Source organism: Pelodiscus sinensis, chromosome 26 (genome assembly GCF_052426305.1).
Source record: "Pelodiscus sinensis isolate ZL-2025 chromosome 26, ASM5242630v1, whole genome shotgun sequence".
Lineage (NCBI taxonomy): Eukaryota > Metazoa > Chordata > Testudines > Trionychidae > Pelodiscus > Pelodiscus sinensis.
The window spans coordinates 22,316,619-22,386,993 of NC_143077.1; the positions used below are offsets into that span (position 1 = coordinate 22,316,619).

At 47.4% G+C, this 70,375-nt stretch overlaps 3 protein-coding genes and 2 long non-coding RNA genes across 6 annotated transcripts in view; 1 reads left to right on the forward strand and 4 right to left on the reverse strand.

The window, feature by feature from the left end:
- The first annotated feature begins 5,385 nt into the window (after positions 1-5,385).
- Positions 5,386-12,110, forward strand: LOC142827041 (macrophage metalloelastase-like). Its single transcript, XM_089773483.1, has 6 exons — positions 5,386-5,553; positions 7,124-7,345; positions 7,447-7,597; positions 9,575-9,700; positions 10,168-10,329; positions 11,822-12,110. Exons 1-6 carry the CDS (start codon positions 5,446-5,448, stop codon positions 11,842-11,844), a joined length of 792 nt encoding a protein of 263 aa, XP_089629609.1. The 5' UTR covers positions 5,386-5,445; the 3' UTR covers positions 11,845-12,110.
- Positions 12,111-33,767: 21,657 nt separating this feature from the next.
- LOC149521588 (uncharacterized protein F54H12.2-like) lies at positions 33,768-35,513 on the reverse strand. Its single transcript, XM_089773410.1, has 2 exons — positions 35,398-35,513; positions 33,768-34,716 (listed from the first exon to the last, which is right to left on the reverse strand). The coding sequence occupies exons 1-2, from the start codon at positions 35,511-35,513 to the stop codon at positions 33,768-33,770; spliced, it is 1,065 nt and encodes a 354-aa protein (XP_089629536.1).
- On the reverse strand, positions 35,219-45,317 carry LOC142824399 (maestro heat-like repeat-containing protein family member 1). 2 transcript variants are annotated; one of them, XM_089773478.1, is made up of 5 exons: positions 45,182-45,317; positions 42,881-42,983; positions 41,843-41,908; positions 38,274-39,748; positions 35,219-38,175 (listed from the first exon to the last, which is right to left on the reverse strand). In XM_089773478.1, the coding sequence occupies exon 5, from the start codon at positions 37,956-37,958 to the stop codon at positions 36,786-36,788; it is 1,173 nt and encodes a 390-aa protein (XP_089629604.1). In that variant the 5' UTR covers positions 37,959-38,175; positions 38,274-39,748; positions 41,843-41,908; positions 42,881-42,983; positions 45,182-45,317; the 3' UTR covers positions 35,219-36,785. The 2 variants fall into 2 exon arrangements, with proteins under 2 accessions (XP_089629604.1, XP_089629605.1); XM_089773479.1 differs by having other exon boundaries at positions 35,219-39,748; positions 45,182-45,311.
- A 14,564-nt stretch (positions 45,318-59,881) lies between these two features.
- On the reverse strand, positions 59,882-62,498 carry LOC149521589 (uncharacterized). Its single transcript, XR_016347874.1, has 3 exons — positions 62,222-62,498; positions 60,541-60,703; positions 59,882-60,097 (listed from the first exon to the last, which is right to left on the reverse strand). It is a non-coding gene; the product is annotated as an uncharacterized LOC149521589 (long non-coding RNA).
- A 5,170-nt stretch (positions 62,499-67,668) lies between these two features.
- The window catches only part of LOC149521590 (uncharacterized), a 3,234-nt gene continuing 527 nt past the window's right edge, over positions 67,669-70,375 (reverse strand). The window contains exons 2-3 of the long non-coding RNA XR_016347893.1: positions 70,224-70,346; positions 67,669-67,860 (exon numbers count right to left, since the gene is read on the reverse strand). This is a non-coding gene — a long non-coding RNA (uncharacterized LOC149521590). The remainder of the gene's footprint in view (positions 67,861-70,223; positions 70,347-70,375) is intronic.

Below are 70,375 nucleotides of genomic sequence, written 5' to 3' on the forward strand. Positions count from 1 at the left end.
TGGAGCAGTTAATTAAGTTTCCTGTGCATGTGCTTAGCTTTTCCTTCCCAGCTCCAATAAAGACAATGAGCTTCTGTGGGTGTAACTGAACATACATATTGAAAACAATGGTATTGAATAAGTGTAGCAGAGTTATCATCAGACCTGCAAAGTCTTTATTACTGGAGACAATGAGCAAACTAGAAAGAACATAACCTGAGTTCCTATTCCAGGATAGAATTTGTATGGATGGCAATTAGGAAATAATATATGCACTCATAATTGGCATAAAACCGACATGAAAAACTTTTATTATTAACAACAGCATCCCAGTAATGCCTAGAGACCCCAGATAAGATCAGAGACTCATTCAAATAGGAATTGTGCAAGTATGGAAACTACACCTCGCCTGAGGAACTTTCAATCTAAATAGATCAGCGGAAGTGAGGGAGAAAAGAAGCAATCTGATCCCTATTTTACAAATGAGGAACTGAGGCAGAGTCATTTAAGTAACTTAGTCTAGGTCACACAGGAACTTTGTAGCAAACCCAGGCATCAAACCCGGAAGGCCAGGACCAATGATTTAACCACATGCTCAGACTTCTTAGGTAGATTCACCATACTGAAAAAATTACCCCTCCCACGTCATTTATTTTAAACATAGATTTTGTTCAGTTCCATAAAATCTATGTGGGTTCTTGAAAGTCATGAGCTTCCAAAGGCTACTTCTACACTGTTCGTTTTTTGCAGAAAAGGAAATGCAAATGAAGTGCTCATTAGCAAATCTTGCACTCTCATTTGCACATTCTCTTCCGATCCTTTTTGTGGAAGAGGTTTTTTTGGGAAAAAAACCCCACAGTGAATAGGAATAAGGGTTCTTGCGCAAAAGGGTTTTTTTCCCAAAAAGTGGCCCCATATAATAGTGGAGATGTTTGCAACAAAGGGAGACAGTTTACATAGAAGCTGAAGTTAACCTATGGAATTCACTCTTGCAAGAAATAAGTCTGATCACAGACTTCTCCCCACTTGCAGCAAGAAATGCAAACTCATTTATTTGACTGAGCTGCTTGTGACAGATGCAATAATCACAAACAACAAAAAACCCATAAGCCAACTAACCTTTTTCTCCTAAAAAAAGAAAGAAACATTTTGCATACTGTGATAAGGATTAGAAAAACAAACAGAGTAATGAATAAGTGGCACCCAGAGTGAAGTTAATGCATGGGAAATCTTGTGGGGGTTGCCTCTGCTGAAATAAACTTGGTTAAGAATAGTTAGAGAGCACAAAAGCAAAAGTGAGTAAAAAAATTAACAGAATAAGTTCTTCATTTCAGCCTATGGAGGAAGTTCTGAAAATAAGTCACTTTAAACAGGACTCGTGAGTTAAACAGTACTTCAGCCTCTGTTTCAAATATTGCCAGCACCTGCCTTTAAATATGGGACATTTGAGCCTACCGTAGGTGTTAAAGTAAAGTTCCTGCACCAGGGTTTTTCTAACTAACCTGACAGGTGTAAAAGGTATGGTCAGGTAGAAAGTACTACCACTCCTTTCCTAAACTATCACTACACAAATCCCAACTGCAGGAATCAAATTTTTCCCCTTTAACATGGAAACTCAGGTCATTCAAGTAGCAGACTGGCAACCGTCCTCCACAGCACCTCAGAGCTATTCAGAGCACACAGGCAGGCGTAAGGGCAGGCAGCCCAGAATGAAGCACTAATAGAGCCAATAGCAGCCTCTGTCCTCATCAGGTCTGGGGTACAGGTTGGAGGAAGTGTCTTACAATCACCTGTATGTAACTGCCTCTCTGTCCATGCCTGCGTACTAACCAGACAAGTGGATCTCTCCTGGTGGTGCAGAGGTGAGCCCTTCCTCTTCAGTTTTCACAGCCAGAGAATGCACTCTCCTGGTCAACGAGAGGACCACATGTACTTTGCCCCGGGGGGCTGTGGAGCAAGTTCTTCAGCCGTCACCTAGGACTTTGTGTGGAAATGCTGGGGGAGAAGGGCCCACTAGCAGTCCTTCTGGGATTTGGCTTCACATTGTGCTTTTCACAAGGAACCCATTCTGGAAACCATTCAGCATCTAGTTTAAGGCTAGTTTTTGCCCTCCTCTTATGTGGCCGTGCAAGAGACAGTAAGACCCTGTCTACTCTCAAATGGCCATGGAAAGGGCCACACAGAATGGCAGCCTCTATGCTGAGGGAAGTGCAAGGGCTAATGCAAAGATGATTTCCCCACAAACCTCAGGGAAAAATTCAGCAGAGGTGGGATAGGGAGAAAGTGAACTCATGCTTCCCTCCTCCCTGCATGTACCAGCAAATAAAGCCTACAGTACAGGGCAAAGAGGCTGCACCCCTTAAAGGGGTACGGTGCATCAGTGCTGCGTCTGAAGTGGTGCAGCTTCATTTGGCACCTAGTGTGTATAAGACCTGCTCCAAAGCTTACTGAAGACAATGGAAGTTTTTCTGTTTACTTCAGTGAACTTTGGAGCAGGCCTATAAAATGGATGAGCCTCTTTTCAGGAAAGATCATAAGCATTCAATGAGTCTACTCTACCATTACTTAATTGTACGGGGTCCTAACTTACCACTTACCAGGCCCAAATATGGAATGAAGACCAAACTGAAGGACACACAAATATTATTCATGTAGAACACTTACAATGTTGTGAGATTACTGTAATCAGCTCTACATCTAATCTCCCTCTTATGACTCTGCATTTGTAATCTTCGTCATCTCCAGCAATAAAAGTGGAAGGACAGAAAATTTGCCATTTGATGGGTATAAAGGCGAGATTGGAAGGTGAATGACAATTTGGCTCCGTGTAAAACTTCTAGCAGGCTCAGAATGTAGGAGCAGACTCTGAATATAATCTTCATAAATGGTCAATTTTTCATAAATAAAAATGTGAACTGTAGCTTTTCCTGGTGAATTTAATAAATGCAGATATGAAAAATATATTTGTCAGACTGAATACTCAGACAGCATAGCAAAAAGGATTGAATGTCTTAGCTATCAAAAGTCTTGTAATAACAGATGTACAGTATAATAAAGTTCACAAGTGGGCTAACAGAAACGTTTCTCATGATTTCATGACTTTTTATGGTAATTCTTTCTTCTGAGCATCAGCCAATACACTTGAGTCACTCTTGAACTCTTCATTAAGGACAGGGTCAAGTGTTGCCTAAAATACATGTATTCAGAACTTGTCTCAGTTCTCTCATCCAACACAATGACCAGTGAATATTCAACAGTGAATCACTAGATTCTACTTCACTTTTTCACATAACTGAAGAAGATTAAAAACACTGAATGACAAAATATAGAATGTATTGTATCAGAAATTATACATACTTCCTAGTTCAATGGGAAAATGCTGATAGGCACTTTTGCCTACAGCACTAAAATTCCCTGCTCAGTCAGTGGGACTATTCAACAAGCATTGTTTCTCATAGAATGATTACTTACCAGCATAAAGATCCTAGGTATGAAGCTTTAGATGGCAAGGTCATGAGGTTTTTTTTATATAGTATTAAGATGCTTCATTGTGAGGAAAATAAATATTACAAAATAAATATCACAGAACAGCTTTTAGTCTAACATGCTATCGCTTTCAATAACTTTCATCTCCGAGGTTGAAATTTCCCAATTTGGGGCCAGACTTTCTACTGCCCTCAGTTTCCATTAAGTACAGCAGAGTGAGGGGTGCTAGTGAGCTGGTTGTGGCTCCCTGATTCTCTGGTTCAGCTTTGGCCCTTGCCCCTGTAAGAGAATCCTAGATGCTGCTCTAATTAGTGTGGGCTAGTCATGGGCTTCATTGACCTTGGAATTTTTCTGATTTGTATGAGGAACAAGATCATTTCCCTGAATGACATTTCCTCAGAATGACAGAGCACAACGTGGCTTACATCTGTCTTTTAAGTATCACCCATTTTCAGCTGTGCCAAAGCACAGCTCAGCCACAGGCATCTTTGTATTAGCTTCAGTCAGAATAAAATGGGGCCCTAGGGGCCCTCTTCTGCAGTTAAATACACGCTTAATTTTATGCATGTGAGTAGTTCCATGGTGAAATACAACAGATACCTCTTACGCGGTCACAGTGCCGGATACTGCTGGGAAGAGGGCTATTTCTCCTTGTGCTGCAGCTTAGCTCCATTGTCACTAAGCTGTGCACCCAAAATGCAACAGTACGCTGATATTCGGCTGAAGTACCCTATGAAATAAATTCATCCATTGCTTGCTGTAGCATTCCATGGAGCGCAAATGAGGCCTGCTGCTCACTGAAATCCACCATAACTGAGTACGGCTCCTTACTCTTCCGTAGAAGCATCTGGGATTTTTTTCCACATAGGATAATTCTAGCTCCTTTATTTTATACTAAATAATCCTTTTTAAAGACTGATTCATCAGAGCTCATCAGATTTGAGGTCAAAAAACTTTAAGGGACTCCATAATCTTTCCACATATAGAAGTGGCCAGATTCAGAGCTTAGTTAAACCTGGACAAACCTTACTAGCATCAGTAAATTTCCTCTGGATTTTCAGAATTTGTACTAGAATGCTTAAATAGAAACTTTCACACGGGCAGGTATTACAAAGCATGTAGTTTTAAGTGATTTCGCTCGCACGGCACTTACACTTATGTAGTCACGTCCTCTGCAGTCAATCAACACATGGGCTATGTCTAGACTGCAAGCCTCTTTCGAAAGAGCCTCTTTCGAAAGAGAGCGTCTAGACTGCACGTTGAACTTTCGAAAAAGCAGCTTGCTTTTTCGAAAGAAAGCATCCAGTGAGTCTGGATGCTCTCTTTCGAAGAAGCCCTATTTACATTGAAGAACGCCTTCTTTCGAAAGAGGAACTTTCGAAAGAAGGCGTTCTTCCTCGTGAAATGAGGTTTACCGCCATCGAAAGAAAAGCCGCGTTCTTTCGATTTAATTTCGAAAGAACGCGGCTTGAGTCTGGACGCAGGGGAAGCTTTTTCGGAAAAAGGCTACTTTTCCCGAAAAAACCCCTGAGTCTGGACACAGCCATGTAGACTAGATATCAAGCCAGAAGTGTGTTGCAATGTGCATTAATGGCACCAAGGTAATGTTGGAAAGCTGAGATTGGTCAGCAAGCAAATGTGTTGACTGAGGTTAAGAAAACTAACATCCCTCTGCCCCTGTGGTTTTTGCACCTGAATCATATGAAAGGGAGATAAAGAAAGTTGGCTGCCTGCTCTGTCAGTGTGACATCAGCTGTGCTGTCATCAAAAAGTTAATGTTTCTTCATTTACATTTTGGAATAAAGACACCTTAAAAGCATTACAGCAAATAACAAAACCACAGAGGAAGCCTAAAAATGACTCATGAAATCGGTTACCACACACACACCAGTCCAGGCCTATATAAGCTTTATAGCTGTGACCATCAGACACAGAAGACCTCAGATTTTCCTTTTTCAGCAGTGACCATCTGATAACACCATGAAATACATCCTTCTCTGCATTGCACCGTTCTTGCCTGGAATTCTTGGTCTTCCAGGTTCGCTTAAGCCAGAGCCATGGAGCTCCAACAACCAGAATTGTATAGAGGTATGTCATGAATGGGCTATCTGTCAGGCTGTTCACCTAACCCGCAAATATACTGCTTTTCCATTGTAAGTCTACATCTTAATTATTATATTTCTTTCCAGAGAGCAGGTGACATTGTATTTTATTTCAGTGGTATGTAGTTGTTACAAGTCAGTTGACAAAAAATAGAAGGTATAAAGTAAAATTTTGAAAGCCCCCTATGTGAAATTGCAAAAGTGAATTAGGACCAGGTATTAAAGATATAAAATTACCCAAAGATGAGAGAGAGAGAGAGAGAGAGCGAGAGAGAGAGAGATCATGGCTATTTTTAGTAAAAGTCAGGAAAAGCTTCCATCAATTTTTCTTTTTTGCCCATGTCCTCTCTGTGACTTTTACAAAAATGTCCATGACAAAATCTTATCCTTAATATTATTTATAAATGACAGGGTGGTATGATTCTCATGACCACTAAGGATCTTTTATAATACCAGATGGGTAATGTAAAGGGACATTACAATGAATGTAAATTTACACCCATTTTAAGATCCCTTTACACTACCAAAATGGTGTACAAAAGGCACTGGTGTAAATGAGAAGTAGGAGCCTAAGTTCTTAGGCCTGAAAAGGTCCAGGCATAAGCAATTACTCAAATCCAGAACTAACTAACCTTTGCACAATACTCTTTTGTGTATTTCATAAAAGACAGAATAGAGCACTGCAGCATTTTGATATGAAGTAAGATTAAGTACAGAGTTCTCAAAGGAGAAAGGTAGTGACAATTTTAACACAAATCCACATTGTTATTTTAGAATCATAGAACACTAGAACTGGAAGGGACCCCGAGAGGTCATTGAGTCCAGTCCCCTGCCCTCACGGCAGGGCCCAGTACCATCTAGACCATCCCTGAGAGATGTCTATCTAACCTGCTCTTAAATATCTCCAGAGATGGAGATTCCACAACCTCCCTAGGCAATTTATTCCAGTGTTTAACCACCCTGACAGTTAGGAAGTTTTCCTAATGTCTAACCTAAACTTTCCTTGCTGCAGTTTAAGCCCATTGTGTCTTCTCCTAGGCTACGTCTACACTGGCCCCTTTTCCGAAAGGGGCATGGTAATTTCATAGATCGTAATAGGGAAATCCGCGGGGGATTTAAATCTCCCCCGCGGCATTTAAATAAAAATGTCCGCCGCTTTTTTCCGGCTTTTAGAAAAGCCGGAAAAGAGCGTCTACACTGGCCCCGATCCTCCGGAAAAAGCGCCCTTTTCCAGAGGATCTTATTCCTACTTCGAAGTAGGAATATTTAAATCCCCCGCGGATTTCCCTATTACGATCTCAAAAATTACCATGCCCCTTCCGGAAAAGGGGCCAATGTAGACGAGCCCCTAGTGTTCATTTATATTGGAAAAGTGGTCTCATATCTGTCTGAACTGTTTCCCTTTTATGACAGAGTACTGTGATTTTCTAGGGATCTAGTAATTGAAGTATAGTCAAGGATCTGGATCTTATACTTGCCGACAAATTGATTCTTTAAGGTATAAGAGAACACAACTGGAGATGAACCCTGAATCTAAAGTTTCTTTTTATTTTCAGGATTATCTGCACAGGTTCTTTTCATCTATTAATAAAGTAGGTGGTTGGGACTTAGAAGAGAAAATTAAAGAGATGCAGAAATTTTTCCACCTGACTGTAACAGGAAAATTTAATTCACAAACAGAAGAAATGATGGCACGGCCAAGGTGTGGAGTCCCTGATGTATTAGATTACATCACATTTCCAGGAACTCCAAGATGGAGGAAGAATGTATTGACTTACAGCTTGGTTATATGCCACTTTTGTGCATTTTGTTTTGTTTTAATGCTGTCATATTATTCCATGCCTTAAATGACAATAATTTCTTTTCTTTTGCTGCTGAAAGGATTCTGAACTATACACCTGATCTGCCTCGTTCTATGGTGGTGAAAGCGATCAAAAAGGCATTTCAGGTGTGGAGTGATGTGACTCCACTGAGATTTCAAAACGTTGCCAGGGGAGAAGCGGATATCCTAATTCGTTTTGCACATGGTGGTGAGGCTACTGCTATGGTTTTAAGAATCCATGAATTACTTTTATTTAAAGTTGAAGCTATACTTTAAAAGCTTACATGTTTTCATACCCAAAGGCTGAAGAGAGAACAATTATTTTCATTCTGAGTTCATCCGATCTTTATCATGTCCTGCAGTTTTATATTTGTGTATCAGTTTAACTAATCAACCATCACAAAATCCCTTGGAAGTTCAAACTGTAAAATGAGGAAAATAGTGTCAACGTATATGTGATTGTAAAAGTACTCCTCTGCTAAGATCATTATTCCTATATATGAGCAAACAAGGAGTCTTCACACTTGTGAACGGTTTAAACACCTTGGTCATATGCCTCAAAAACATTTTTTTTGCCTCATTAGAGACAAACACAAATACAACAGAGCTTCTTTCCACTGTAGTCCAACGCAAGGGGGACTATTTTGGATTACAGTTTTATTTTAGGCTTCCAAGAAGTCTGAAAGGGGGAGAATGTGTGTGTATACGCACACATGCACATACTTTAGTTCCTCTCTCACTACAACTACAGGGCACCCCTCTTTCACAAAAGCCTATGCAACTGAAGCACCGATTAGCATATTGTCATGCTTCATTTGCATAATTCATTAGTGGCCATTTTTGCGCAAGAGTCTTTGTGCAAAAAAGAGCCATCTACACAGCTCCTTTTTGCACAAAAACACCCTCTTGCACAAGAGCTATTCTTTCTGAAAAAATTGAGAAGAATGGCTCTTGTGAAAGAGGGTTTTTTTGCCCAAAAAGGAGCTGTGTAGAGGGCTACTTTTTGTGCAAAAGCCTCTTGTGCAAAAATGTCCCCTGATTAATTATGCAAATGAAGCAGGGAAATATGCTAATCTGCACTTTGTTTGCATAGGCTTTTGTGCTAAAGAGATGCAGTGTAGACATACAAGTGTTAGTCCTCCTCTTAAGTGCTGTTTACACTAGATTTTAATTTTGATAAAGCTATGTCCCTCGGTCGGCCGTGTGAAAAATCCTGACCCTTGAGAGTCACCTATACTAGCCAGTGTAGACTAGTGCTAGGTCAAGAGGAGACTTCTCCCATTGACCTAGCTACCCCTTCTTGGGGAGGTGATGTACCTCCACCAAGGAGAGAACTCCTATTACTGTGGGCGCTACTTATGCTGAAGTGCTACAGTGGTGCAGCTGTAGCATTCTGAGTGTAGCCAAACCCTTAAAGATTCATCCCCAAACATCCAATAGTACAATAATGTTGTACTGTCTTCCTGGGTTATGAATTTTTGACAACTGTCCTGCAAATCCTTGAATTCCAGCAAGAAATTGTAGCCCTTCTTATAGGCAGAAGAGGAGAGTCAACCTTTTCCATCCAACCTCCACTCCAGCTGAAGATCCAGACACCTCAGCCACTCTTACGGGAGATTCTAACAGAAGACACATTAAATTAGTTTACCAAATGAGAGGCTCAGTTTTTCAAAGCAGTGGTTCCCTAAAATCATTCACTTGAAGTAGCACAGGTAGTGCAGGTAGCATAATCTATCCTTATTATTGCCCAATGCTGTCAATTCTAGGACCTTGCCTTCAGATGCTTATAACTTTGCAAAATTTAAGCCAGACATTTTCTCACTTGGTTTCAGCCTCAGGCTGAAATTTTGGAAAGTTTCAGAGAAGATGATTCAGCCATTACTGAGAAAATGCCCTCCATAAGACAGAAGTCCATGGGAAAAAATAGTTTGCAATCATGGAATTAAAAACCGGACCATAATGTGCACACACATGGGAGCTGAGTTCATTGAACAGGCAATCTTAAGTGTGACATTTCCTACCTTTTGAATGTTTGACTTTGCAACCTTAATATCATTTTAGTCTCATTTTAATATATTATTATCTACAATGAATAAAAGCAAATTCTAAACTTCAAGATATGTAACTGTGTTTAAAATGAATCATTGTGTTAATTGATGACATATTAATTTCCTTTCCTATGCAGCACACGGCGACCAATCTCCCTTTGATGGAAGGGGGGGAGTACTGGCTCATGCCTTTGCACCAAGCCCAGGGATAGGAGGAGATGCTCATTTTGATGAAGCTGAGAAGTGGTCACAAAATCATATAGGTAAAGTATTTCCTGTGCCCGTCGCAACAAATTCAGCTCCTTCTACACAAAGCCCTGGCATTTTCTTCCTATAACTGTTTGTCCCTCTCTCTTATATATAATGTAACATACTTACCTTTGCCTGCCAGAGCATATATATAAGGTCTGTATTCTGTGGAGCTCAAATCACTTTACAAAAGTGGGAGAGCAATATTATCCTGGTGTTTTTGTAAGTTAGACACAACTTTAAGTGATTGTCAAAAGGTGGGCCATTAACAAAAGGAGAGTCAGGAATAGATTGCAGGTTTCCTGACTTCCCATTCATGGCCTCTGAAAAATTCTTACTAAAACATGGGAGAGCAGATAAACTTAAATTAAACCTATAGGATTTCATCACAATGAAAAGATGTGAATTCTTCTGCTTGTGATTCTCTGTTCCATTGTATGTTAATAATTCTTTTCCTCTTTTTTATATATGAAAAATTTAGGAACAAATTTGTTCCTTGTTGCTGCTCATGAATTTGGCCATTCTTTGGGACTGGGTCATTCAAATGTCCAAGGTGCTCTGACGTACCCTATGTATCGCTACTGGGATCCAAACACCTTCGTCCTTCCAGATGACGACAGACAAGGAATTCAGCGATTATATGGTAATTTCAGTGTCAGATGTTAATTTTGATATAAAAAAATACCAAAAAGGGACAGATTTTGTCATACTTTAAGTACCTTACTCAGACAGCCAAACTGATTTGAATGGTCTACTCTCTGAGCAAGGTACTACTCAGTGAGAGTACCTAAATTTAGATCAAGCCAACATGATATACTTTATCCCTTCCGCCTATTCTTTCTGGAGTCTAAGAGCAAGCTGTCCATATCGCAAAACCACCTAATGGAGTTATAGACCGGGACTGACAAAGGGTCCCCTACACACCAGGGCTACGTCTACACTGGCCCCTTTTCCGGAAGGGGCATGTAAATTTCACTAGTCGTCGTAGGGAAATCCGCGGGGGATTTAAATATCCCCCGCGGCATTTAAATAAAAATGTCCGCCGCTTTTTTCCGGCTTTTAAAAAAGCCGGAAAAGAGCATCTAGACTGGCCCCGATCCTCCGGAAAAAGTGCCCTTTTCCGGAGGGTCTTATTCCTACTTCAAAGTAGGAATAAGAACCTCCGGAAAAGGGCACTTTTTCCGGAGGATCGGGGCCAGTGTAGACGCTCTTTTCCGGCTTTTTTAAAAGCCGGAAAAAAGCAGCGGACATTTTTATTTAAATGCCGCGGGGGATATTTAAATCCCCCGCGGATTTCCCTACGACGACTAGTGAAATTTACATGCCCCTTCCGGAAAAGGGGCCAGTGTAGACGTAGCCCAGTGCTTTGCAGAAATCAATGATGACATGCTGCTAACCTAACTGCCAGTGAGTAGTACCTTGCTCTACCAAAGAGGATATTGAAAGCAGTATGGCTGCTTGCTGAATGTGAGATTGTGCAATGTGGCTGTGTCTAGACTGGCCAGTTTTTCCGCAAAATCAGCTGCTTTTGCGGAGAAACTTGCTAGCTGTCTACACTGGCTGCTTGAATTTCTGCAAGAACACTGACGATCTCATGTAAGATTGTCATTGTTCTTGCGGAAATACTATGCTGCTCCAGTTTGGGCAAAAGCCCTCTTGCACAAATCATTTGCGCAAGAGGGCCAGTGTAGACAGCACAGTACTGTTTTGCGCAAAAAAGCCCTGATGGCTAAAATGGCGATCGGGGCTTTTTTGCGCAAAAGCGCGTCTAGATTGGCACAGATGCTTTTCCGCAAAAAGTGCTTTTGCGGAAAAGCGTCCATGCCAATCTAGATGCTCTTTTCTGAAAATGCTTTTAACAGAAAACTTTTCCATTAAAAGCATTTCCGGAAATCATGCCAGTCTAGACGTAGCCTGTAAGTATGGCAGAATCTGGCCCTCACATCACTGTTCTCGGAGTCAGGACCTACTCATTCTAAGTTACAGTGGCAAAACTGTGCTCTAAAACTATGGCACTTGTGTGTGAACATTTGCTTCCATCAGACACTTCACAAAGGGACAGCAATCATGGTACATATTTCTCTGCATTTTGTCTCAAACAAATACCTTATTGTTTCCGTATTTCTATTCCACAGGCAGAAAAAGAGAAAACTTCTAAAGAACCATGGTGTTTTTAAAGAGAATGAAGAAGTCAGCAAGTGTACTTTTCTTTCACACCAGAAATGTTTCATTTTATTTCTTTAAATGGCAAATGTTTGAAGATCAATTTCTGCTCCTATACATTTAGGCTACGTCTAGACAGCAGTGCTATTTTGGGATATCCAAAGTATCCACAAATAGCTATTTCGCATCTTTAAATGCACCCATTACTTCGAAATATATTCCGGTGTCCCTGTAGCCCTCGTTCCATGAAGGTTAAGGGACTTGCTGGAATAGCGCTTTTTTCTGAAATTTCAAAATAATCTATTTCAAAATTAGATTGAAATAAGATATGCAATTTGCGTAACTCAAATTGCGTAGCTTATTTTGACCTACGGGTGCAGTGGAGATGCACCTTTACTGAGATTTGAAAACCTCTTTAAATGTATTCAGTAGTTTCTATGAAAATAAAAATTCTCCCAGCACTATTCTGCCATCCTACATTCCTGTCTGTCAAACGCTGGTGGTTTGCATTTCACTGGGGGGCTCGGTGACTACTATATGGTCAATGCATGCAGGACAAAAATTGTCAGGTGGGTGCTTGAAGTGCATCTAACATCACGATTTAGGCTCTCTGTTCCCAGCCCATTCCCTTCTCCTCCTTACTGCATATACATACCCAGACTCTGAGTACCCTCCACAAGGCCCAGAGAAAGCATGTAAGGCAGTGAGTGGTTCACAAAGTGTGGTCTGCAACCATCTTGCAGGTAAGCTGCAGGCTCTGGGTTCACACACCCCTATACTGGGGAGCCTACACTGGTGCTCCAGCTCTGCAGCTCCCCTCTTGGGGGAGGATCCTCATGGGCCAGATCTAGCTCATGGGGACAGGAAGCAGCTCCATGCACTGCCACTCCTCCTCCTCTGAGCTGGGGGATTGGCAGTGCAAGAAACTGTTCACCTGAAAGCTTTCCCTGCTGCTTCCATTGGCCAGATTCATGGTGCCTGAGAGCAACAGGAGGTACAGAGCCAGGTAAGTGTCGTCCTCCCCGCCCCACCTTCATATCCAAACTTCACACTCCCATTCCCGTCAGGCACCATTACTTTTTACCCTGCAAGGTAAAGTAAGGGCTGGCAGAGCCTTGAGAAGATTGGATGGGTGGCTCACGGACTGGTGGTGTTATCGAGTTAACATCAAGTCAACTCAGGGATGGTCTAGACAGTATTTGGTCCTGCCATGAGGGCAGGGGACTGGACTCAATGACCTCTCAAGGTCCCTTCCAGTGCTAGTATTCTGTGATTCTATGATTCAAGCCTGAGAAATTCTTCCTCTTGCTGAAGGGGTAACAAGATGAGTCAGAGCCCTAGGCACTCCAAGAAAATGACATACATACCCCTGTAAGCTCCTTTTCCTCCTCCGTGTCTTGGCCAAACCCACATACGGCCAGACCTTCAAATATGTTCAAACCATGTTCATATATGTTATGGACTGTTATAAAGAGAATGTGATCAACTGTTTTCCATGTGGACTTAAAGTAGGAGAAGTAGCAATCAGCTTAATCTGCAGCAAGGGAGATTTAGGTTCAATATTAGGAGAAACTTTCTAAGTAACTATAAAAACAGTTAAGCTACGGAGTAGGCTTCAAAGGGAGGTTCTGGAATCTCCATCACTGGAGGTTTTTAAGAACCAGTTAGACAAAAGTGTGTAGGAATACTTGGTCCTGCCTCAGCACAGGGAGCTGGACTAGGGGGTCTTTCTAGGTCACTTCCACCCTGCTTTTCTATGATTCTCTGTAGAGCTTAACTGGTGATCATCACAGCGAAACTGACCCTCCAGCCTTCACCCAGCTCCCGTCCAACGTGAATTATTAACAAATGAGCTGGTCCCTGATATAGAGAAGTCATAAGACCAGTGAGCCTAGCAGCCCTGTCAGTGATATCTCAGGACAGCCATTCCCTCATAGAACAGTGGGGGAAGCTGGGGGATCCAATCGTTCCTCCCTGATAAAGGTCTGCAAAGCACAAACAGGGACTTAGCTTAAAAAAGCAGAGATGCCTTCCCTCAATCACTATTACAGGCACCTATCCTAAGTCTGTAAGTAAACACATGGGCTACGTCTACATTGGCCCCTTTTCCAGAAGGCGCATGTTAATTTCAGAGGTCGTAATAGGGAAATCCGCGGGGGATTCAAATATCCCCCGCGGCATTTAAATAAAAATGTCCGCCGCTTTTTTCCGGCTTTTAGAAAAGCCGGAAAAGAGCATCTACACTGGCCCCGATCCTCCGGAAAAAGCGCCCTTTTCCGGAGGATCTTATTCCTACTTACTCAAAGTAGCATCTACACAGCCAAACTGCTATTTCGAAATTAATTTGAAATAGCGGAGCACTTATTCCAAATTTGGTAAACCTCATTCCATGAGGAATAAAGCCAAATTCAAAATAGCTATTTCGAAATAAGTGCTGTGTAGACACATGGAAATAGGGGGCCTCCAGCCTTCCCAGGGTGCCCTGGTGGCCACTCCAGCCTCAACCAAGATCACTCCTCTCCTTCCTCCCTCCCCGGAGCCTTTAGGGGTTGACTCTGGCCACAGTGTCTGTGCCAGTTCCAAGCCTGCCAGGCCAGAGCCAGCAGTCACTACCCCTGACCCAATGGCCCCAAAACATGAGCCAGCAAAGACGGGCAGCCAGCCCTCCACCACTCGCCAGGAGCAGTCTGCCAGCTCCCAGGAGCCTGACAGGGGCTGGAGAAGGCGGGCGCCTTCCTGGTCCAGGGTGGAGATCATGGACCTTATTCAGGTTTGGGGGGATTGCCCCCAATGTCCATGATCTCTGCACTAGAGAGAGGAATGCGGCCATCAATGGCAGGATAGCTGCCAGCGTGGCACTAAAGGCCACATGTGAACCCAGGAGCAAGTTTGCATGAAAATCAAGTTGGTCTGGAGAGCCCCCCAACCCTGAGCCTTGACCTTCCCCTCCCCTTTCTTCCCCTTGCTTCCTCCCCCCAAGTTTTCCCCTCTCCTCTCCCCCCCTCTCTTCTCCTCTCTCCCGCCTCCTTTCCCCAGTCTCACCAGAGTTTCATTCTCCCCCCTCTCCTCCGGGGTTTTGTTAAATAAAGATAGTTTGTGTTCATGAAAATACGTGTATTTTATTTGACATCAGGAAGGGGGGTTAGGGAGAGGTAAGTGGAAGGACGTGAGGGAGGAATGAGGCACAAGCCCCCAGTGGGGCAGACCAGAGAGGCTCTGAGGGCTCCTCAGGATGGAAGCTCTCCCGCAGGGCCTCCTGGATACTGACAGCCCCCTGATGGACCTCTCAGATGGCAGCCTGCAGAAGGTTCAGACAGGTCCGCAGCAACGCGTCCACGAAAAGCACCAGAGTGCCCAGGGGCAGCTCTGGCTTCACGTTGCAGAGTGCTGTGATGTCCCGAGTGAAGGCAACCAGAGCACACAGAGACAAAATGGTTTCCTGTCCCTCATGGAGGTAGGCAAGCTGTGACGGCACGTTGGGGGTTCCCCGTCTCCTGCACCCCGAAATGGCTCAAACAGACTGTACCAGCCCGTGGAATTGAGGGTGGTTTATTGCTCCCCCAGCACAGCGCAGCACAGATGTAATCTGGTTACAGGAACTGGGCTAGGATGCCTCAGGCCCCCTTGAGATGGGGGAGACTGGGCCCCTAAACTCCAGCTCCTCTCCCTAGGCTGTCTCATCCATCCTCCCAGACAGCCACCAACCAACCCACCCCCTTCCAGCCCTGCCCCCCAGCCAGGGCCGCATTCACCTTCCTTTGTTCCTCTCCATGGGGGGTGTCTGGCCACTGGTTCCACAAGTTTGGCCTTACCTCTGCCTAGTGAGGTTTTCCCTGCTGGGTCTTGCTCCAGACAGCAGGGGTCACCACAGCCCAGCAAGTACCCCCACTACGTCACAGTTCTCCCCCCTCCGAGAGCGAACTGAGCAGGGTCACTCCACTCGTGACCTAGGGAAGTTCGGGCCCCCCCCACGGGACAGCTCGTCGGCGATGATGTTGGCGCTCCCCTTGACGTGGATCACTTCCATGTCGTAGTCCTGCAGGAGCAGGCTCCACCGCAGCAGCTTGGCGTTCGTCCCTTTCATCTGGTGTAGCCAGGTCAGGGGGCAGTGGTCGGTGAACACCGTGAAACGCCGGCCAAACAGGTACGGCTGCAGCTTTTGCAGAGCCCACACCATGGCCAGGCATTCCCTCTCTACGGTCGCGTAGCTCCGCTCCCGGGGCAGCAGCTTCCTGCTCAGGTACACGATGGGGTGATGTTCCCCTTTCTCGTCCGCCTGCATCAGCACCGCCCCCAGCCCGGTGTCCGAGGCGTCCGTAAACACGATAAAGGGCTTGTCGAAGTCTGGGTTTACCAACACTGGAGCCTTGGCCAGGGCTCCCTTCAGTGCACAGAGAGCCCTCTGGCACTGCTCCGTCCAGACCACCCTGTCGGGCCTCCCCTTCCTGCACAGCTCTGTGATCGGGGCAGCGATGGAGCTGAAGTTGGGCACAAACCTCCGGTAGTACCCCGCCATCCCAATGAAAGCCTGGACCTGCTTCTTGGTCTGGGGCACAGGCCAGTCCCGGATGGCCTCCACTTTGGCCGGCTCTGGCTTCAAGCAGCCGCTCCCCACCTTATGGCCCAGGTAGGACACTTCGGCCATTCCAACCTTGCACTTCCCAGCCTTTACGGTCAGCCCAGCCTCCCTCAGCCGATCCAGTACCTGTCTGACCTGGGCCACGTGGTCCTCCCAGGACTGGCTGAAGACGCAGATGTCATCGATGTACGCTAGGGCACAGTTCTCCATTCCCCGCAGCAGCTGGTCCACCAGGCGCTGGAAGGTGGCCGGCGCCCCTTTGAGGCCAAAGGGTAGGACCAGGAACTCATAGAGCCCCAGTGGCGTGATGAAAGCCGATTTCAGTCTGGCCTCCTGGTCTAGCGGCACCTGCCAGTAGCCCTTGGTTAGGTCCAGGGTGGTGAGATAGCGAGCTCCCCCCAGCTTGTCCAGGAGCTCGTCGGGCCTTGGCATCGGGTAGGCGTCGGACACCGTGATGGCGTTGAGCTTCCGGTAGTCCACGCAGAACCGGATCGACCCGTCCTTCTTGGGAACCAGCACCACGGGAGAGGCCCAGGGGCTGGAGGACGGCTGGATCACCCCCAGGGCCAACATGTCCTGGACCTCTCTCTCCAGGTCCTGGGCTGTTTTCCCTGTGACCCTGAATGGGGAGCAGTGCACCGGGGGGTGAGTGCCCGTCTGCACCCGGTGGACAGCCAGGTTGGTGAGACCCGGCTTGTTGGAGAACAGCTGCTGGTGGGAGCGCAGCACCTCCCGGATCTCGGCCTGCTGGGCCGGGGTGAGCTGGTCCGAGAGGGAAATTGACTCCAGCGAAGAGTCCTCTCCGGTCCCAGGGAACAGGCCCACCAGGGGATCCTCCCCCTGCTCCTCCCAGGGCTTACACACGGCCAGCACCAAGTTCTCCCTGTCCCAGTACGGCTTCATCATGTTAACATGATATACCCGCTGGCCGCGCGTCCGGCCCGTCAGCTCCACCACGTAGTTCACCTCGTTCAGCTGCTTAACCACCTTGAAGGGGCCGTCCCAGGCGGCTTGCAGCTTGTTCTTCCGCACGGGGATCAGGACCATCACCTGGTCCCCGGTAGCGTAGGCGCGGGCCCGTGCATTGCGGTCGTACCAGACCTTCTGCTTCCTCTGGGCCCTGCTCAGGTTCTCTCTGGCCAGGCCCATGAGCTCGGCAAGTCTTTCCCGGAATGTCAGGACGTATTCCACGACCGGCTCACCCTCCGGGGAGACCTTCCCCTCCCACTCGTCTTTCAATAAGTCCAGGGGGCCCCTCACTCGCCTCCCATATAACAGCTCGAACGGCGAGAACCCCGTGGACTCCTGGGGCACTTCCCTGTACGCAAACAGCAGGTGGGGTAGGTACTTGTCCCAGTCCTGCGGGTGTTTGTGCATAAAGGTCCGTAGCATCTGCTTCAGAGTCCCATTGAACCTCTCCACCAACCCGTTGGTCTGGGGGTGATACGCCGAGGCTCAGGTGTGCTGCACCCCACTCTTCTCCCACAAGCACCGGAGCAGGGCCGACATGAAGTTGGATCCCTGGTCCGTGAGAACCTCCTGGGGAAACCCCACCCTGCTGAAAATGGTCAGCAGTGCGTCTGCCACCGTGTCTGCCTCGATGGAGGGCAGGGCCACGGCCTCGGGGTAGCGGGTGGCGAAGTCCACCACCACCAGGATGTATTTCTTCCCTGTCCGGGTCGCTCTGTTGAAGGGCCCCACAATATCCATCGCCACCTTCTGGAAAGGCTCCTCTATGATGGGCAGGGGTCTCAATGCAGCTTTCTTCCTGTCTTGGGCCTTCCCCACTCGTTGGCAGGACCGGCAGTACCGCTGGACAGCTGCAAACATCCCCGGCCAATAGAAGTTTTGGAGCAGCCTCAGCCGTGTGCGCCGGATCCCCTGGTGTCCCGAGAACGGGATGTCATGGGCCAGGTGTAGCAGCTTGCGGCGATACCTTTGGGGAACCACCAGCTGCCGCTGGAGCCCCCACTTGCCTACCGTCCCGGGGGAAAGCCATTCCCGGTACAGAAATCCCCTCTCCCACCGGAACTTCTCCTGGCAATCTCCTCCTAGGGGTTGCGCGGCACCCAGGTCAGCCCGGTCCCTCAGGGCCTGCAAGGCGGGATCCACTCGCACCTCCGCCTGGAATTCAGCGGCTGGGGCTGGGACAGGGCCGTGGTTCCCCCCACTGCCTAGGTCCAACTCTAGGTCTGCTGGGACGGGGCCCTGGGCCCCCTGTTGGGGAACCTCCTCGAGTTCCGGGCCGCAAGCCCCTCGCTTGCTCTGGCTACGGGTGGTGACCAGCGTCCTGTGGGGTCCGTCTGGCCACTCCTCTAGGTCACCCCCCATTAGCACGTCGGTGGGCAAGTGCGGGTGCACCCCCACTTCCTTGGGGCCCTCCTTGGCCTCCCATTTCAGATGCACCCTGGCTACGGGTACCTCAAAGGGGGTGCCGCCTATGCCCCTCAGGGTCAGCTGAGTGTCGGGTAGCATACGGTCTGGGGCCACTATGTCGGGCCGGGCCAGCGTCACCTCCGCCCCCGTGTCCCAGAAACCCGTCACCTTCCTGCCATCCACCTCCAGGGGTACGAGGCAGTCCCTCCGTAGGGGCCGCCCCGCCCCCACCCGGTGCACGGATAAATCTGTCTCCCGAGGGTCAGACCTCCCAGGGGAGGTGCACTGAGCATCCTTCCCCCCTCCCTGAGCGGAGGTTTGCCGGCCAGCCCCTGCCTCTGGGGCAGCCTGCCCTTCCTCCTGCCCCAGCCAGTTAACCCTGGAACGTCCCAGGTCATGGGACCTGTTCTTGCGCCTGGTGCATTGAGCCCTCTTGTGGCCCCGTTGCCCACAGCGATGGCAAGTTAGGTTCTGTGGGCCCATTCGGGTCGGCTCTGCCCGGGCCCTGGCTGGTTTTCTGGGGTATCGATGACTGGTCCTGGTCCCTGGGGCTCGCCTCGGAGGTGTCTCTCTTCGTTGCTCCGCCGAGAACCGGTCTCTGCGCGATTCTCTTTCTCTCCGGGACTCCCGTTCACCCCCGGACCGGCTCTCCATGAACTCATCCGCCAGTCTCCCGGCCTCCTGGGGGTTCTCTGGTCTCCGGTCCTTGAGCCACAGCCTCAGTTTGGGTGGGCACGCTTCATAGAACTGCTCCATCATGACCAGCTTGAGCAGCTCCTCTGCGGTCTGGGCTCCGACTCCAGACACCCACTTGCGGCAGTATTGCGCCAGGCGGGAGGCCAGATCCACATAGGTCTCCCGTGGCCCTTTCTGTACCGCCCGGAACTTCTTCCTGTACATCTCGGGGGTCAGCCCGAACTTGTGCAGCAGGGCCTCCTTGACTCGGTTGTAATCCCCTGGCTGTAGGTCCTCCAGCTGACTGAGCACTCCGGCCGCCTCCTGGTTCAGTGCGGGGATGAGCTCCTGCAGCCAGTCAGCTGGGGGGACCTGTTGCAGCCCACAGGCCCTCTCAAAGGAGCTGAGGAACCCGTCTATGTCGCCCACGTCCTTCAATTGGGCCACCGTGAGCCTCTCCAAGCGCCTGGCATCCCCGGGACTCTGGGGCCCATCCACTCTTGGCGCCGCCGGGGCCCCGCCGGTTCTCCGCTCTGCCATGGCCAGCTCATGCTGTCGCTGCCTCTCTCGATCTTGGCGCTCCTTCTCTCGATCCTGGCGGTCCCTCTCTCGATCTTGGCGCTCCTTCTCTCGGTCCTCTACTTCCAATTCCTTCATCCGCAGCTGGATCTCCAGCCGCCGCAGCTCCGCTGGGCTGGCCCCTGCCCTAGATGGGCTACGGCTTGCAGGCCTCCCGGGAGACGCTGTCTCATCTCTCCGGTGGGTTCCAGCGCTCCTCCCCCTCTCTGAGCCTGACACACTCTCAGGGGGGGTCTGGCTGCTTCCCCTGGGGACAAGATCCTGGCCCCGTGGCTGGTCATTCTCTTCCAGCTGGGTAATCAGCTGGGCCTTGGTTGCTTTCCGCACAGGCAAGCCCCTCTCTCTGCACAGCCCCACCAGCTCTGCCTTCAAGAGTCGGGCGTAGGCCATCTGCCCGCTGGTCCCCTTGGTGCAGACTCACCAGTCTAGTGCTGCAGCGCCCCACGATTCCCAGGAACCGCTTCGCTCTGTCTCCAGCACGCCTGACTCCAGGGCTCTTGCTTCTACTGCGCCTTGTCGATTGCCGCTGGGAGCTTCATCCACGGGGTGCAGTGCATCCCACTTCTGACACCAGTGTGACGGCGCGTTGGGGGTTCCCCGTCTCCTGCACCCCGAAATGGCTCAAACAGACTGTACCAGCCCGTGGAATTGAGGGTGGTTTATTGCTCCCCCAGCACAGCGCAGCACAGATGTAATCTGGTTACAGGAACTGGGCTAGGATGCCTCAGGCCCCCTTGAGATGGGGGAGACTGGGCCCCTAAACTCCAGCTCCTCTCCCTAGGCTGTCTCATCCATCCTCCCAGACAGCCACCAACCAACCCACCCCCTTCCAGCCCTGCCCCCCAGCCAGGGCCGCATTCACCTTCCTTTGTTCCTCTCCATGGGGGGTGTCTGGCCACTGGTTCCACAAGTTTGGCCTTACCTCTGCCTAGTGAGGTTTTCCCTGCTGGGTCTTGCTCCAGACAGCAGGGGTCACCACAGCCCAGCAAGTACCCCCACTACGTCACAGTAGCAAGCAGGGAAACCTGAGAACTGGCTGTCCAGGGGGGTGCCTTTAAGCACAGGCCTCAGACAGCCTCAGGCAGCAGCCACACAAAGTAACTCCTGACCTGATGCCCTGCCAGACCTGGTTCTGTCCGGCCTTAAATGCGATTCACCGTCCACTCAGTGTGGACGCGCTATTTCGAAATAGCAAAACACTATTTCAAAATGCATTTTGTGTGTAGACGCGCTATTTCGAAATAAGATATTTTGAAATAATGCTGTAGTGTAGACATACTCTGAAAGAAGAAATCAGGCCCCTGAGTAATTGAAACAGATACTTCAAAGAGTTTAATTGGAAACATGTGCACAGTAAATACAAACACTATATTATTTACAGGGGAGGGTTATTTACAGGTGACTGTTTGTGAGACACAGCATGGCCAGCACCTGAGAAATAAACTTACCGAGTCATCAGCATTTGTACAATGCCCCTTAATAAATATAATAACATGGGTTGGGATTAAGCTGCTGGATATGGAATGGAAAACAATCTCCAAAACAGGAAACACCACAAGATTAGGGGAACTCCTATTACCTAATATAGGGAATTATCAGAAAGTGTCAATTCAACAGGGGATCTCCACTGATCCCCTTCCCATATTCAGCCATCACAGGAAGATTCTCTCCCCATTGAGAACCACAGACAATGATATCCCAGACCCCCTCAGCCTTTTACCCTCCTTTGCTAACTGTTGTCTGGTGACTCCTCATAGGCCCAGAACCCAGGAGGGCAAGAGTAAAGTGCTGAGAGAGACTAGAAACCTAACTATTCAGGAAACTTTTTCTATGAGGTGGGGGATCATAGCCTCTAAATTTGGAGGACGAATGATATCTGCTGAGTACCTTCTTTGAAGGGCAGAGTGTTCTGAACTCCCAATAACATCAGAGGGAGTTTGAGGACACTCAGCAACTTATGGGACTGGACAATACAAGCACAGTTAAAGGCCCTGGATATCTAAAGGAAATCACCAAAATCCACAGTTAGATGCTTAAATGCCAATTAAAGCCACCCTTAGTGAATTCCCCCGGCATGTGTAATCCCCTAAGTAGTATAAGGGCCCTACCATCAATCAAACGTTAGCCCTGACCCCTGACCCCGGAAGTCCCGCCCCCTGACCGCCAGAATTCCCTTCTCCCCTGTCACCGGAAGTCCGGCCACTGGATGGTAGTACATCCGGGTCAAGAGGGACATCTGACCGGGTGTCATGTGACCCCCGTTAGGCCCGTACCCTGTCACCGGAAGTCCCGCCCTTGGGGGTAATACATCCGGGGTTAAGAGGGGCAGGTGACCGAAAGTAAGGAGTGTCATGTGACCCCTCTAAGGACTCGCCCCGCCTCCCTCAACCAATCAGGAAGGGTTTTTCCCCTGTAGGACCGCCCCACGAACCGCTTTGACCAATCGGGGGGGCAGTTCTGGGATCCGATGACTCGCCCAGCAGTGGGTCGTGTGACCCCTCTAAGAACTTGCCCCACCTCCCTCTACCAATCAGGAGGGGGTTTTTCCCTGTAGGACCGCCCCGCGAACCCCTTTGACCAATCGGGGGGCAGTTTTGGGACCGGATGACCCGCCCAGCAGTGGGTTGTGTGACCCCTCTAAGAACTCGCCCTGCCTCCCTCTACCAATCAGGAGGGGTTTTTTCCCTGTAGGACCACCCCACGAATCACTTTGACCAATCCGGGGAGTGCAGTTCCGGGACCCGTTGACCAGACCGGAGGCGGGTCGTGTGACCCCTCTAAGAGCTTCCCGTGACACCCTTTGCCAATCAGAGCATAGCACTTCCTCGTAAGTTCTAGCACCACACAAAAGAGGCCATCTTGTTCCAAGAGCGCGTGTTTCAGAGAGCGTGCAAACGCTGAGCGGAAACTTGGCTTCTTTCACCAACTTTGTTTTGGTGCCAAGAAGAAAGCGCTACATCAGCGACAGTTCCGAGGAGGAAGGAGAAGTTGAAGGGAGCCCTTTGGCCCAGCCGCTGATGGATACACCAATATCTGACTCATAGACTCATAGACTCATAGACTTTAAGGTCAGAAGGGACCATTATGATCATCTAGTCTGACCCCCTGCACCGTGCAGGCCACAGAATCTCGCCCACCCCTCTTAGAATAATCCTCTCACCTATGTCTCAGATATTGAAGCCTTCCAATACTTTGAAGGCCCCAACATGCAGAGAGTCCTTCAGCTGTGATCTGTGCCCAATGCTACAGAGGAAGGCGAAAAACCTCCAGGGCCTCTGCCAATCTACCCTGGAGGAAAATTCCTTCCTGACCCCAAATATGGCGATCAGCTAAACCCTGAGCATGTGGGCAAGACTCACCAGCCAGACACCCAGAAAGTTCCCTATAGCAACTCCTATCATCCCTCCATTGACCTATTTCCAACTGGAAATGAATGGTCAATTAGTTACCAAGATCATGTTATTTCATCCAACCATCCCCTTATCATAGAATCAGAACTGGAAGAGACCTCAGAAGGTCGTCAAGTCCAGCCCTCCGCTCTAGGCAGGACCAATCCCATCTAAATCAACCCGGCCAGGGCTTTGTCAAGCCGAGACTTAAACACCTCTAGGGATGGAGACTCCACTACTTCCCTAGGTAACCCATTCCAATGCTTCACTACCCTCCTAGTAAAATAGTTTTTCCTAATATCCAATCTGGACCTCTCCCACCACAACTTGAGACCGTTGCTCCTTGTTCTGCCATCTGTCACTACTGAGAACAGCCTCTCTCCATCCTCTTTGGAACCTCCCTTCAGGAAGTTGAAGGCTGCTATCAAGTCCCCCCTCACTCTTCGCTTCTGCAGACTAAACAGACCCAAGTCCCTCAGCCTCTCCTCGTAGGTCATATGCTCCAGACCCCTAATCATTTTGGTTGCCCTCCGCTGGACCCTCTCCAATGTGTCCGCATCCTTTTTGTAGTGGGGGGCCCAGAACTGGACACAGTACTCCAGATGTGGCCTCACCAAAGCCGAATAAAGGGGAATAATGACATCTCTGGATCTGCTGGCAATGCTCCTCTTAATGCATCCTAATATGCCATTAGCCTTCTTGGCTACAAGGGCACACTGTTGACTCATATCTAGCTTCTCATCCACTGTAACCCCCAGGTCCTTTTCTGCAGAACTACTACTTAACTGGTTGGTCCCCAGCCTGTAACTATGCTTGGGATTCTTCCGTCCCAAGTGCAGGACTCTACACTTGTCTTTCTTGAATCTCATGAGATTTCTAGTGGCCCAATCCTCCAATTTGTCCAAGTCACTCTGGACCCTATCTCTGCCCTTAAGCGTATCTACCTCTCCCCCTAGCTTAGTGTCATCTGCAAACTTGCTGAGGGTGCAATCTATCCCCTCATCCAGGTCATTAATAAAGATATTGAACAAAACCGGTCCTAGAACCGAACCTTGGGGCACTCCACTAGAAACCGACCTCCATCCTGACATCGAACCGTTGATCACTACCCGCTGGGCCCGGCCTTCTAGCCATCTTTCTATCCATCTTACCGTCCATTTATCCAATCCGCATTCCCTTAACTTGCTGGCAAGAATATTGTGGGAGACCGTATCAAAAGCCTTGCTAAAGTCAAGGTATATAACATCCACTGACTTTCCCATGTCCACTGAGCCAGTTACCTCATCATAGAAGCTAATCAGATTGGTCAAGCACGACTTGCCCTTTGTGAATCCATGCTGACTATTCCTGATCACTTTCCTCTCATTCAAGTGTCTCAAAATGGATTCCTTTATGATCCCTTCCATGATTTTTCCAGGAACCGAGGTAAGACTGACCGGCCTATAGTTCCCTGGATCGTCCTTCTTCCCTTTTTTGAAGATGGGCACTACATTTGCCTTTTTCCAATCATCCGGGATTTCGCCCGATCTCCACGACTTTTCAAAGATAATGGCCAAAGGCTCCTCAATGACATTTGCCAACTCCTTCAGTACCCTTGGGTGCATTAAGTCTGGACCCATGGATTTGTGTACGTTTAGTTTTTCTAAATAGTTCCTAACCTGTTCTTTACCCACCAAGGGCTGTCCATCTTCTTCCCATCTTGCGTCGCTTAGCACAGAAGTCCAGGAGCCGACCTTGTCCGTGAATACAGAGGCAAAGAAAGCATTGAGTACTTCAGCTTTCCCCACATCCTCTGTCACTAGGTTACCTCCTTCATCCATTAGGGACTGCACACCCTCTCTGATCACCTTCTTCTTGTTGACATGCCTGTAGAAACCTTTCTTGTTATCCTTCACATCCTTAGCCAGTCGCAACTCCATTTGCGCTTTCGCCTTCCTGATAACCCCCCGGCATTCTCGAACTATACATTTAAGCTCCTCCCTAGTCATTTGTCCAAGTTTCCACTTTCTGTAAGCTTCCTTTTTGTGCTTAAGTACACCAAGGATTTCCCCTGTAAGCCAATCCGGTCTCCTACCAGGTTTGCCTCTCTTGCTACGTGTCGGGATGGTTTCTTTCTGTGCCTTCAATAAGGCTTCTTTAAAATACTGCCAGCTGTCCTGGACTCCTTTCCCCTTCATGTTAACATCCCAGGGGATTCTTTCCATCAGATCTCTGAGGGAGTCAAAATCTGCTTTTTTGAAGTCCAAGGTGTGTATTTTACTACTCTCTTTCCTTCCTTTGGTCAGGATCCTGAAATCTACCATCTCATGATCACTGCTTCCCAGGTTGTCACCCACCTCTACGTCCCCTATTAGTTCCTCCCTGTTTGTGAGGAGAAGGTCAAGCTGTGCACGGCCCCTGGTCGGATCCTTCAGCACTTGTACCAAGAAGTTATCCCCAACATTCTCCAAAAACTTCCTGGATTGCCTGTGTACTGCCGTATTGGTTTCCCAACAGATGTCAGGGTGATTAAAGTCCCCCATGAGAACCAGGGCCTGCGATCTGGAAGCTTCGCTCAGTTGTTCGAAGAAAGCCTCATCTACCTCATCCACCTGGTTCGGTGGCCTGTAGCAGACACCAACCACAACATCAATGCTGCTGTTTGCTCCTTTAAACCTGACCCATAGACTTTCAACAAGTTTTTCTCCCTCTTTATACTGGAGTTCAGAGCAATCGTAGTGCTCTCTTACATATAGTGCAACTCCTCCTCCTTTTCTCCCCTGCCTATTCTTCCTGAACAATCTATACCCTTCCATGACAGCGCTCCAGTCATGCGAGTCATCCCACCAAGTCTCTGTTATCCCAATTAAATCATATTTCTTGGCCTGGGCCAGGGCCTCCAGTTCTTCCTGCTTGTTGCCCAGGCTTCTCGCATTAGTGTACAAACACTTCAGGTAACCAGTTGATTGCCCTATCTTCTCCATTCGAAACTGGGGTCCTCCTTTCTCGCTCCTTGCTCTATGCATTTCTTCCCGGTATCTGACTTTCCCACTCCCCTCAGGGTTTTGGTCACCGTCCCCCGACGAACCTAGTTTAAAGCCTCCTCACTAGGTTCGCAAGCCTGCCCGCGAAGATGCTCCTTCCTCTCTTCGTTAGGTGGATCCCATCTCTTCCTAACAATCCTTCCGCCCGGAACAGAGTCCCATGTTCGAAGAAACCAAAGCCCTCTCTGCGACACCACCTGCGCAACCACGCATTTACCTCCTCAATTCGACGATCCCTGCCCAGTCCTTTCCCTTCAACAGGGAGGATGGCGAAACCCAACTGCTCACGATGCAGCCAGACAAGCTAGATGGCCTGGAGGAAGAAGGTGCCCATGGCTCTCAGGAGTCGGACAAGACGCATGGAAAAGAAGCCAAATAGGTAAATGAAAGATCGAAGTTGGGGCATCATGGGGTTAGGAAACCGGGATTTTGTAAACTTTAAAAAAAAAAATGACCAGAGCGTCTTACATTATTTCTTTCTGGCAATCTTTTGACAGCTTGACGATGCCTTTCTAGCTGACCGTCAGACCCGGGACAGCATTGCATCGGACGAGGAAGACGAACCGGGCCCACCTTGTTTTTGCTCAACACCGATACAAAGCATTGAAGAGAACGCCAAGGATGACGGCCATGAAGAATTCAGGAGGTGGCTGTGCATTGACCTAGTTGAGCCAGTGCCACATCATAAGCGTAAAAAAGTTATGCGCTCTATTGTACGCGTTGGTGTTTATGCCGTCCTTAGTCACTGTCTTAGGGAAAAGCTTTTTGAGGACTGTGAGGGTTGTGTCATAAATGCGCCAGCCCAGCAGTACCATGACTGTTTGACTTGGACTCCACAGGGTATAAACTGCAAGCTCCGGGGCCTATGTGCTGAACTGTGTTTGGAAAGCTTATTAAATACTGTTATTGTCGTAGGTCCGTGGTCCCCAACACGGTGCCCGCTGGCGCCATGGTGCCCACAGGGGCATTTGCATGCACCCGCCAGGTGCTCGGGGCTGACCTGGCCCTGGGTACATAGCGCGTGGCGCTTGCACGGGGGGGCGCGCCGGCCCCGGGCGCGCGGCGCTTGAGGGTGGGGGTGCCGGCCCCGGGCGCGCGGCGCTTGGCAGGGGGAGCGCCGGCCCCGGGCGCGCGGCGCTTGAGGGTGGGGGTGCCGGCCCCGGGCGCGCGGCGCTTTGCAGGGGGAGCGCCGGCCCCGGGCGCGCGGCGCTTGAGGGCGGGGGTGCCGGCCCCGGACGCGCGGCGCTTGAGGGTGGGGGGAGCGCCGGCCCCGGACGCGCGGCGCTTGAGGGTGGGGGTGCCGGCCCCGGGCGCGCGGCGCTTTGCAGGGGGAGCGCCGGCCCCGGGCGCGCGGCGCTTGAGGGTGGGGGTGCCGGCCCCGGACGCGCGGCGCTTGAGGGTGGGGGGAGTGCCGGCCCCGGACGCGCGGCGCTTGAGGGTGGGGGTGCCGGCCCCGGACGCGCGGCGCTTGAGGGTGGGGGGAGCGCCGGCCCCGGGCGCGCGGCGCTTGAGGGTGGGGGTGCCGGCCCCGGGCGCGCGGCGCTTGGCAGGGGGAGCGCCGGCCCCGGGCGCGCGGCGCTTGAGGGTGGGGGTGCCGGCCCCGGACGCGCGGCGCTTGAGGGTGGGGGTGCCGGCCCCGGGCGCGCGGCGCTTGAGGGTGGGGGGAGCGCCGGCCCCGGACGCGCGGCGCTTGAGGGTGGGGGTGCCGGCCCCGGACGCGCGGCGCTTGAGGGTGGGGGGAGCGCCGGCCCCGGACGCGCGGCGCTTGAGGGTGGGGGGAGCGCCGGCCCCGGGCGCGCGGCGCTTGGCAGGGGGAGCGCCGGCCCCGGACGCGCGGCGCTTGAGGGTGGGGGTGCCGGCCCCGGACGCGCGGTGCTTGGCGGAGATGAGCATTATTATGGGGTTCTGGATGTGAAAAAGTTGTTCGGAGCGAAAAATGATTGTGAGTTTTGCCACACAGTGTACAGTCATGACCACTCTTGCAGGTATTGTTGCCGCCTCTGCTTGAGCAGAACGTGCTCAGACAGCGCGGGCGTGCCGCTGCGGTGTCCTAGCTGTAGACTATTTTGTCGAGCCAAAGAGTGCTTAGTCAGACACACAGACTGCGCATCGAAAAAACAAGTTGAATGCCTGTCTAAAGCTTTGTGTGATGTGTCAGTCTTACGTGGACAAGGGGCACCGCTGTAAAGGGCGACGCTGTAAGCAGTGTAAGGGCTTGCTTGTTGGCAACATTGACAATCATTTCTGTTTTATGGACAGCCTTAGAAAGCCCGAAGCCTCAGAAAAGTATATTTTTTATGATTTCGAATGCACGCAGGAGACGGGGTTGCACACTCCCAATTACATTTTTGCTCTGGCCCTAAAGCCAGAAAAATCCTGGGAATTTAAGGGTAGCGAGTGTCTTTCTATGTTCGTTAAGACCTTTATTGGCACAGAGTTCCGTGACTACACATTCATAGAGTACAATTCCAAAGGTTACGATGCGTACTTTGTCGTGAGACAGCTACTGAAGGAAAAGATGTGCCTAGAACTGATCACTCAGGGTAGTAAACTAATGTGTGTGAAAGTTAAGGCCCTGGACATTCGTTTTATAGACTCTTTAAACTTTTTGCCCATGAAGCTTAGCAAGCTACCGCAGGCGATGGGGTTTAAAGGGTGCAAAGGGTATTTTCCACATTTTTTTAACACCAAAATTACGTGGGGCCTATGCCCGGTGTGGGACACTATGGTGTAGGCAGTATGATGCCCAGGGAAAAAGCAGAGTTTCTCGACTGGTATCGGGACCACAGCTATGAGACGTTTGACTTGCAGAAAGAGCTCGCGTATTACTGTCAACAGGATGTTAACATTTTGAGACAGGCTTGTATTCTATATAGAAAAGAGATTATGAACATGACAGAGATGGGGGATGTAGCAGAGAGAGGCCCTGGTAAATTCACTGAGATAAACCTGTATATCGATCCTTTCCAGTACATCACGCTGGCCTCTGTCTGCATGGCGATGTACAGGTTTATGCTTTTGGAGCCTAACACGGTAGCTCTTCTCCCTCCAGACAATTACCACCGGCAGAAAAAGAGATATTCGACCCCATCTATTCAGTGGCTGCTGTATACCTCTTACAAAGAAAATATACAAATACGGCATGCTTTACAGGGTGGGGAACTACAGGTAGGCCCCTACTTTTTAGACGGTTATGCCAATGTTGACGGGGTACGCACGGCCTTTGAGTTTAACGGGTGTTTTTTCCATGGCTGTGTCACCTGTTATTGTGAAAAAGCACAAAACCCTATGACAGGGACAACTTTTGGGTTTCTTTATTACAAGATGCAGCTTAAGACTGACTATCTAAAACGACTTGGTTTTGTAGTGAGGACTCTCTGGGAGCATGAGTGGGAGGTGATGAAAGAAACAGACAGGGAGCTTGCAGGCTTTTTAAACCGAGCCCAGTTACCCCAGCCTCTCAGGCCTAGGGATGCTCTTTTTGGGGGGAGGACAAACGCTATCCGCCTATATTACAAGCCTAACCCCGGGGAAGAAATCCACTATTATGATTTTACCCTTTCGTAAACAAAACCAAAGAATACCCTATTGGACACCCTGATATAGTTTAGGACAACTTTGGACCCCTTGCAAATTATTTTGGAATTGCAAAAGTTAAGGTGTACCCCCCGCGAGGCCTCTTTTTCCCATTGTTACCTGTCAGAGTGGGTGGCAAGCTTATGTTCCCGCTATGCCAAACATGTGCGGAAACCAAGCAGCGGGAGACGTGCACCCATACTGATGAGGAGAGAGCTATCCTGGGGACATGGTGCACGGTGGAATTGACTGTGGCCATAGCAAAGGGGTATACAGTGGCTAAAATCTGTGAAATCTGGCATTTCAGTGACAAATCTGACAAACTCTTGTCAGAGTATATAAAATTACACCTCCGTCAGAAACAAGAGGCTTCAGGGTATCCTGAGTCAGTGTGCACAGACGAACAAAAACAAAATAAGTACGTTAACGATTTTTACCAAAAAGAAGGCGTGCGTTTACGCCAACACGAGATCAGGTCGAACCCAGCTAAACGCCAAATTGCTAAACTGTTTTTAAATTCTCTGTGGGGTAAATTCGGCCAAAGAACAAACCTACCCAACACCAGCATCGTAAGAGACCCTGATGAACTCTTTCGGTACCTGTTTTCCCCCAATTACGAGGTTTCATCCTGCGAGTTTATCGACAATGAAACAGCATGCGTGTCTTGGAAGCACGCAAAAGACCGGTACTCTGTCTCTGGCAATACCAATGTTTTCATAGCCTGTTTCACCACCGCTTATGCCCGCTTAGAATTATACAGTCTCCTAGATGGGTTGCAAGAGCGGTGCCTATACCATGACACTGACTCAGTGATATTTGTGAAAAGGGAAGGTGACTGGAATCCCCCTCTGGGGGATTATTTAGGGGACCTCACGAGCGAGATCCCGTCAGATCAACACATCACTGAGTTTGTGTCGGCAGGCCCGAAAACCTACGGGTATAAGCTGTCGGGAGGAAAGGCCTGTATGAAAGTCAAAGGAATTACCCTAAACGTAGCAAACTGTGAAAAGATCAACTTTGACAATTTGAAAGATCTAGTCCTGGACTATTGCACGGGTCTGCAAGAAAACACCTCAAAAAAGATAGAGGTGCAACAGCCCTCGATTGTAAGAAACAAAAATCAGTGGCAAATAGAGACAAAAACCCTTAAAAAACACAAAGTTGTTTATAACAAGAGGGTCCTAGGAGAAGGGTTTAAAACCCGGCCCTACGGCTTTTGAAAAATGGATACGAGGTGGAAACACCCCTTTTCTGCAATTCTCGCAGGGCCTAGCAACTGTGGGAAAAGTTACTTTATAAAAAACGTATTGGATAATGCCAAACACACACTGTCTGTTATGCCTGAGAATATTGTGTGGTGTTACAGTTGTTGGCAACCTCTGTATAAAGAACTGCTCTGTAAATATCCCTTTACCAATTTTGTGGAGGGTCTGCCTAATGCTTTTGACGATGACCGTTTGTTTCCTACTAATAAAGTGAATCTGATTATCGTGGATGATCTGATGAACTCTGCTTGTGAAAGCGATGAAATTGAGAAAGCCTTTACCAAGTACGTGCACCACAGGAAATTGAGCATTATGTATATCGTTCAGAACGTATTTTGTCAGGGGAAAAAGAGCCGTACGATTAACCTAAACACTAAGTACATGGTTCTGTTCAAAAACCCCAGGGATAAACTGCAAATCGCTACGCTTGCTCGGCAAATTTACCCCGGCAAGGCTCAATTCTTTCTAGAAGCTTTTGAGGATGCTACCAAAAGACCTTATGGCTACCTGGTGGTGGATTTAAATGCGTCCACGCCAGAAGCTTATAGACTAAGAACTGGTCTTTTCCCTCCAGACTTTGAAAAGAACAACCGCCGGGTATAAAAAGAGATGATTTATCGGCAGACCCTTTTTAACAGCTGGGGGTTGCCGACCGAAAACATGTCTAGCTGCGTGAAGAGAAACCTGGCTCTTTTAAAATTATTTAGCAAATCACCCCCGCAGCAAAGGAAGGCTATACTGTGTTCGGCCTCTGACGATTTAGTAGCGGCCATCTCAGAAATAGCACTCAATACCTTAAAAGGAAACGTGCCTTTGACGCAGAATCAAGTGAGCGTGCTGAAAAAGAAACGCACGCTTATAAAAACATTGTCTAATAAAAGGGTCTCGCTTAAAAGAAAGAAGCATCTGGTGAAGCAGTCTGGGGGGTTTATCGGCCCTTTGTTAAGTTTTGCTGTCCCTCTGATAACGGGGCTTTTGAATAACTGATAATGGAGAAAAAATGTACCTGGTGCCCAGCCATCAGCTGGAGCAATTAAGGCTCCCCCTCCAGTGGAGGAAAATATCAGAACAACTGCAACTCGCTTACTGGATGCTGAAATGAAGTCTGTTCTTCAAAGGACTGACTTAGCCGAATACGAAAAGGCTAAACTCTACAGCGCTGTGCTTCAGAGGTACCTAACGTACATGAGGCAAAGTGATGCAGATAAAAGGAAAATAAGTCTGTTTCTACCGGAACAGAGTGACACCGCCAAACCTCCAGAAACAGAAAACACCTCAGACTCTGTGGTTCAGGAGGTGTTGGATAACGTGAATAAGCGTTATAAGAAAAACGCCTCAGTGTTGCTAAATAAGCTGGGCCAGGATAAAACTATCGCTTCCTGGAATGATAAAGGTGCATTTGTGTACAAAGGCTCGGTGGTTAATGGTTCTAACATGCTTGACTTAGTCAGAGCCGTCACCCAGACGCGTTCTGTCCCTAGCAGACATGTACCTAAAGGATGGGATGTGTTTATCAATGCCATGGCAGAACTAAACGTCCCATCTTCCATCATGGGCAGTGCAGACAACAGAGTTCTTTTGGAACGCCTGAAGGCCTCAGCCACTGACGCTGGGATGGATCGAGAAACACCAACTCCTTTTTTGCCTTCTAAAAAACAAAAATTGGCTAAACTGTCTGACTGGCTCAGTGTGTGAAGTTTGTCATGTTCTAAAAATAATTTTTGAACTTGATCACATTTTGCTTTAAATAAAACACTTCTATATATATAGAATATCTATTTAATATATATATATATATTATGTCTAGGTATTTTTTCTGAATTGTTCATTGTTTTTAAGAAGAAAAATTAAGAAAAACAACCATCAGTTGCCTTTAAACCCCTCACCTGGGGTGCTTTATTGAGCAACTTGGCTATGAAAATCATTGCAGGATACGCATGTCTGAGTTTGCTGAAATATGTTTTGAGCAAGACTAGGCATGCCCAAATATTTAAATTTATTTTTTACAAAGTTCATCGCCATCTGGTCATTTTGCATTAAGTCATTAGAATACATTTTTAAAATCTGGTCAAAAGATAAACCCTTGCTACGGTAATGCAAGAAAAACACACAGTGATAGCCGCAGGCCACAGAGAGGGGGTGTTGTAATTGTCTAGTGTGAAACACAATGTCGGTGGCATTTTTGTTTAAAAATTTCATAATGCTTCTAGGAAACAATGCGCGGTTCGGGGGATGCCCATATGAATCAAAAAACTCTCCGCAGTTACGCTCCGCCAGATACAAGGCAAGCCAGTGTTCACCCGGTTGGTTGTGAGGGTGCGTGTTGACCACCAAACCTAGGGGTCTCGGAGATAACCTGCCACCAGGGAGCCAATCACAAGGGAACACATCCAAGAAATTCTCTTTTGTATAAGGGTCTGTTGATAAGACACGTGAGAGCTGCACGGTGTCCATCTTCACATGGAATCAAACAGAACGTTTCTCCTCTGATTTATCTCTATGACGTTGTCAAAAACCCCGTACACAATCGTATTGACGGTGACCGTCAAAGCCTTCCCAAAGCGTATTTCTGCTCTGAGGTTCCCTGTTTTAATCAGCGAATAGTGGTCGGCGCATTCCTGGTCAGGAGAGAGATCGAAGGCAAACAAGGTGTAACCCCGTGCAAACTCCTCACGGTCAATTAACAGAGAACGATCTTTCATGTGTTTGCCTGCTGCCTGTACCAGATTCATGTATTCTATCACACAGCGGCCGGACTCAAAGTCTGGTTGCAGAGGTTTGGTTGGTATCTGCTCACCATCCACATACAGGGCCACAAAATTAATATCATAATGTTTAAAAGGAAAGGGGTTTTTAGCGTAACTTCCGCTAAAGGCGTCATTATCCACAAACCCTAGGACAAGTATTTTGGGTAACTGTCCCAAGAACAAGTTCTCCTGGTTACTGACCCGGCTGCCTGCGGGGATGCTAAACACTTTCATTCCCACACGGTCCACAGGATATTTAGTATTAGCGGTAAGCAGGGCCTCTGCATGCCCCAGACGGACGCCCGGGGCCACACGCACTTTCTTCACAAAGAGGGAGGCTGATACAATGCGCAGTTTAAAACCCTCAGCTTCATCGCCCATTAAACAAAAGGCCTCTTTACTGCGTGTCAATTTAATTTTCACATCCACCCCGTTCAACAAAAGTTTTTCTTGAAAAAACAGGTCGCTGTGTAGATGACCCAACAACTCTATTGTCCTGCTCTGGGACGTCAGCCTTGCACGCCTCACAAATCCTAGATTCTCACCATCCAGCTCTGTTTTTTCGTGTTGTCCAGGAGTGTCTTTGTAAAACAGTCCGGCGGAAAATTGTGTAGCGAGGGTGTCGTCTCTGTAATTGAGAACCGATTCGATAAAGGCCCTGTAAGGGTAACAGTTGTTGCTTTGGCTTACTAGGCGGTCTCCCAATGTAACGTCCAATTGACTGAAAATAGAGGCCACTGGGTAATTCACCAAGCCTACCGCGGCATCCCTGGGGAGTGCAGTCCCATCGCCTTTTACTATCTTGCAACAAAGGTAGAGTAGCGTGTTGTTTAAATCCATATAATCTATGCCATTCCCTGCTATAAAAAAGTCGATGGGGGTGTGACGGCACGTTGGGGGTCCCCCGTCTCCTGCACCCCGAAATGGCACAAACGGACTGCACCAGCCGGTGGAATAGAGGAAGTTTATTGCCTCTCCAGGATACAGCACAGCACAGATGGAATCTGGTCACAGAGCTGGGCTAGGATGCCTCAGGCCCCCTTGAGATGGGGGAGACTGGGCCCCTAAACTCCAGCCCCTTCCCCTAGGCTCTCCTCCATGCTCTCAGACAGCCAGCAACCAACTAACTAACTTCCAGCCCTGCCCCCCAGTCAGGGCAGCATTCCACCTTCCTTTGTTCCTCTCCATGGGGGGTGTCTGGCCACTGGTTCAACAAGTTTGGCATTACCTTGGCCTAGTGAGGTTTTCCCTGCTGGGTCTTGCTCCAGACAGCAGGGGTCACCACAGCCCAGCAAGTACCCCCACTACGTCACAGGGGGCAGTTTCTGTCACGGCTGACAGAGGCGGCACCTCGATGTAGATGCTTTTCTCAATGCTGGTCTGCGTAGGGGCTATCTGAAACAAGTCTAGTTCAGATTTGGTGCACTCTTCCGACCCGCAGTGAACGAAAGCCATGTTGACTAAAATATATCTCTTTTACCAGGTACAGAGTGAGTCCTCTTTCTCCCTGGCTTCCTCTTGGACTTTTGCTTATGGCCTGTCCTGCGTGTCAAGGCTCTTCTTTTAAAGGGTTTCGGGGGTCCTGTGCGTCGCGGATATGACGCATTTCTCTTTCTCTTCCTCCTTTTAATATACATCAGCCCTGACCCTTCCTGTTTAGCCGGATTCCCCACCTTCTCCAAGACAGCCTGGGAAACGTGGCCTACCACATCTCTGGCTATGTTTTGAGCGGCTGTTTTTATGTGGGGTTTAATAATCTCTAGCCCTCTTCGCAAAAGCGGTACAGCTTTTCGAAAAAGGCTACAGAATATACCGCCCACGCCGGCCCCGTACATCACAGGGGCTCCATGATATCCAGGAAGGGCGTATCCAGCCTGGGCTTTGTAATAGTTGCTGTAGACTTTGGAGTCACCATAATTTTTTACGATCGCCATAATAGTGTTTTGCTTTTTAGAAACCTCGCTCTTTCTGGGAACGCAGGTGCAGCTTCACAATCACCTTGCCAAAGCGAAATGAAACATGTCTGTTTTGATCCGTCTTTATTTCAATGGTGATGGTGTCGATGTGGTGTTGACTGATGGGTACGTAATGAGGCTTATCGTAGGCGATGGTAACAAACTCATTGTTATTTCCTCTGACAGGGACGCAGCGTAACAGGGGGACAGAAAAGTCCCCCACAAACTGGTGTTCTACAATATCCGTGTATAGATACAAGGAGTTGAAACCCCCTGTGATGTCTGCTGAGAAGGGACTCTTCTGGACACTGTGCCCGGGGGCCAAACCCAGAATGTTAGCTAGCTCCCCGAGGGTAGAAAACGTAGCAGTAGCATCGGTGGATTTAAGTCTACATTTTCTACTCACGGGGTCATAATTCATGATAACATCAGGCGGTCCAGAATGACATGCCACAATGCTATTCATATGTTCCAATAATTCGGGTATAGTTGAGTAATAACCTCGCCGTAGGATATAACTCCATGGTTTATCTCCAAAGGTGATTTGGAAAGCGGTGTCCTCAGTAATGTTGTTCCAGCTGTGTGGATATTGTATTTCCGCTAACCCCACTTCTCAGGCCCCCGGGAGATCCAACGACTTTATTAGCTGTATTGTAAAGGCCGAGCTGGTGTTTTGGAGAAAAACCCCAGAGCTGGCGTTGCTGGGCAGAGTGATGTAGAAGCCCCCGTCCCCCATTTCTCTCCTTGCAGGTGGGATTGTTTTTATTCTCGCTTAAACGTTACAGAGTTGAGAAGCTTCTACCCAACTGTTAAATTTGTTGGGCCACCCCAGCCATTTCACCAATAGCTGCTTTTTTCTTCCTTTCCCTTTCTCTGCTAGAACTTTTTCAATCCTGTAAATCCTGTCTTGTTTGGGGTTCACCTTTTGTAATTCTTCAGGGTAAAACGACCCCGTCACTGTCTCACCCTCGTAATCTTTTAATCGGTAGACAGGTCTCTCACCCCTGGTTAAGGTTTCATCCACTATGAATATCTCATCGGTAAATGTTTGTTCATAACCTTTTTTAAAGGCACCTTTGGTTTTAGAGAGTCTCACGTGGTCCCCTTTTCTACAAGGAACAACAGCCTGTTTTATTTTAACATCATCTCCATAAACAGTTTTCCAGACCTTCAGAGAATTTGCGGGGTTCACATCAGCAGGTCTGGTCTGTATAGTTCTGTGAAAGCTCCAGCTGTAACTCTTTATAAACTCAGATAATACGTCAATGTAGCGAAAGGTATTGTGGGCTGTAAAATATCTCCACATCCTAGATTTTAAAGTTCTGTTAAATCGCTCCACAACCCCCGCTTTGACTTCATTGTTAGTAACAAAATGGTGGACACCATGCCGCTTTAACAATCCACTTAAAGGTTTGTTTAAAAATTCTTTTCCCCGATCCGTTTGTAATTTTTGAGGCACGCGACCTTCGCTGAAAATAGCTTTAAAGGCCTTGGCTACCTCCTTGCCCGTCTTGTCCTTTAGGCCTAAGGCCCAGGCATATTTTGATAAAATGTCTATCACTGTTAAAATATACTTAAAACCGCTGTTGCGTTTGGAGAACCGGTGCATATCCACCAAATCTGCTTGCCATTGTGCATCCACGTCTGAGACAATGGTCTTGTCTCTTTTAAAATGTATTCGAGCAGGCTTGTGCAAAGAGTAAGCGTCTTGGTCCGAAAGCCATGATGTTACCTGTCTTCTGTTCAAAGTTTTACTGTGCTTTTTGACTGCTTGAAACAAAGGGTTCACCCCACCAAAGCTGCCAGCTTCCCTGGGGGTGTAATATATTTTCTCTAACAGAGCAATCTGCGTAGACATGACTGTTATTTGTGTTAGTAACAGATGCTGTAAGTATGGAAGGAACACATTCACACCAACACATTTAATACAAGTTTTATTAAGCATCTGGATTAACACACCCTTTTACAGCCATCTGCAAATGGGCACCATGACACCCCCACCTCTATCGCTATTAGGGAGTCCGAGTTAATTCATTCTTGCACGTTTGTTCTTGAGATCCATGTGTCAGATATGAGCAAAAAAAGCGGGCACAAGATAGATTTACTCCCACAGGATTACCGATGTGCAATTTCTCAAAGGTTTCTAGAAAGTCATCGTCGACCTGGCAAGAGATTGTCAAAAAAGAGAATAAGCTACAGCTGCTGGTTTTTAGATTCACAAAACACCCATGATGCCCCCCACCTCGATTTTTTCATTTACCTGTTTGACTTCTTTTCCGTTCACCTTGTCCGACTCCTGGGAGAGATGGGCAGCATCCTCCACAGGGACACATAACGAGAGGCCGTCTAGCTCGTCAGGCTGCCGTGGGAGGAGTTGGGTTTCGGGATCAGATTCTGGTGTATCCAATAGCAGAGGGGGCAAAGGGCCCCTTTTCGCCTCTCCCTCGTCCTCGGAACTGTTGCTGATGTGGCACTTTCTTCTCATGTGGTGGAAGGCCCTCGTCACCAAAACAAACTCCAAACTTCTGGTGGGGGTGGTGAAGGAGTCCATGTTTCCGCTCAGCGTTTGCACACTCTCTGAAACACGCGCTCTTGGAACAAGATGGCCTCTTTTGTGTGGCACTAGAACTTATGGGGAAGTGCTATGCTCTGATTGACAGAGGGTGTCACGGAAAGCTCTTAGAGGGGTCACACGACCAGCTTCCAGTCTGGTCAACGGGTCCCAGAACTGCAGCCCCCGAATGGTCAAAGCGATTTGTGGGGCGGTCCTAAAGGGAAAAAAACCCTTCTGATTGGTAGAGGGAGGCAGGGTGAGTTCTTAGAGGGGTCACACAACCCACTGCTGGGCGGGTCATCCGGTCCCGGAACTGCCCCCTGATTGGTCAAAGCAGTTCATGAGGCGGTCCTACAGGGAAAAAACCCCTCCTGATTGGTGGAGGGAGGCGGGGCAAGTTCTTAGAGGGGTCACACGACCCACTTCTGGGCGGGTCATCCGGTCCCGGAACTGCCCCCCGATTGGTCAAAGCGGTTCGCGGGGCGGTCCTACGGGGAAAGCCCTTCCTGATTGGTAGAGGGAGGTGGGGCAAGTCCTTAGAGGGGTCACATGACACCCCTTACTTCCGGTCACCTGCCCCTCTTGACCCCGGATGTATTACGCCCAAGGGCGGGGCTTCCGGTGACAGGGGACGGGCCTAACGGGGGTCACATGACATCCTTTTTTACTTCCGGTCACCTGTCCCTCTCGACCCAGATGTACTACCCTCCAGGGATGGGACTGCCGGTGACAAGGGAGAAGGGACTTCCGGGGAGTCGGGGGGGGGGGAATCTTCCAGGGTCAGGGGGCGGGGCTAATGTTTGATTGATGGTAGGGCCCTTATACTACTCCCCTATCCCATAGAGAGCTAGCAGATATAGCGTTCAGTCACTGTAGCTGGCCGCATACCACCAATGTCTAGCTTCCCACCCAAGTATATGATGTGCAAGCTGGAAACAGAAGCTGGCACAGACAGAGCACATTGTCCTCCAGCAATCCCCAGTGAAGCAATGGATGTGACAAGACAGTATTACAGTTGGCTCTCTCCCCCTCTCTTGTTCCCATTCAAGGTAGCAGGAGCTCTTTGTTCTATTTGTCTGTGCTTCATTCCCCGAGCACTCATCCAGGTCAGATGTCTCTTAGGACCTGAGTTGCCACCAGCTGGACAATGGGACTTGGGTCATTCTGTAGGACCTGGAGAGCTGGAATTACAGAGAATATGACTCACTTTTCATATAGTCACCTATGCCTGCAGTAGCTGGAGATTTAGTACCAGTGAGTACCAAGCTACAGAAGCTCTCTGTACAAACAAAGCTTTAGGTTCCTCCATTGGGATCCTTCCAAGCTCCAAACTGAGATGGAGGAGGGGGGAGAGGGGAGACCCTGACCCTACCAGAAACTCATCCAATTGGAAGGTGCTCCATTGACTCAATAGCTTCTGCTTTTAAGTTAGTTTACATCTCCTGACAGAAATAAATCTGATGGTGTGGAGTTTGGGGTAGCAAAAAGTGGCTCCCAGGGAGCCGATGGAGCCCAAAGAGTGGATGACACAGGTTGGGAAGAGGCATTGCCAGGATAGCCAGGAGATGCACTGACTTATATCACACTGGCTGCAGTTTCCTCCAGGTACGTCTACACCACAAAGTTAATTCAAAATAACAGCTGTTATTGTGAATTAACTTTAATAGCATCTATACATGCAAACCGCTATTTTGAAATTAATTCGAAATAGCAGAGCGCTTAATTCAAATTTGGTAAACCTCATTCTACGAGGAGTAACACCAAATTTGAAATAGCTATTTCAAATTAAGTGCTGTGTAGACAATTAATTCAAAATAAGGGGCCTCCAGCCCTTCCCAGGGAGCCCTGGTGGCCACTCTGGGCACAACCAGGAAAACTTCCTCTCCTCTCCCCCTGGCCCCAGAGCCATTAAAGGGATAGACCCTGGCCCGTGCCAGATCCAAGCCTACCAGCCAAGAGCCAGCAGTGGCCACCGGGGCCCCTGAGCCAGTAGCCACAAAACGTGAGCCAGCAAGGCACTGGCAGCCAACCCTCCACTGCTCCTCAGGAGCAGTCTGCCAGCACCCAGGAGCCTGACAGGGGCTGGAGAAGGCGGGTGCCTTCCGGGTCCAGGGTGGAGATCATGGACCTTATTCAGGTTTGGGAGGGATGCCCCAGCATCCATGATCTCCGCACTAGACAGAGGAACACGGCCGTCAATGGCAGGATAGCTGCCAGCCTGGCCACCAAAGGCCACATGCGAACCCAGGAGCAGGTTTGCAGACAATCAAGTTGGTGCGGTGAGACCCCCAACCTTGGGCCCTGATCTTCCCTTCTCCTTTCTTCCCTTTGCTTCTCCCTTCCAACTTCCTCCTCCCAGGTTTCACCCTCCCCTCTCCCACCCACTCTATTCCTCTCTCCCACCTCCTTTTCCCAGTCTCCCCAGAGGTTCACCCTGTTGTTCAATAAACCCAGTTTCTATTTTTGAACATACATGTCTTTTATTTGACATCAGGAAGGGAGGCTAGGGAGGAATAAGTAGATGGACGTGAGGGAGGAATGGGGCACGAGCCCCCGGTGGGGAGGACCGGGGTGGCTCTGAGGGCTCCTCAGGGTGGACACTCTCCTGCAGGGCCTCCTGGATCCTGACAGCCCCCCCATGGACTCCCCGGACGGTAGCCTGCAGCAAGTGCAGCTGGGCTGATGGCAACAACCCTACGAGACGCACCGGTGTGCCCAGGGGCAGCTCTGGCTCCATGTGGCCGAGTGCTGTGGTGTCCCGAGTGCAGGCACTCAGGGCACTCCAAGACAGGACTGCTTTGCTGTCCCTCATCGGGGTAGACAAGCGAGCGGGGAACCCTGAGAACTGTCTGTTCGGGGTGGGGGTAGGGTCCCGTGAAGCACGGAGCTCAGTTAGCCTGAGGCAGCAGCCCCACACACTATGTCCTAACCTGATGCCCTGCCAGCACTGGTTCCGGCCAGCCTGAACTTCGGCTCAGGGTCCACTCAGTGTGGACGCGCTATTTCAAAATAACAAAATGCTATTTTGAAATAGGTTTTGTGTATAGATGCATAATTCGAATTAGCTTAATTCAAATTAACTATTTCGAATTAAGTTAACTTGAATTAACGCTGTAGTGTAGACGTACCTCTTTCAGAGCAGACTAAAGCTGAATCTGTCCTTTGATGTGTGGCTGATGCACTTCACACCTGTGGTATCAGTTACTGCTTGCTTGTCAGCTAAATTTCTTTATAACTCACTAATGAATAGGATGTCACCTGTATTTGTTACTTACAGGTCAACAGATGTTCCATGTCCAGCCATTTCATATTCTTGGTGTCCGTATGTTCCAGGATGATGCCTAAATAAGCAGTGTAAAATAAACATCAATAAAAAACCTTCTCTTGTTAAGTGCAAGGTGATAACATTGGCCCTTTGGCTTCTATTGTGGGTCTAAGGTGAGCTGTAGGCAAGAAAATACTAGAAAAGTTTAGCGTCCACACTGAAGAGAATAAGAGAAAAAAATTAAGACTGTTTACATAAAACCTCATTTGCTTTAAACAATCTATGTTCCTCTTGCCACTGCTGTCAGTTATTGGAGATATACTAGGATAGTGTATTAATCTAGTGGTGTGAACAAAGGGCTGGGGCCAGGAATAAGTGCGTACTAAGCAAGGATCTCACATGGATAAATTAATTAGGCCACAATGCTTGCCTGGCTTGCATGGGTGTGCTAAGGAAAGGATGGCACAGGGCCAAAGGGGAGGAATCTAGTGCTTCCTGGGCAAGGCAATCAGGAACCTGCAACAGCAGGCACTGTGTGGCGGTGGCCTGCCTACCTCCCAGTGATGAAGCACCAGTAAGGAACAGTCAACAACACTGAGCTTAGGTCTATAGTTTGAGTCCACACTAACTCTGACTACTAAAAATAGAGTGCAGGTCAGATGACAGAAGCAGTCGGAGGAGCTAGCCACCTTGAGAACAGACTTTTGGGTTTGGATGGGATCATCCTTGGAATAGTTAACCCCTCCTGCTACTCCTGCCACAGCTACTCTATTTTTAGCACACTAGTTTGATCGGAGAATAAACATACCCTACGTGACAGTGTGCCAGCCTCTGCTACTAAATGACTGCGCCATCTCAAAGCATTCTATTGCAAATTACAAATTCCTCCTAACACCACACTGGAGAAGTAGGAGAACATTAACATCTCCATTTATGCATGAGAAGTCACAGCACGGAGAGATTAATAGTAGCTCAGTGCTGCACACAGGGACTTTTTCTGTCTACCTCAAAGGGAATACCAAAAGGGACACGGCACACTTTCTCTCACCAGCTAACTTGGCTGCAACTGCCCGGATCTCTTCCCAGCTGCTGCAGAAGTATGTGATGGTGGTTTTGTAAAAGTTCTCCAGTAGCTCAGCCTTCTCTTTGGCCTAGAGAAAATCAGGGACACATGAGCTCTCTCTGGCTAGAAATGCCCTTTGACTGCCAACACATGCCTTTACAAACCACAAGTAAACAGTCTGTGTTCCTCTTGCCACTGCTGTCAGTTATTGGACTCACTCAGACTTTTTTTTTAATTTAAGCAAGTAAATAAAAGAAAGGACAGGAGGCTGTGTAGAAGTGGGGAAAGTGGGAATCTATGGCAGATTTACATTCCTCTCACCCTCAGTCCTGTATCCCACTCTAATAGGGTACGTCTACACTACAACGTTAATTCGAACTAACTTAGTTCGAATTACTTAATTCGAACTAAGCTAATTAAAACTAACGGATCTAGACTAAAAAACTAGTTCGAATTAGCGTTTTACTAATTTGAACTAGCATGTCCACATTAAGTGGACCCTGAACCGGGCTTAAGGATGGCCGGAAGCAGTGCCGGCAGGACATCAGAGGAGGACTTAGAGCGTGGAGATGCTGTCTCAGGCTAGCTGAGGGCTGTACTTAAAGGGTCCCAACCCCCACCCCGGACAGACAGTTCTCAGGGGTGTCCCGCTTGAAAAGCAGTCTTGGCTTGGAGTGCCCGGACTACCCACACTGGGCACATCACAGCACTTGGCCATCAGCCCGGCTGCACTTGCCGCAGCCTCCCATCTGGGGAGATGGGGCAATTGGGGGGCTGCAGGAGAGCTTCCACCACAAAAGCCCGCAGAGCCAGCCCAGTTCTCCCCATCGGGGGCGCGTACCCCATTCCGCCCTCAACTCCTTCCACTTACCCTTCCCTAGCCCCTCTTCTTGATGTACAAAATAAAGGACAATTGTGTTCAAAAATGGAATCTGTCTTTATTGAACAAAACTGGGGGAGACTGGGAAAAGGAGGTGGGAGAGGGGAAGAGAGAGGCTGGGAGAGGGGAGGGCAACTAAAATGATCAGGGATTGGGAACAGGTCTCATATGAAGAGAGGCTAAAGAGACTGGGACTTTTCAGCTTAGAAAAGAGGAGACGGAGGGGGGACAGGATAGAGGTCTCTAAAACTAGGAGTTGGGTGGAGAGGGTGCATACAGAAAAGTTCTTCATTAGTTCCCAGAAAGAAGGACTAGAGGACACCAAAGGAAAGGAATGGGTAGCAGGCTTCAAACTAGTAACAGAAAGTTGTTCTTCACAAAGCACAGAGTCAACCTGTGGAACTCCTTGCTGCAGGAGGCTGTGAAGGCTACAACTAGAACAGAGTTTAAAGGGAAGTGAGATCAAGCCATGGAGGTTGGGTCCATGGAGTGGTATTAGCCAGGGGGTAGGAGTGGTGTCCCTGCCCAAAGTTTGTGGAAGGCTGGAGAGTGATGGCACGAGACAAATGGCTTGGTCACTGTCTTCGGTCCATCCCCTCCAGGGTCCCTAGGGTTGGCCGCAGTCGGCAGACAGGCTACTGGGATAGATGAACCTTTGTTCTGACCCAGGATGGCCATTGTAAGCTCAGGGCTCAGGGTCGGGGGTCTCAGTGGACCACCTTGATTTTCATGCACACCTGCTCCTGGGTGGCCAGGCTGGCAGCTCTCCTGCCCTAGCCGGCCACCTTCCTGTGCCTAGTGCGGAGATCGTGGATGAGGTCCACGATGTCCGCACTAGCCCAGGAGGGAGCCCGCCTTTTGCGGTCCCGGGCAAGCTCCCAGGACCCGCCAGCCTGGTCCCGGGAAGAGGGGGAGGGCTGGGGGGCATCGGGTGGGTGGCTCGATCCGCACCAGGTGCAGGGTCTGCCTGCTGGGTGCTGGCAGGCTTGCACCTGGCACGGGCACCGTAGCCATCCCGTGCCCCTTTAAGGGGTCCGGGGCCGGGAGGGGGGCATACGAGTTTCCCTGGTGTTGGCCGGAGTGGCCACCAGGGAAACCTGGGGAGGGCTAGCCTCCAACTAGTTCGCATTAAGGGGCTACACAGCCCTTAATTCGAACTAGTAAGTTTGAACTAGGCTTAATCCTCGTGGAATGAGGATTACCTAGTTCGAACTAAGCGCTCCGTTAGTTCGAATTAAATTCAAACTAACGGAGCGCTAGTGTAGCGCCTATGAAAGTTAGTTCGAACTAACTTTGTAGCGTAGACATACCCATAGATACTTACATTGCCCATCACACATTCCCCCTGCTTCTACACCACAAGCCTATGCTGTCAATAATCTCATATAATTCTATAAGTCACTCACAAGGTGTCTGCAGATATCCATCTGGAGCTCCTCAGGGTTCAGCTCGGTTCTCCAACTAAGATGCTCATTAAGTATAGTTTGGAGCCTCTTCAGTCCCAAAAATGGGGCACAGAGATGAAATGTAGCTCTGCACTCCTGAAAAAGAGAATTGCACCATTGAATTGTTCCATAACACGTATTGTGCTCATTCAAATGGAACTCATGTCCTTGACTGCTCATCTACCCCAAGAATAAAAGGGATTCCCCTGAAGTAATAGACAGAAAATATGCCAGCATGACTTTAATAGGGGGAAAGGGATTCTACTTCTGGAGTATTGCATCCAATTCTGGGCACCCCATTACTTAAAAAATGTTGATACATTGGAGAAAGTCCAACGGAGGGCAACAAAAATGATTAGGAGGCTGGAACACATGATTTACAAGGAGAGGCTGAGGGATTTGGGATTATTTAGTCTTCAGAAGAGAAGAGTGAGGGGAGCTTTGATAGAAGGCTTTAACTACCTGAAGGGGGATTTCAAAGAGGATGGAGAGAGGCTGTTCTCAGTGGTACTAGATGACTGAATGAGGAGCAATGGTCTCAAGTTACAGTGGGGGAGGTCTAGGTTGGATATTCGGAAAAACTATTTTACTAGGAAGGTGGTGAAGCACTGGAATGGGTTACCTAGGGAGGCAACGGAACCTCTAAATCTAGAGTTTTCAAGTCCTAGCTTGACAAAGCCCTGGCTGGGATTGTTTAGTTGAGGCTGGTCCTGTTTTGGGCAGGAGGTTGGACTCAGTGACCTCCTGAGGTCTCCTCCAAACCTATGGTTCTATGATTTTATAATACTGAAAACTGGAGATAGCAGCAATGTTTTTTCAGAATGGATGTAGCTATGAAAGCTGCTTCACTAGGCATAGCTGTGGTCTTTCCTCTTTTGTGGGGAGGCAGGAACGTGGGGTGCAGAGATAGGCAGGAATGAACTCTTGGGATCAGACCCATGACCTATCCTGAACTCCAGTGAGACAACCCTGGCTGCTAAGGACCAGCCTGTCTGGGATTGACTCAAAAGGAGGGCAATGAACTGAGGGAAGAATTTAGGTCTCCACTGCAGGAAGGAATAGCAGAGCTCCCCTGGCATCAGGAGGAAGATTCTTTTTGCTTAGTAATTAAGTCACTGTCATTCTTACCATTGAAACCTCAGGGCTTGGATCTTGCAGGTGCAGCAGAAGCGTGACCCAGCTCTGTCTAACCTGCTTGGCAAAATAGTCCTTCCATTTTCTCTTTGCAGAGCCGGCCAGGATACCAAACAGGACCAAGGCCAATGCACGAAGAGTGTTGTCCTCCTATAGCCAAGAAAGCCACACAGGTTGGTAACGAAGAGATAACCACATCATGTATCTAGCACAGCTGTCTCTTCTACATTAGAGTAGAGTGATTCCAACTACAGAAGTTTAGAAGAACTGGAATTAATCAAGTTTGGGCCAAATGTGTTGATTCATCAAAATACTTTGAAGACAGTTCAATTTTGACAAAATTCTTCCAGAAGCCAAGTAGGGGTACTTGGTCAGCTTCTTGGTGACCCATCTAGCAGGCTGACTGGGATCTTGGGCTTCCTGGCCCTCACCTTCAGAACAGCCTGTCTGGCAGGCTGACAAGGAGCCAGGAAATGTGCACCCTGGCACCTCTAATTCCCAGTGTTTCTAGGTTCCCTGTCTCCAGCATAGTCTGCCAGTAGACTGCCCTCAGGCAAGGCTCCCAGTAGAGCTGGGTTGAGAATAGTATTACTGTTTCACAAAGAGTTTTGAAATTTGGGCTGGGGGGTGTGTCCCCCAAATAGGAACAAAACCAAAATTTGAAATCTCAAACTTCTCTGCAAAATGGAATAATTTCAACCATCTGACATAAAAATCGTATGGAGCAGGCCCAAAACAGTCTATTACACCCTGTATGCTCATTTTCCTTGTTATGCAGCTACCTAATCTAGTATTCATACTTCCTTTGCCATTCTCATTGGAAATAAAGATGAACAGAAGGGTGAGACTGAAGGAGCAGGGATGGCATCCTCATTTTCTTAATTCTCTGCTCCTCCATAAAACACATCTCTTCCCTAAGGCCTAAAATCACTTCATTCTGACATGAACAATGCCCAGTGAGGACACATCATGCATTGTAAATGGAGCCTCATCAATGTCAGCTGAACTGGGGTTGAAGGCTTCTGTTCACGTACATTATCGAAGTACTTCCGGATCTGTGTGGTGAGGTCTCTGAAGGAAGAACCTATGTCCTTCCCTTTCAGCTCCTTTAGGACTTTGGCCAGTGCCTTCATGCTTTCGACAATGACTTCAGAACTGAAAGTGTCTTCTAAAGTCCTGATCAGTGCCTCCAGAAGAAACTTCTTGTACTTTTTCACCTGTTCAGACGTATGACATTAAAAAACACTTTCCACTAACCACATTTCTAATATGTTTTTTTAGCAATTAGCAGTGGGAATTTCATCTGCCCCCTAGTGACCTATAGCTATATTTTACATCAGGTACTAGCTACAATAAGCCAAACTCTGTGCCATATTACACCTATGTAATCCTATTAGATTTCTAATTACTTAGATTTGAAGGCCAAAAGGGACCATTGTGATCATTCAGTCTGACCTCCTTCACAACACAGAACCTCCCCAAAATAATGTCTGTTTGACTAGAGCACCTCTTTTAGAAAAACAGCCCATCTTGTTTTTAAAGTTGCTACTGATAGAGACCCCACCACAACCCTTGGTAAATGGTTCCAATGATTAAAATTACCATTAAAATGTATGCCTTACTAGCAGTCTGAATTAGTTTAGCTTCATTCCCCCCCCCCCCCCCCATTGAATCTAAAGGCACATTTTCTAGCCCTTTGAAAATTCTTGTGACTCTTCTCCAATTTATCAGCATCCTTCTTGAATTGCAGGCATGATCCTGACATAGTATTCTAGCAGTTCTCACACCAGTGCCATAAGCAGAGGTAAAATAACTTCTTTATTCTTATTCAGAATCCCTCTGTCTATGCCTCCGAGGATCACCTCAGCTCTTTTGGTCACAGCTTTGTACTGGGCGCTTACGTTCAGCTGATTATCTATCATGATTTGAGTTTTTTAGTGTCTCTGTTTCCTGGAATAGAATCTCTCATCTTGGAAATAAAGCCTACACTCTTCATTCCTGGGAGTATACATTTACATATGATCATATTAAGTCCATATTGTTTCCTTATGCCCAGCTTACCAAGGGAACAAACCTGCTGTGTATTGACTGCAAAGAGGTTCCAGGGGTATGAGAGAGCAGAAGTTGGCCTAGTGCATTGTGCATGGCCTCTGTAAATCCTGAGCAATTGTTTCCTTTAGTTTCTCTAGTTATGCTGCATTGTATTCAGTATTCTATCTTACCTTCTCAGGTGCCCCATAGACTAAATTGCCTAGGCCTCTTACAGCCATTCGACGGACAATCCAGTTATTGTCACGTGACCTTTCTTCTAAGATATGTAAGACAGACTTAAGGATCTTCTTCTCCCTGAGTATGGGATCAGTCATTAGCTGAAAGAAAATCAACATGTCCATTAGCTCTAATATGTTCATTAAGATAGCGAATATAATTTGAGGAGACACGTAATACACTGTAATTTATTATTCTATATGAATGAGTACTGTGTTAAAAACATGGATTTTTCCTTTTCGGCACTATAATGGGTGATTGCTCATCCCTTGAAAGCCTCTCAGTGACTGCATTTGATACCACAGTCCTTTTCTCTCCCAGGTGCATCCTGCCAGTCGATCTTAGTGAGTCTTCCATGGCTCAGCCCTCTGGCCAAGTCCCAAAGTCCAAACAAATGCCTTTTAGGTCTTGTTGCCCTCACTAGGGTCTTCAGCCCCAACTCTGGACCCTTTATATTCTGTTCTTTGTTCAGCCTCTCCATAAGCCTTGTCCCCTTCATCGGGTTTATGCCACTGGGGAACCTGGGCCTGCCCACTACTCTTGGTTCCAACCTAGAAATAGCAGCGAGTCATTGCTTCATTTCAGTTTATTGCTACTTTTTCCTTGGGTTCTTCCTATGGGGCCACTTTCAGTTTCTCCCTCTAATTATATGTTTAAGGCTCGTAAGGACTCTCTCTCTGCAAATTCAGCTTCAGAAAATGCTGCCTGAAATAAACCCCTGTGAATTGGTTTGGCCAGAGAATAGCATCCTTTCTTGGCCCTCCACTTCCTGAAAGGAACTGACCTAATAAAGCCCTGTAGCTCCATATATCTGAGCCAGCTGGGCTCTGATTGGCAGCTTTCATGAGGCCTCTCTAGGCAGACCTTGAAAACCCACGTTTGTGACTCCTTTCCTAGGTGGGGTGTAGAAAGATTTTGGGGCACAAACAGATTCCTAGAACCACCAGATGAGCCTCTAAAATAGCGACTTAGCGTAAATGTGAAATATGACACAGACGTTATAGCAAGGCTGTGGAGAGGGAGGATGCTCCAGTAGTTAGCAGCCTAGGACTTAGGAGGTTCCAGTTCAATTTCCTGCACCCTCAAAGACTTCCTAGATGATGTTGGGCAAGTCACTTAGGCCTTCTGTGCATCAGTTTCCTGTTTGCAAAATGGGACTAATAGTGTTTCCCTGCCTCACAGGGGTATTGTAGGGATACATACTTTTAAAGAGTTTTGAGGCACTCAGATACTACATTCTCATTTTGAAGTACTCAGATAATACAAGTTTCTAAAAGGATGTTTTAAGGAAGATGGAGAAAAATTGTTCTCCTTGGCCTCTAAGGATAGGATAAGAAGCAATGAGCTTAAATTACATCAAGGGAAGTTTAGGTTGGACAGCAGGAAAAACGTCCTGCCTGTCAGGGTGGTTAAACCCTGCAATAAATTGCCTCAGGAGGTTGTGGAATTTGCATCACTAGAAATATTTAAGAGCAGGTTAGACAAACACCTGTCAGGGATGATCTAGACTGTGCTTGGTCCTGCCGTGATGGCTGGGGATTGGACTCGAAGACCTCTCAAGATCCCTTCCAGTTCTAATGTTCTATGAATCTATTATTCTACATTCATGAGAATCTAAGATAGATGTTAATGTATTTGTATGTTGCTTATTTTATAGTATTAGGACACTAGATTCATTTAGAAGATTTGCTGAGCTAGGCCAAAATCAGGAGCTGTTGGTCAGTATTAGCCCTAGGAATTGTCAGAAAAGGTCTAGTAATTCAAATTCTATGGCTACATCTACATTGGCATGATTTTGCGCAAAAGCAGCTGCCTGTCTACACTGGCGGGGAGTTCTTGCACAAGAACACTGACATTCTAATGTATAAAATCAGTGCTTCTTGCGCAAAAACTATGATGCTCCCGCTCAGGAAAAAGCCCTCCTGTGCAACTGTTCTTGCGCAAGAGGCCAGTGTAGACAGGCCACATTAATTTCTTGTGCAAGAAAGCCCAATGGCTAACATGGCCATCGGAGCTTTCTTGCGCAAGAGAGCGTCTACACTGGCACGGATGATTTTGCAGAAAAGCGCCTCTTAGCGCAACAGCACATGCCAGTGTAGACGCTCTCTTGCGCAAATATTCTAACGCAAAAACTCTTGCGTTAAAAGTATGGGTATGTCTACAGTACAAAGTTAATTCGAACTAACAGCCGTTAGTTCGAATTAACTTTAATAGCAGCTATACATACAAACTGCTAGTTCGAATTTAAATCGAACTAGCGGAGCGCTTAATTCGAACTAGGTAAACCTCATTCTACGAGGAGTAACGCCTCGTTCGAATTGTGTAGTTCAAATTAAGGGCTGTGTAGCCACTTAATTCGAACTAGTTGGAGGCTAACCCTAATCAGGTTGCCCTGATGGCCACTCTGGGCCAAACCAGGGAAACTTTTCTGCCCCTCTCCCAGCCCCAGAGCCCTTAAAGGGGCATGGTCTGGCTACAGTGCCTGTGCCAGTGGCAAGCCTGCCAGCACCCAGCCAGCAGACCCTGCACCTGGCATGGCATGAGCCAGCCACCCGCTGCCACCCAGCCCTCCGCCTCTTCCCAGGACCAGGCTGGCGGCTCCTAGGAGCCTGCCCAGGGCCACAAGAGGCAGGCGCCCATCTGGTCTAGTGCAGAGATCGTGGACATTATCGAGGTTTGGGGGGAGGCCTCCAGCGTCCACGACCTCCACACTAGGCACAGGAATGCAGCCGTCTAGGGCAGGATAGCTGCCAGCCTGGCCACCAAAGGCCACATCCAAACCCAGGAGCAGGTTTGCATGAAAATCAAGTTGTTCCAGTGAGACCCCCGACCCTGAGCCCTGCGCTTAGTACATAAGAACATAAGAATGGCCGTACTGGGTCAGACCAAAGGTCCATCTAGTCCAGTAGCCTGTCTGCCAACAGCGGCCAACACCAGGTACCCCGGAGGGGATGGACCGAAGACAATGACCAAGCAATTTGTCTCGTGCCATCCATCTTCAGCCTTCCACAAACAGAGGCCAGAGACACCATTCCTACCCCCTGGCTAATAGCACTCCACGGACCCAACCTCCATAGAATCATAGAATCATAGAATAATAGGACTGGAAGGGACCTCGAGAGGTCATCGAGTCCAGCCCCCCGCCCTCAAGGCAGGATCAAGCTCCGTCTACACCATCCCTGACAGATGTCTATCTAACCTGTTCTTAAATATCTCCAGAGAGGGAGATTCCACCACCTCCCTTGGCAATTTATTCCAATATTTGACCACCCTGACAGTTAGGAATTTTTTCCTAATGTCCAATCTAAACTTCCCCTGCTGCACTTTAAGCCCATTACTCCTTGTCCTGTCCTCAGAAACCAAGAGGAACAAATTTTCGCCTTCCTCCTTGTGACACCCTTTTAGATATTTGAAAACCGCTATCATGTCCCCCCTTAATCTTCTTTTTTCCAAACTAAACAAGCCCAGTTCATGAAGCCTGGCTTCATAGGTCATGTTCTCTAGACCTTTAATCATTCTTGTCGCTCTTCTCTGTACCCTTTCCAATTTCTCCACATCTTTCTTGAAATGTGGTGCCCAGAACTGGACACAGTACTCCAGCTGAGGCCTAACTAGTGCAGAATAGAGCGGCAGAATGACTTCACAAGTTTTGCTTACAACACACCTGTTGATACAACCTAGAATCATATTTGCTTTTTTTGCAACAGCATCACACTGTTGACTCATATTCAACTTGTGGTCCACTATGACCCCTAGATCCCTTTCCGCCATGCTCCTTCCTAGACAGTCGCTTCCCATCTTGTATGTATGGAACTGATTGTTCCTTCCTAAGTGGAGCACTTTGCATTTCTCTTTATTAAACCTCATCCTGTTTACCTCTGACCATTTCTCTAACTTGCTAAGGTCATTTTGAATTATGTCCCTATCCTCCAAAGAAGTCGCAACCCCACCCAGTTTGGTATCATCTGCAAACTTAATAAGAGTACTCTCTATCCCAATATCTACATCATTGATGAAGATATTGAATAGTACGGGTCCCAAAACAGACCCTTGAGGAACTCCACTTGTTATCCCTTTCCAGCAGGATTTAGAACCGTTAACAACAACTCTCTGACTACGGTTATCCAGCCAATTATGCACCCACCTTATCGTGGCCCTATCTAAGTTATATTTGCCTAGTTTATCAATAAGAATATCATGCGAGACCGTATCAAATGCCTTACTAAAGTCTAGGTATATGACATCCACCGCTTCTCCCTTATCCACAAGGCTCGTTATCTTTTCAAAGAAAGCTATCAGATTAGTTTGGCATGACTTGTTCTTCACAAACCCATGCTGGCTATTCCCTATCACTTTATTACTTTCCAAGTGTTTGCATACGATTTCCTTAATTACCTGCTCCATTATCTTCCCTGGGACAGACGTTAAACTGACCGGTCTATAATTTCCTGGGTTGTTCTTATTCCCCTTTTTATAGATGGGCACAATATTTGCCCTTTTCCAGTCTTCTGGAATCTCCCCTGTCTGCCATGATTTTTCAAAGATCATAGCTAAAGGCTCAGATACCTCCTCTATCAGCTCCTTGAGTATCCTGGGATGCATTTCATCAGGACCTGGTGACTTGCTGACATCTAACTTTCCTAAGTGATTTTTAACTTGTTCTTTGTGTATCCTATCTTCTAAACTTACCCTCTCTCTGCTTGTATTCACTACGTTAGGCACACCTCCAGACTTCTCGGTGAAGACCGAAACAAAGAAGTCATTGAGCATCTCCGCCATTTCCAAGTTCCCTGTTACTGCTTCTCCCTCCTCGCTAAGCAGTGGGCCTACCCTGTCCTTGGTCTTCCTCTTGCTTTTAATGTATTTATAAAAGGTCTTCTTGTTTCCCTTTATGCCTGTAGCTAGTTTGATCTCATTTTGTGCCTTTGCCTTTCTAATCTTGCCCCTGCATTCCCGTGTTGCTTGCCTATATTCATCCTTTGTTAGTTGTCCTAGTTTCCATTTTTTATATGACTCCTTTTTTATTTTGAGATCATGCAAGATCTCCTTGTTAAGCCAAGCTGGTCTTTTGCCATATTTTCTATCTTTCCTACACAGCGGAATTGTTTGCTTTTGGGCCCTTAACAACGTCCCTTTGAAATACTTCCAACCCTCCTCAGTTGTTTTTCCCTTCAGTCTTGCTTCCCATGGGACCTTACCTACAAGTTCTCTGAGCTTATCAAAATCTGCCTTCCTGAAATCCATAACCTCAATTGTGCTGGTCTCCCTTCTACCTTTCCTTAAGATCATGAACTCTATTATTTCGTGATCACTGTCCCCTATACTGTCTTCCACTTTCAAGTTCTCAACTAGTTCCTCCCTATTTGTTAAAACCAAATCCAGAACAGCTTCTCCTCTGGTAGCTTTTTCAACCTTCTGAAACAGAAAGTTGTCTCCAATGCAGTCCAGAAACTTATTGGATAGCCTGTGCCTCGCTGTGTTAGTTTCCCAACATATGTCTGGATAGTTGAAGTCCCCCATCACCACCAAATCTTGGGCTTTGGATAGTTTTGTTAATTGTTTAAAAAAGGCCTCATCCACCTCTTCCACCTGGCTAGGTGGCCTGTAGTAGACTCCTAGCATGATATCACCCTCGTTTTTTACCCCTTTTAGCTTAACCCAGAGACTCTCTACACAGCTATCTCCTATGTTCATCTCCACTTCAGTCCAAGTGTGTACATTTTTAATATACAAGGCAACCCCTCCTCCCTTTTTTCCCTGTCTGTCCTTCCTGAGCAAGCCGTACCCTTCCATACCAATATTCCAATCATGCGTCCCATCCCACCAGGTTTCTGTAATACCAATGATATCATAGTTGTATTTATTGGTTAGCAATTCCAGTTCTTCCTGCTTATTACCCATACTTCTTGCATTTGTATATAGGCATCTAAGATACTGATTTGATCTTGCCTCCCTGTTGTGCCCTGACCCTCCTTTCTCCTTGCCATTATAGGCCGTAGTCCCCCCCATTTCCAACCCATCTCCCAGTCCCGCACATTCAGCACTTACCTGTGGGCTTTGCTCACCTGCCCCCGACAAACCTAGTTTAAAGCCCTCCTCACAAGGTTAGCCAGTCTGTGTCCAAACAAGGCCTTCCCGCTCCTGGAAAGGTGAACTCCATCTCCGCCAAGCAGTCCTTCCTGGAAGAGCACCCCGTGATCAAGGAAGCCGAATCCCTCCTGGCGACACCATCGTCGCAGCCAGGCATTCACCTCCAGGATGCACCTCTCTCTGCCCAGGCCCCTACCTTTGACAGGAAGGATAGAAGAGAATACCACCTGCGCTCCAAACTCCTTCACCCGTACTCCCAAAGCCCTGTAGTCACACTTGATCCGCTCAGTGTCACACCTGGCAGTATCATTTGTGCCCACGTGGATGAGTAGCATGGGGTAGTAGTCAGAGGGCCGGATAATCCTCGACAATGCCTCCGTAACATCTCGGATACGGGCCCCTGGCAGACAGCATACCTCTCGAGATGAGCTGTCAGGGCGACAGATGGGTGCCTCCGTTCCCCTCAGAAGAGAGTCTCCAACCACCACTACTCTACGTTTCCTCCTCGCAGTGGTGGCAGGAGACTGCTCAACCTTGGTGGTGCAAGGCCTGGTCTCCTCCACTGTGGGGGGTGACTCCTTGTCTCCTGCTGAAAGTAAAGTGTAACGGTTATGTAACAACACAGTGGGAGGGTTAGGAGCAGGGGTGGAACACTGCCTGCTGCTGGAAGTAACCAGCTGCCAGTGCTCACCCTGCACTACTGCCTCCTCCATAAGTGGCTGGTCAACAGTCCCACATCCTAGGACAGTGACCTCCGTGGACTCCACAGGAATACTGTCCAGGAATTCCTCATGGCTTCGAATGCTCCTCAGCCTGGCCACCTCCTCCTGTAGCTCTCCCACCTGCTGCCTGAGAGATTCCACCAGCAGGCACCTTTCACAACGGTTGTTTCCCCCAGCCTGGAGATCACTCAGTGGGAATTGCAAGCCACAAATACAGCAAGACCACACCAGGACCTGGGTAGAGGCATCCATGCTCAGGTTCTCTGTCTGGATACAGGCACAGGTGGAGGAGACAGGAGAAGTACTGGCACAAGCGCTACGGGTCTTCATCACCATCAGTCACTCCCTCTGCTCAACTCCCTCTTCAACTCCCCTGTCTGTAGTCCCCTGTCCGCTTCGCTCCCCTGGTCGCACTGCTCTGGCTTTTTAAAGCCTGCTTGCCTAGGTCAGGCCTGCCCCCTTCTGAGTCACACAGGGGAAGGCTGAGCCTGAGGCTAATCAGAGGCAATCAAGGGAACAATGGCAGGCTCTCAGTCCCAACTGCCACAGAAGCTGAAACTGAAACTGCTAGCACTCCCTGGAATCAGACTCAATTCACACTTCAAACTGTAAAATTCAAACAGTCAGGCACACACACACACTCACACCACAGCTTGTACTCTCACCGGGTAGCCTCTTCGGCGGTGGGGTCGCTTTGCTCTCCCTCTTCAACTCCCCTGTCTGCAGTCCCCTGTCCGCTTCGCCATGAATTTATCTAACTTCTCTTTAAACTCTGTTATAGTTCTAGGCTTCAAAGCCTCCTGTGGCAAGGAGTTCCACAGGTTGACTATAAGAAGAACTTTGTGTGAAGAAGAACTTTCTTTTATTAGTTTTAAACCTGATGTCCATTCATTTCATTTGGTGTCCTCTAGTCCTTATATTATGGGAACTAATGAAGAACTTTTCTTTATGCACCCTCTCCACACCACTCATGATTTTATAGACCTCTATCATATCCCCCCTCAGTCTCCTCTTTTCTAAGCTGAAAAGTCCCAGTCTCTTTAGCCTCTCTTCATATGGGACCTGTTCCAAACCCCTAATCATTGTACTTGCCCTTTTCTGAACCCTTTCCAAGGCCATACCTTTTTTGAGGTGAGAAGACCACATCTGTACACAGTTCTGAAGATATGGCGTACCATAGTTTTATACTTCCCCTCCTCCTTCTTCCCCTGGCTTCCCCCTTCCAGCTCCCTCCTCCCAGGTTTCCACCTCCCCTCTCCCACCCTCTTTCTTCCCCTCTCCCACCTCCTTTTCCCAGTCCCCCAGAGGTTAATCCCCTCCGCCCCCAGTTTTGTTAAATAAAGAGAGTTTCTATTTTTGAACACGTGTCCTTTATTTTTTACATCAGGAAGAGGGGGCTCGGGAAGGGTAAGTGGAAGGAGGTGAGGGAGGAATGGGGCACGAGCCCCCGATGGGGAGGACTGGGGTGGCTCTGCGGGCTCCTCGGGGTGGAAGCTTTCCTGTAGGGCCTCCTGGATCCTGATAGCCCCCTGATTGACCTCCCCCGGATGGCAGCCTGCGGCAAGTGCAGCCGTGCTGATGGTCGAGTGCTGAAATGTGCCGAGTGTGGGCATTCAGGGCACTCCAAGACAGGACTGCTTTGATGTCCCCATCGAGTTAGACATGCAAGCGGGGAATCCTGAGAACTGTCTGTCCGGGGTGGGGGTCAGGTCCTTTTAAGCACAGCCCTCGGCTAGCCTGAGGAAGCAGCTCCACACCTTAAGTCCTAACCTGATGCCCTGACAGCACTGGTTCTGGCCAGCCTTAACTTCGGTTCAGGGTCCACTCAATGTGGACATGCTATTTCGAATTAGCAAAATGCTAATTCGAATTAGTTTTTAGGTCTAAATGCACTCATTCGAATTAGCTTATTTCAAATTAACTAATTTGAATTAAGTTAATTCGAATTAGTGCTGTAGTGTAGACATACCCTATTTGCGCAAAATCTTGCCAATGTAGACGTAGCCTATCTGTATCTTGCTCACTCTCTCTTAACCAGCAACTAGAATAGGCAGCTAGGCTAGGCTAGTATAGGCCCCAAAAATAACAAAGAGAAAATGATTAAGAAAGGTGTAATGAAGTTCCTTATGAGATTTCCTTATAAAGGACACATTCTACTATCTAAAATGAATTCCTATGAACTGAACTGTACAATTCCTCAGAGAAAGGTAAACAACAGATAACAGCCTAATGGCGGAACTGCTCATACCTGAGCAAAGAAAGCTGTGCTGGTGACTCGCTGGTTTTCTGATGGGGAATTCACCCAGGGGAGGAGGCTCTGTATGATCTCCACTGTTATTAGTCCAGATCTTTGCAGAACCCTGGAAGACAAAAGGAACCACTTATGGGGCAGACTGTGCACTTCAATAGCTTAGCTGCTATGACCATACAACTCTAAAACCTACACATGGAAGCTCTGTGTTTCTCACCCAGGGCACCCCGCACAAAGCTATACCTGAAAGTTCCCTGTCAGTCACTCTATTTGTTGCCGATCCCTGAGGATGAAGTGCTGTCTCCTAGATCTCTTACCTCACCAGCAAACACACCCCCTCGTGGTGAGTCTGCGGATTTTCAAGAAGCATCCAAGTTTTCTGCTTCCAGAGAGTTCTTATCAGCTTCTCATTCATAGCCTTGAGAAGCACAGCCTCTAATGCTTCAGTAGAAAGCCTGGGGGAAAAGAGGCACAGAACTGTAGTAACCAATAGAAAGGCACAGCCTAAGCAGTCAGGAAACCCCAGTTACTTGTCAGGTCTGTTGTTCATTGACAGTTCATCCATTGACAGTATCCTGGGGACCACTGTTTTTGGAAGGACTTAATTCCAGGAGGTATTTCAGTCTCATACATCTCATATTACTAGTGTTGCTATGGACAATATTTTGCAGTCACTTTCTCCTATCTGCAAGGTGTATGGGCACTAGCACAGTACAGTAATATGGAAAAAATTCACAATCAGACCCCAAAAGCTGGGACACAGAGAGATTAGTGATCACTAATGGATATTTTGGGGCCCTATGTCCAGCGAGATGTGACAGGGTGCTGAGAGCTTGTACTTGGGGTCAGCACTCTGGTAACTACTAGTACTAATTAGCTTCCCCAGAGAAAGCCTAACTGGATAGAAATGTACCTGATTGCCTGGCTAGAGTGGGGCTATAGAATCAACAAACCTATTATCCCATTAATAAGGAATCTGCCTAAAGGGACATCCACAGGAGTGTTTGAGGGAAACAGAGAGCAAAAGAGACAAAATGCTAGAGGCATCTAGATAGACTTATGTGTAGTGCTGGGGAGGAGCCGGTGGTCGTGGTACATGTAGGTCTCAATGACATAGGGAAGGGTAGGAGAGATGTCCTGGAGGCCAAATTTAGGTTGCTAGGAAAGAGACTGAAATCCAGGACCTCTATGGTGGCATTCTTGGAAATGCTTCCAGTTCCATGCGCAGGACCAGGTAGGCAGGCAAAGCTTCAGAGTCTCAATGCGTGGATGAGACAATGGTGTAGGGAAGAGGGGTTTGGATTTATCAAGAACTGGGGACACTTTTGGGAGAGGGGGAGCCTATACAGGAAGGATGGGCTCCACCTAAACCAGGGTGGAACCAGACTACTGGCACTAAACATTTAAAAGGCTGTAGAGCAGTTTTTAAACTAAGAGATGGGGGAAAGCCGATTGGTGGGGAGATGCACGTAACTCGCAGGGAGACTTCTCTTAGAGGAGAATCCATTGATAGAGATTCTCTAAGCTGTAGTCAGAAAGGGTATGTCTACACTACCCCGCTAGTTCGAACTAGCGGGGTAATGTATGCATACCGCACTTGCTAATGAAGCCCGGGATTTGAATTTCCCGGGCTTCATTAGCATAAGCGGGGAGCCGCCATTTTTAAATCCCCGCTGCTTCGAACCCCGTGTAGCGCGGCTACACGGGGCTCGAACTAGGTAGTTCGGACTAGGGTCCTATTCCGAACTACCGTTACTCCTCGTGAAACGAGGTGTACCGGTAGTTCGGAATAGGCACCCTAGTCCGAACTACCTAGTTCGAGCCCCGTGTAGCCGCGCTACACGGGGTTCGAAGCAGCGGGGATTTAAAAATGGCGGCTCCCCGCTTATGCTAATGAAGCCCGGGAAATTCAAATCCCGGGCTTCATTAGCAAGTGCGGTATGCATACATTACCCCGCTAGTTCGAACTAGCGGGGTAGTGTAGACATACCCAAAGAGAGGACAAAGAGACTGAGGCCTGAGGAGGCCTAGATAGTAGTGTTTGTGTTGCCAGAGCTTGGTGGTTTCAGGGAACTGACCTATAGCAAGCACAAACAAGACTTTCTCATATTAAAAGCAGGTGATGGTAAGGTGCCTCATAACCCTGAGAACTCCTGGGGAGTGTCACACAAATGTACTGGGATTCTCTTTGTTTTGCTCCCTTTCTTCTAATTACCTGCAAGGGTTGCCCTCACATAGTTGTTGTCCTTTTCTAAATAACCTCCTTCGGCTGCTCATCCTGGGCAAAGGCATCTTTTGTCCTAGGGTTTGGCTGATCTGCTGCAGAAGAACAGTGAACAACTCCGGGAACAGCTCCTGCACAGTTTTGCTCAACTGCAATGCTGACACCACTTCAAAGATGGCACATGTTGCCTGAAAGGAGAGCATGGTAAAAGAAGAGGTCTCTTCCTAACACTATCACACTCTCTCCCCTTCTGATACCTGCTGGACTAAATTCTCACTCCTGTCACTAACTTGATGAATGACTGAGAGCAATTCACTCCATGTGTGCCTTAGCGTCCCATATCTGTAAAAATGTGTACGACCTATCAAGGCATGTTATGAGTTGCACAAAACATTTGCAAAGCACTGTAAGAAATCTGATTCAAAGACTTTCTAATTGCCAGATATTATTAAGTGACTCAGCCACATACTCTAAATCTGCCATCTGTTGTTCCACAGAAAGCACAGCTGGAATCCAGGAAACAGGACTTCAGAAAAGAAGTGCCCATATGACAATATTATACCACTCATCTAGCTTTCCATCAGCATGTTTGTCACAAGGCAGAGAAATACATGTCTGTCGTCTAACTTACTGTGAGAGGTTCAGCAGCTGCTAAATGCAGGTCAGTTTCTGTCTCTGAGGTCATGCTTCCTTCTTGGCTTGTTGGAGTCTTTATTCTTTCTATTAGGACCTTCAGGACTTGAGGGGCGAGCAAGGGATCTGTCGCCAGAGATCTCCACAGCTCAGTGGTGTCACTGCAATTTAACATAAGTTATATGTGACCCCTGGAGACTTTTGTGGCTCTGACTATATGCATCATATTCAAGTAAAGAACACATTTTCTCCTTGACTATGATCAGGGCTCACCAGCCGTGCTGTCCGGCGATCTGCGCATGCACAGATCGCCCGAACCCGGCTCTTCCAGGTTACAATCTACACGCCATGGATGAGTAGATTGTATTATTTGTCAAGCCCTGCCTATGATGAGCAAGTTCAGAGTGCTGTCCTCCTTATATGGTCCTCATGTTTTACATATTGAGTTTCTAGTTACAGAACTAAGTTAAGTTACATTTCAGGTTACATTTCTACAGTGCATGACTATTTTGGGATCCTGGAGGTATCCCGAAATAGCTACCCCACATTTACAGAAGCAGCCTGTTATTTTGAAATATTTTTCAAAATAATGGGCACACTATTTTGCCATCCCAATAAACTTTGTTGCATGAGGGATAAGGGATGGCTTGAAATAGCACATTATTTCGACATTTGGTGCTGTGTAGATGCGCCACATTTCAAAATAGGCTATGCAAAATATGATACGCAATTTGCGGAGTGCAAATTGTGCATCTTATTTCAAGTTTAGGGTGCTGTATAGACACAACCCTAGCCTTACTGCACCATAACCATTAATGCTAGACTTCAGAAGGAAAGGACACAGAGCTCTAATCACAGTTCCTGTTTTCCTACTTCTCAGTAGATATGGAATCATGAGCATATGATGCCCAAAGATCTAGGGCCTGGGAGACAAGTTGAAGAAAGAAAAATGATCTTCCTACTAACTGGATGTACAACTATGAGAACAAATATTTGTGGCTAGCCCATGACCTCTTCACAAATGGCATTCCCTGGCCTCTATTTGCCAGAATGGGCATGTTCTGTTCACTCCCTATGGGGCACCTGGCATTGGCCACTGTCTGAAGACAGGATCCTGGGCTAGATGGACATTTGGTCTGACCCACTACAGCCGTTCTCATGTTCTTAGATTCCAGCACAGATGACTGATAATTCAGCTAGGGATGTTTGAATGAAATGATAGATATGCTTACCGCCCTGTCTTTAAGTACCAAGAATGACAACTCCATTCCAGCAGCCATACCCTTCCTGATACCAAAAGCCTGGTGCCCTATCCTTGCTAATCAGCCAGGAATTTGGATTTGAAGCTTTCATGCTACCAGAAAACGAACAGTCACTGGCAATTTCCAGGGTGATGTTAGTTCAGGGGTCTGGAGAGGCAAAAGTCCACTCCAGTGATGCCAGTAAAGGGAAGTCTTTAGGATGCCAAAGCAACTATTAATTAATGGAAACAGAATGAAACTTAATTCCTCCCTGCACCCACCTTGACATGGTCTTGGACCTTTCTGCAGAAAGACCCAAGCTATTAACCTTTAGGAATTATCTCAAACTGTCTGTGGCTTAAATGAAGCTTTACATCTTCCAGTGAAGCTGTGGGATCCATGGTTACCAAAATGAACACTGTAAGGAGCAGTATATACCTGTCCATCGGCAGACGTTTGATGAGGAGGCTGAAGATCACTGCCTCTAGGTGATGGTGAGCTAGAATGGACACTGCCTCCACCAGGAACTGCCTCAAGCTACCCTGCTTGATGGTAGGCATATGAATATATATTCTACTCAGGATATCTGGCACCTGGACAGAATAAAACCAGAAAAAATGTCCCTTTTCCATTCTCTCCATTCATTCTGCAGAGCCAAAACCTTTATTTAGTCGTTTAGCAATTTGCTGTTCTTGTAGAAAATCCTCCCTTCAAAAAACAAGTATTTCGACATGGCTGCATAGATTTAACCCACAAACATTATGCATATCTCTGCCCATACCTGGCTGCAACACCGGGTTAAGACATGCTGAGGCCCTAAGCTATGTCAAGTTAAAGAGGCCTCATTGCATTTCCAAAAAAACATGTATTATTCTAACAGAAAGGACAATGAAAATAGAAATAATAAAGTTATCTATCTATCTATCTATCTATCTATCTATCTATCTATCTATCTATCTATCTATCTATCTATCTATCTATCTATCTATCTATCTATCTGTACATAGGCAAAGAGGCAAGTAAAAACTAGTAATTTGGGGGTATTTTTAGCGACCCCTCATTATCTGAGGCCCTAAGATGTAGTTCACTTAGCTTGTCTCTTGGGGCCGGATATTCTCTTTTTGCATTTTACTCGGAGTCTAATTTTTCCAAGCCTTTCATGGCTGCAAACTGTGACAACAAGGTAGACAAATAATCAAGCATCTTCCTTTTCCCTTGGGGTACGGCTACACTAGCTCGTTAGTTCGAGCTAGGTAGGGTAATGAGGGCAAGCAGAGTTGCAAATGAAGCCCAGGATTTAAATATCCCAGGCTTCATTTGCATGTTCCCGGGTGCTGCCATTTTAAAATCCTCCTTAATCCGAACTCCGTGCCCGCGGCTACACGCGGCACGGAGTAGGTAGTTCTAATTAAAGATCCTAATTCCATGAAGAGTAATGGTAGTTCGAATTAGGATCTTTAATTTGAACTACCTAGTCCATGCCGCATGTAGCCGCGGGCACGGAGTTTGGAGTAAGGGGGATTTAAAAATGGTGGCGCCAGGGAACATGCAAATGAAGCCCGGGATATTTAAATCTCGGGCTTCATTTGCAACTCCGCTTGCCCTCATTACCCTACCGAGCTCGAACTAACAAGCTAGTGCAGATGTACCGTTAGATTATCTCTGTCTTCTGCTGTTGATTCCCCCATTGCCTGACTCAGGATAGGAACACAGATGGAATTAACTTCCAATCCCAGGGGGAGAAACAGCAAGACTTGTGTTCACTGCAAATGATGGCAAAGACCTGAAAGCCTGCAGGTTAGCCAGAAAAACCTCTCCAGCTTCTATTTTACCTCATCCAGCATGGCACCTCCACACTCCTTCAGGATGATCTTCATCCACAGACCGGCTGCTGTGGCACAGGAGGGGCTAGCAGACAGCATACCATCCAGTATGGCCTCAATAAAATCTGTGGCTTGTTCAGAGGGAAAGTACTTACTAACCACCTGTGGACAGATCAAAAACAGGAAAGATTGCAATGATAGTCGGCTCCAGTACTTTTAAGAAAGGAGGCCTAAGAGCTGTATTGGAAAATAATGTATTCATCAGCAAATTGCTAATTGGGCTCATATCTGGCAAGGCAGTTGCAATTAAAATTTTCTCTGTAATCTTTCTAGCTACCACATCTCTATTCTACACTAATAATATCAGGTTAGATCTTAGGTTGTACAGTTAGCACAACATTGTATGGGACAAACAGGATGTAAATTTCCAGTTTATATTCTATTATGTACATGACATCTTTTCACAAAATATAAAAATATGCAAAGAGATGCATGCACACAAATATAGGTTCAGGTAAACACACAAGGTGCCAAGACTGGTTTCTCAGCTTGATGTCCTGCTCACATATTTTCCCCCTGGATGGATGGATGTGCGCGCGCACATGCATGGGCATGTTCATGCAACTGTCTGGAATCTGTTTGTTTTTTACATGGCATTCATAGCATATACCTATGAAAAGCATGTTACTGATTACCCATGAATGCCTCACTCCCATAGCTCGTTCCAAGTGTGGAAAGACATCACAAAAGCATAAAACAATCATAGAATCATAGAATACTAGGACTGGAAGGGACCTTGAGAGTTCATCGAGTCCAATCCCCTGCCCTCATGGCAGGATCAAATACTGTCTAGACCATCCCTGATAGACATTTATCTAACCTACTCTTAAATATCTCCGGAAATGGAGATTCCACAACCTCCCTGGGCAATTTATTCCAGTGTTTGACCAGCCTGACAATTAGGAACTTTTTCCTAATGTCCAATCTAAATCTCCCTTGCTGCAGTTTAAGCCCATTGCTTCTTGTTCTATCCTCAGAGGCCAAGATGAACAAGTTTTCTCCCTCCTCCTTATGGCACCCTTTTAGATATCTGAAAACTGCTATCATGTTCCCCCTCGATCTTCTCTTTTCTAAACTAAAGAAACCTAATTCTTTCAGCTTTCCTTCATCGGTCATGTTCTCTAGACCTTTCATCATTCTCGTTGCTCTTCTCTGGACCCTCTCCAATTTCTCCACATCTTTCTTGAAATGCGGTGCTCAGAACTGGACACAATACTCCAGCTGAGGCCTAACCAGCGCAGAGTAGAGCGGAAGAATGATTTCTCATGTCTTGCTCACAACACCCCTGTTAATGCATCTCAGAATTATGTTTGCTTTCTTTGCAACGGCATCACACTGCTGACTCATATTCAACTTGTGGTCCACTATAACCCCTAGATCCCTTTCTGCCGTATTCTTTCCCAGACAGTCGCTTCCCATTCTGTATGTATGAAACTGATTGTTCCTTCCTAAGTGGAGAACTTGGCATTTGTCTTAAACTTCATCCTATTTACCTCAGACCATTTCTCCAATTTGTCCAAGTCATTTTGAATTAGTGACCCTATCCTGCAGATTAGTCGCAACCCCTCCCAGCTTGGTATCATCTGCAAACTTAATAAGCGTACTTTCTATATCAATATCTAAATCGTTGATGAAGATATTGAACAAAGCCGGTTCCAAAACAGACCCCTGTGGAACCCCACTTGTTATGCCTTTCCAGCAGGATTGTGAACCATTAATAACTACTCTCTGAGTATGGTTATCCAGCCAGTTATGCACCCACCTTATAGTAGCCCCATCTAAGTTGTATTTACCTGGTTTATTGATAAGAATATCATGCGAGACTGTATCAAATGCCTTACTAAAGTCTAGGTATACCACATCCACCACTTCTCCCTTATCCACAAGACTCGTTATCCTATCAAAGAAAACTATCAGATTGGTTTGACATGATTTGTTCTTTACAAATCCAGGCTGGCTGTTCCCTATCACCTTGCCACTTTCCAAGTGTTTACAGACGATTTCCTTAATTACTTGCTCCATTATCTTCCCAGGCACAGAAGTTAAACTAACTGGTCTGTAGTTTCCTGGGTTGTTCTTATTTCCCTTTTTATAGATGGGCACTATATTTGCCCTTTTCCAGTCCTCTGGACAAGGGAAAATGAATGGTGCACAGCCACTAGGACAGTCACCTAGTGTTTGTTACCTTAGCCATTTTGGAAGATGCTTGAAACAGAGCCTCAGGGTCTGGAGTTGTTAGTGCCTCACGGAGACAACTCAGCTCCTCCTCTGCTGACCCCAGGTTAGTGCACTGACCTAGGATAGAGAAAAGGAGAAAAAGTATGGCAACATTTAATAAAACTGAACCTCTGATCCATAGATAATCATACAGGAGGATCTATGGGGTATGTTATTACCAGCTGTGTGTGAAATTTTGGCCCCACTAAAGCCAATGACGAAATTCTTGTTGACTTTAACGGAGTCAGAATTTTACCGTCAGGCTATGTCTAGACTACATCCCTTTTTCGGAAAAGGGATGTAAATTAGACGTATCACAATTGCTAATGAAGCGGGGATTTAAATCTCCCCTGCTTCATTAGCATAAAAATGGCTGCAGCTTTTTTCGGCACGGAGCTTTGCCGGAGAAAAGCGCTAGTCTAGATGCTGATCTTGCGGAAAATTAAGCCTTTTCCGAAAGATCCCTTATCCCTCCGAAAAAGGGATGTAGTCTAGACGTAGCCCCTATGTCTGAAAGTTAACAGTAATGGCATGTGATTCATTGTGATTCATACAGGATTAAACAGGCACTGTATTCTGTGTGGAGCATCTTTCTCTGTATATCTGGTTTCAGTAGCCACAAAACTTCTGTCGACAAAACCCTGTAGTCTAGACGTACCCAAAGAAAAGTCCTAGACTAGCGATCACCAACATTATGCATTTTGGTAATAGATATGAAAGGTAGATGTTATGTATTATTGTCTGTATTTATATCTTGCTAGAAGTTTAACATAACCAAATTAGCTTGTAGATTCCAATTCCTTTTCATGTCTTAATTGCCTTAATTATATGCAACTGTCTTCAGTTAACCTTAAGATCAAAGATATAAGATAGTACAAGAAAATATTTTGTACATTGCCTTCAGCTTAACTATCTGTGTTGTAATGGAAGACTACGATCGGCTAATTACTTTATGTGAATGACTATCACCCATTTACCAGTGTATGCATAGGAAATAGAAAATTAACTTCAAAACAAAGTACGACAGGAGATCTGCATGACCTATTCTTTCTCAGGGAGAGATCCTGCTTCGACAATTTCTGTGAGGAGGCTTGCCAACCGGCTAGAATAGCTATAAAAGACAAGTTATGGGACTGATCTTCTCTCTCCAGTCTGCTTAAACTTTGAACAGGGGACGTGTAAGCCATAGGACATAGATCTTCCAAATAATTATTTGGAATAGTCTGGGAAATGCATGGAAAAACTAACAGCCTTTGCATCTAAACTGGCTTTGGATGTTGACCGGTTAGCATGATTCCAGAGAGACTTTTACAAGCCAGCCGTTTATTCCACCATGGTTGTGATCCTGAACTATGACAAGTGACAGTCATTTTAACAAATATCTATCACTTAACCATTTGTAACTCTCTTCTTTTTCCTTTTAACAACAAATCTGATATTCCGTTATTAAGGATTGGCTGATATTTAGGGAAGACCTGTGATTCATATTAACCTAAGGATAAGTGTCTAGTCCTTTGTGATTGGTGATTATATTAGACTTAGTTGTCTAGATGGGAACCAAGGTCTGGAATGCCTAAAGGGTACTATTGTTTGGTATTTTGTTAACCAGAGTAGAAGCTCTTTTCTTACTGGTTTGGTGAATCTAATTATAAAATCACTAGTCTGGGGAACTGCCTGCCCTGTTTCTTACAGTCTGGCCTGAGTGCTGTCACAGCACTATTATGGAAACCTTTCTCTTATGGAAGCAGAGGGATCTTAGTCACTTTGAGGCCCCAGCTGCAGGCCTAGTAGAATTTCTCATGCATTCACGTTGAATGTCAGATTTGATTTAAGTGGGGAAGTCAGCTCAAGGAAGAGTAGAACTATACTCACTGTGCTATTAACTATCTCCTGATAGGCAGTTAGCAGCCAGACACTGGCCTGCAAGGCCCTTTCTCTCTCCCACTCCTTCCCTGAACTGAGCCAGGTCTCTAGTAGCTGTTGGCAAAGCAGGAGAATGGAAAAAGTTAGTACCAGAAAATCCCTCCCAAACGTTTCTTTTAAATAGGTTTGATTGTCACTAAAATCCCTCTCCAAAGCATTTAACTTCCATATAGCAAAAGATTTATATGTCTCCAAAAAGAGACCCTTGTATATACAAGTCCCAGGGACCAGATTCACCTCTGGTGTACGTAACTCCATCAAAGCCAAAGGAGTCACATGAGAGATGAGTCTGGCTCTGTGTATGTGAGGGCTTCTGTAGACTGTCTGATGGCAGCTGTCTAGCACATTGCATGCAGTTTGGGGTCCGGTGCTGTGTTCTCTTTCCTGGACAGCTTCTCCCATGCTGAGTGGCAAATGACAGAGAGGAGCATTTCTTTTTATTTAGAGCAGAGAAGTCTCCCCAGCCCAGCTCCTTTTATAACTTTATTTTCATACCAACGTCGCACCTAACTCCCCTCCCCTCAGCTCTTCAAACTATTCTGTTTATGTCTGAAGAGCAGGAAGTCTTTGGTGAATGAGTTTCCATACACAGAGCTTAACTCAATACTAATTCATTCCTTTTACAAGAGGTGATAAGTTCTCACTGGTCCTCTTGAATTTGGTTACTGCGCTGATGATTTTCTTTCCTGTCCATGTAGTGTTAACTATACTGGAAAAACTAGATCTCAGTCCACCACTGGCATAAAATGTCCCCTGCTATGAGATAGATACATAGAATTTACTAGCTAGTGGGAAAACACTGGCTGTAGAATCGGTGTCTATTTCTTACAAAGCCTTTCTGAATATTGACCTAGGAGAGCTTTTCCATTGCATTAGGAGTGCACAAATCATAAAATCATGGATTAAGGATGGAAGGGAGCTCAGGAGGTCATATAGTCCAACCCCCTGCTCAAAGCAGGGCCAGCCCCAACTAAATTATTCCAGCCATGGCTTTGCCAAGCCTGGCATTAAAAACCTCGAATGATGGAGATTCTTAAGGGAAGAGAATAACAGAAACACCTAACTGGTGGGTCAGAACCCAGGCTTAGGAAAACCCCAGCACAAGGCGACACAAAGAAGATGGAGAGAGGCTGTTCTCAGTAGTGACAGATGACAGAACAAGAAGCAGTGGTCTCAAGTTGTGTGTGGGGGGGTGGATCTTAGGAAAAACGATTTCACGAGGAGGGTGGTGAAGCACCGGAATGGGTTACTGAGGGAGGTGGTGAGAGCTCCATCCCTAGAGGTTTTTCAGTCCGAGCTTGACAAAGCCCTGGCTGAGATGATTTAGTTGGAATTGGTTCTGCTTTTAGCAGGGGGTTGGACTCGATGACTTCCTGAATTCTCTTCAAGCCCTATCGTTCTATGATTCTATAAAAGAGTTCCCTGAACTCTTTTCAAAAAAATTTTCAAAAAAGAACATTTCTTCTTTTTATCTCTGAGGAGAGCCACTCAGACTCTGCCCAGTGGAAATAAATATGCAGAACCTAGAGGGAGCCATTCTGTTTGTTCTGATGCCCCAAGCAGCTTGATCATTCTGTGCATAGTGAATGTGAGTCTATCTAGAGGCTAAATTCTGTTCTTCCTTACACCAAACTAAATATTGATCAGCTCTACTGATTTCAGTTTAAATAAGAGCAAATGTGGCCTGATGAGAAAGAGTTGCCTCCTACTTTCTTTGACATGGGTAGCATGAAAAAGAGGCAGTTGGTGAGTACTGCCATAAGCTCCCACTTGGTAGCTAAAGGGCCAGGCAGAGCTAAGATCCTCAACAACTTACTGTAAAGTTAATGTATATCATGGATCCCATCATGGAACTCTGTGTCTGGAGTCCATGACTCTGCCCATAGCTGGAAATACCCATTGAAAAGATTTTGAACTAGTACACATAGAACAGAGAATGAAGTGTGCAGCAAACTTTTCCAGGTTCTAGACATCTTGATGTAGGCTGCATAACTTCAGTGTTTTGCTAATAGTTTATGTATGCTTCAGCAGCCACAGGATTGGGCACCAGTGTGTTCTTTGGAGAGTCTATTTATAAAAAAGATGTGCTTCCTTAAACAAGAGCATTTCACTGAAAGATTGTGTTGTCAGAATTTTCACTGACTTGCCCGAGGTCTAAGTAATGTAGGTCGCACTGTCAGATGTAAATATCCAGAATCAGATTCTGGTCTCTGTTACACTTGTGTAAATCCAAAATAATGCCACTGAAGTCAGGGGCATTACCCTGGCTTTACACGAATATCACTGATCAGATTCTAACTCTAATCCTTCAGTCCAGCTGCATCCTTGAGCATCCAAAGCTCCCACTGAAGTCAAGGGGAACAATCAGCATGCCAGAATGGCAGAACTGAGTCCTAAGTGTTAAGAACTCTCCTTACCAGATTTCTGGTGGACACATCGAACTCTCCGAATACATAGGCGACCATATCCCCTGCTGCACAATTCTCCACACTTCCTGAACTGAGCAGCTTCAGGACAAAATGGAGAGCTGCCATCCTCACCTGCAAGGGTAGAGATTATGCACGAGTTT

Bases quoted from the DNA above. Each gene is read 5' to 3' on its own strand.
- LOC142827041 (XM_089773483.1), top strand. From the start codon at position 5,446: ATGAAATACATCCTTCTCTGCATTGCACCGTTCTTGCCTGGAATTCTT. The intron at 7,598-9,574 runs GTGAGGCTACTG...TTTCCTATGCAG, and splicing joins AATTCGTTTTGCACATGGTG to CACACGGCGACCAATCTCCC. The intron at 9,701-10,167 runs GTAAAGTATTTC...TGAAAAATTTAG, and splicing joins GTGGTCACAAAATCATATAG to GAACAAATTTGTTCCTTGTT.
- LOC149521588 (XM_089773410.1), bottom strand. From the start codon at position 35,513: ATGGCTTTCGTTCACTGCGGGTCGGAAGAGTGCACCAAATCTGAACTA. The intron at 34,717-35,397 runs GTCAGCCGTGAC...TTACCCTTACAG, and splicing joins TACATCGAGGTGCCGCCTCT to GGCCTTTATCGAATCGGTTC.
- LOC142824399 (XM_089773478.1), bottom strand. From the start codon at position 37,958: ATGCTTAATAAAACTTGTATTAAATGTGTTGGTGTGAATGTGTTCCTT.